This window comes from Camellia sinensis, chromosome 6 (genome assembly GCF_055761805.1).
Source record: "Camellia sinensis isolate YWXY chromosome 6, ASM5576180v1, whole genome shotgun sequence".
Taxonomy (NCBI): domain Eukaryota; kingdom Viridiplantae; phylum Streptophyta; class Magnoliopsida; order Ericales; family Theaceae; genus Camellia; species Camellia sinensis.
Window position 1 is genome coordinate 129,875,095 of NC_138966.1, and position 72,089 is coordinate 129,947,183.

Below are 72,089 nucleotides of genomic sequence, written 5' to 3' on the forward strand. Positions count from 1 at the left end.
AACTAGTACTGATAAAACAAGAACATTTTATCTGTGTTACATAGACTCATTTGTGTATCCAAGTCTCAAATTTCATCTAATTCTCATGTCCAAGATAACACAGCTAGAGTTCATATTTCTTAAATGCTTCTTTTACTTTCTCAATGGTAAATTCACATTTACAAACTAAAATTAAGCATTTTATGTATTAAATGCATGGTTATATAGTAATCAAGAGTACTGGTACATACTTGTTGAGTGCTTGTCCAACTAGGCATAACTCGTATCTCACACTTAAAAGTTGAGTATCCAACATGTTCACAAAATTTGAAGTCCATGTTACCAAGATTGTAATGTACTGGAACAATGGGATTGGACAAATATTAGTAATAGTAGGTACATGAGTCCTGCCCCTCCATTACTGGAATAAGAGAATTTCCTACAAAATAGTTGGAATTAACTAGATACCTGTGGTATATATGGTATACAAAGTGTAAAACTCTGTTGAAACTCACTGTTGGTAGCATTTTATTTAGGACCTCTTTTACTTCCCTCACTGTAGCTATGCTTATTTGAGATGATTAGGGTAAAGATGTGAGATATATGTTGGACAATTGCATCTGTTAATAACCATGTTTGCATCTGTTAACATTAGAACCATGTCTGTAACAATGTCTTCAAGTTATTCCTATGGGACATATTATTAGAACCAACTTCCATTAGCACCAACTTCCATTAGCACCAACTCCCATTAGCCTTCTCCTCATGTAGGCAGATTTAAAAAAATGGCTTCTTCTTCTAACATTAGCGACATGAGATTGGTACCGAGGCTGTGCAATTGTGGAAGAACAGCTGCTATACATATTGTAAGAACCAACAAGAACGGAAATGAAGGGCGTTTGTACTTTGTTTGCCCATCGAAATATGTAAGTTGGTAATTCTAGCTATTTTCTTCCTTTATTAGACACATTAATATTTGTCTTATTGAACTAATGTATTCGCATGCATTGCAGAGTAACCCTCCCACTCATCATTGCAATTACTTCAAGTTCGTGTCTGAAGATGATGAAGACGTTACGTCTAGAATCCGTTCCAACAATACAGCTGCTGCTGGTATAACAATAGAAGACTTGAACGATGTAAGAATGAGGCTTCATGACATGGAAAATGGCTATGGTCGAAGGCTGCAAAGGATGGAAAATAATATGAAAAAGATGGTGTACTTCATTGTATTTTGTATCATTTTGTACTTTATGATGTAACTTTTCGACTTTATTGTATTTTTGGGAAACTTAATGGAAGTTTGTATCCTTTTGGATTTTATGTACTCCGACTTGTTATCTATTATCTGTTATGGAATGAATTTTGGGGAACATTAAACTTCTTATCTGTTATGGAATGAATGATGGAATTTTGGAATGTTGGAATGAATGATGGAATGTTATGTTATGTAACTATAATACATGATAACCAGCAGATTCTGTGATGATGAATGATGGAATGTTATGGAATGTTATGTTGCACAGGCAGATTCTAATGGAATTTTGGAATGAATGATGGAATGTTATGTTATGTAACTATAATACATGATAACCAGCAGATTTTGTGATGATGAATGATGGAATGTTATGGAATGTTATGTTGCACAGGCAGATTCTGTTCTTGTTGCACAGGCAGATTATGATTTATGTGGACAGATCAGGATACCCTTTTCCTCCTTGAAGCATTGGACTGTGATGTTGCTGAGCATGTTGCTACAAAAACCAAAGCTTAATATAAAGGATGCTTTTATGGACTGTGATGATGAAAAGGATGCTACTGTCAAATAAAATGCAGATCTGAAGCATACCAGTTTCAGAACATCAGAACCAATTTCAGAACATGCAGATCAATTTCAGAACATGCAGATCCATTTCAGAACATCATAATTTCAAATCCATTGTAGATCCAGTTTCAACATCAGATCAATTTCAGAACCAGTTTCAGAAGCAGTGTTCAACACAGCATGACTTATTAATAACATGAACCAGTTTTAAATGAACATGTTTAATAACATGTTCAACACAGAAACAGTTTTAAATGAACATGAACATAGAACCAGTTCAATAACATGTTCAACACAGAACCAGTTCAATAACATGTTCAACATGAACATGAACAAGAACATCAACCAACCAACACATAAATTAAAAAAGGATATTAACAATAACAGAATCAGTTCACTTGGGTTTAACATATAAATTAAAATCAACTGTAATTGAACATCAACCAGTATAACTTTAACATCTAAATTAATACATTGGTCCTTAAAAATTGACACATTGGTACTTTAACATCACTTTCTAGCAACAGTTTGCTTCACAATTTCAGAGGCCATGTTTTCACGTTGCAGCCCAATTTCAGCATCAGTTTGGTTCTGTTAATGGTTGTCCATAGCCTAAAAAAAAAAAACAATTTTTAAGCAACTATAAATACATGACATCATGGAATTTTCAGCCACTATAAACTAAAAATACATCAAGGACGAACCTCACTACACATTGGAGTAGTTGATTCTTGAGAATATCGAAACCCAATGTCATATCCACATGAACCTTGTAGTAGTGACTGGAATGTTGGTTGAGTTGGCAAATAATTTGGCACCACATACATCTCCCGCAAATTGTTCGCCTACAAGAATGTCATATATGCTTTCAGTTATGGTTTTAGTCACATATTATATCCACGCAAAAAATACAATGTTAAAGTAAGACTTACATTATATGTAGGATACATCAATGGCGGAGGAATGTAATTACCACCCATGGGCAAAGATCGAGGAAGAGGATGAAGGGGAGGAAGAGGTTGAAGCGGAGGAACATGTTCACGAACATATATATCTCCTCCAACAGATAATGGAGAAGGCGCAACTGTTGAACTTGCAATAGATTGTGACGAAGCCAAGCTATTAACACGGGATTTTTTTTTGGAGTTCACTACCAACGTCGCTTCGAATCCACCTTTGACCCTCCTTTTGCCCTTACTAGTTGCCATCTTTTTCTTCAATCCTTTTGGTTGCACAACATGATTCACATCTTCACATTCCACTTCAAAGCTTTGGGTATCATCATCATTACGTACTTCATTTCCAACACCAAAATGAGCACTTAACTTGCCTTCAACATCTGCACCTAATGTAGCAAGGTGTACAATACAAAAATCATATGTTTCTTCAGTTTCAGCAGCTCTACTTGCTACTGCTCTAAATGCAGTCATCAATGTCTTATACCGTGAAGCTTGTTGGAATTTCACATCTATTTGAATGTCATTTTCCTTAATGTGTTGCACAGTTTTGGCTCTTGCTTGTTTGGTCCACCTTTTCAGAATGTATTGTGGAGGAACCTCTTTCATCTTCAATATGTCTCTAATGACCTTCAATGAGTGAGAACAAAAGATTCCTTCCCTTTCAAACTCTGTACAATTACAACCCAAAGAGCCATCCCTCTCCAACTTCACTTTCCTTGCATGTTTGTTACCAACATCAACAACTGTGTAAATGGTACTAGCCTCGCCATATTCAATTGCTTCTATGTCCGATTCAATGGATTGAAAGTACTCATTTTGAAATTCCTCAAAGATCTTTTTTGTGTAGACGTTACCCATTTGAATTAACATTCTTATTGTTGCTTTCACCTTTGGCAACCTTTGGCACAAAGCATAGCCCGTTTCTAACTCCTTGTATCGCTTCTCATAAAGTACCCTTTCGAAATGCATGAAGAATTCATTTAAGTTGAAATCAGAACGAATGTAATCCTTCAAAAAAGCATTAAAAGATTCACTAAGTTGTGTGGTACTCATTCCCGCAGCCCATGTTGATCTAACATAAGGCCATCCCCATTTTTCTTTCACCGCAAAAGTCAATTTCAACCAATGGTTTTCATGCGCATCATATTTATCAAGCATTTCCGCCCACTCTAATTTCCATTGATTTGTATCTTCAATGTGAAAGAAGAATTTATTTAGTACACCCTTCACCCCCTTATCTTGGAACAAACAGTTAACATGTTTTAATGCATTTTGCATCAAATGCCAAGTACACAATCGGTGACTTGTGTCAGGCATAACGATGGGTATGGCTTTAGCCATTGCAGCATCTTGATCGGTGAACAAAGTTTTCGGTGCCTTCCTTGACATAGCCTCTAGAAAGTTTTCAAACAACCATACAAATGATTCAGCGGTCTCATCATACAACAATGCTGCACCAAATATAACTGTTTCCCTGTGATGGTTGAATCCCACAAAAGATGCGAACGGTCTATGTTCTTTGTTTAACTTGTAAGTCGTATAAAATGTGACAACATCACCAAATTGGGCATAATCCATGATCATTTGTGCGTCGGCCCAAAACATATTGGTTATTTGCTCCTCATTATCTAATTGAACAGCATAGAAGAATGAAGGATTCTGCAAAGATTTTTCTTTAAAGTATTGCAACACATTGCCTACTTCCCCATATGCTAAACTTTGTTGTCTTTTGGTTCTCAAATAATTTTTAAAATCTAATTTCGTAAAACCAAGACATTGCCTTCCACCAGCTTCCCTACCCATGAGTTCAAAAGACTGGCCCAAACGAAGACCAGATTGTGCCGCTAAATCTAATTGAATTGCTTGGGTATCGGATATCTTTCTTTGTGACGGCAACATGTGGGCACACTCGGGTGATACAAGATCATGGTTGTGTTTTTCTTTGAAATCAGTCACAACATATTTTCCAGTACCCTCATGTAATTTAATATAAAGTCGAGCCTCACACCCAGTCCTAGTTTCAGCTCTAGAGTTTTTTGACAATGGGTCTCGCTTGTCAACCTTTCGAAATCCCTCCTTGTTGCAAACCAAAAGTCTATGAATAAGTTGATTAGTGAACTTGTCCTTCTTACAATAATAACTTGTCCTTCTTACAATAATATCTTCTTATGCTAAACCCCATTCTTCCTCCATATGTATTATAAAATTCATATGCACATTGTTCAGAATCAAATATCATTCCCAATTTTGGCTTCCAATCACAGTCATTCTCAGGTTCCATATCGATATCAAAATGCAACTGAAAACCCATATAAATAAAATCTTAAGTTAATGATAGTTGAGCTTCTTACTAAGATTGCAGGGTTGCTTAGGTTGTAGTGCTATGAAAATGAATTGAAATTGGTTTATAGATAACATTTATCTGGTTTATAGATAGGACCATATGTCATATAAGGAAAATTACTCGAATTAAGGAAATTGAATTATTCATAAGGAATTATCTGGTTTATTCATAAGGAATTATCTGGTTTATTTATCTGGTTTATTCATAAGGAATTATTCATAAGGAATTAAGGAAATTTATCTGGTTTATCTGGTTTATAGATAGGACCATATGTCATATAAGGAAAATTACTGGAATTAAGGAAAATTACTGTAATATAGATAGAAATAGTAGTTAATAACACAAGCAATTCAGTTATTCATAACTGGCAGTCTCATGGGTCAAAAATTATTCATGAGATTCAATATAACATATCTACACACCAGTTAATAATTACATGACCCATGAGACTGCCATGTCTACAAAAGGCCCATAACATTACCATGTTCTATCCAATTTACAGTGTGTTCTATTAACTGGCAGTCTCATGGGTCAAAAACCAGTAATTTTATGGTTAAAGAAATAGCAGTTTATGTAAGGTTCCAGTAATTTTCATAAACTGGCCTATCAATTTTAAGGTTCATGTTCTGAAATTGATAGACCAGTCTATCAATTTTAAGGTTCATGGTCTATCAATACGAGTTTATGTAAGGTTCCAGTAATTTTCATAAACTGGTCTATCATAACCTTAGAAATAGCAGTTTACATAAACCGGTCTATCAATTTTAAGCTCTTTACAAATTACAGTGTGTTATATTAACTGGCAATCTCATGAGCAACCAGTAATTTACAGTGTGTTAACCAAATAGCAGAACCTTAGAGAAAAGTTAAAGAAATCATAAAGAGGTAAAACACACTAATTAATGAAAACTCGTATTCGATTTCTTACCTTATTGTCGACTATAATTTGTAAAGAGCTTCAGTCGAAAGCTTTGGAGGTAGAAGAGTACTCTGTAGAGGCTGGAGCGGTGGAGTTCGCCGTCGGTGAGGATGGGTTCGCCGGTGAGGATGAGGATGGGTTCGACGGAGGCGAGTGCTGCGTGAGAGTGAGAGTGGTGTGTGAGAGTGAAAGTGAATCCCTCATCTGAGCTGTGTTGTTGTTTTGTTTGGGCGGGAAGTCGAAAACACAACATTTTTGATTTTTTTTTTTTTTTTTTTTTATAATATCAGTCGTTGGATGACCAACGGCTCATCTGAGCCGTTGCCCGTAGGAACTCAAGGACCTTTCTCAAGGAGAGGATCCAGACTCAGTGTTTTGAGCTTCTGACCTCCAAATTGGCCTCATCAAAAGAGTAGTTTTAAGTTTCATTTTTTTTTTTAATATTATTTGGGGATTAGCTTCAAGTTTCATGTACTCTCGATTTTAATAATTTTTAGGACAAATAACGACGGTAGTTCTTATATTTTTATTTGTGTCATTTTGATCCCTATAATTTCAATTAGTTGGATTTTTACTTTGAATTTATGAGTTTGTCTCAATTAGATCCAATCAATTGTAATTCTTAACATTTTTTTTTATGAAAAATACGTACATAAGAGCATCTCCAACCATTATTACTATAATGTTATTGCTATTGCTATAATTTGATAATGAATAGTGATATTTTGCCAAATTATAGCAATGATGCTCCAATAGTCATTTGTTATTTTTGGCAAATCTCAACCAACTTTCCCTCCAAATTTGTAGGTGTTGTTTGGATATAGGCTTTTTTGTGATTTTATTTTTGTTTATTTTTTGTCTTTTGTGACATTTTTTTACCTGTTTGTTAAAAAAATTATATATTTATATTATTCCCAACTAGACAAATATAAAAAATAAAAAAAATGAAAAATTGGAAAAAAAAATTGTTTGATTAATTCATCCGACCAAAAAACATATCACTACATATTTAATAAATTTTTTTAACTACACATAAAAAATAAACAATCACTAATTACCCACCAACAACCATCTAAATTAAAAATTAAAAATTAAATGACATTGCTAAATTTAAAAATACATTATCCCATAATTATTCATCAGGAGGCATGGGGAAATAGTAATTTGGGCTGCTGACATTTGAGGACCACTTGGCAAAAATTTCATTTTTTCGCATTGTGTAATATGCTTTTGTCTGAGGGTCCAAAAGAGAAATGTCAGTAGTCATTATCTCATGTTCTTCTTTTCTGATCTTAAGTTCTTTCATTTCCTGCAGTGCTTGAATCCTTTTTTCTTCTCTTTCATCTTTTTTCTTTTCTTTCTCAGCAAGGTGTTGGTTAAATGTCTCCAATTGTATGCTCATTTTTTGAACTTCGGCTTCAACCACTTGATTTCTCCGAAATAATTCTTTTGAAATTTTCCTACCCATAGGCCTTTTACCCCTTGCAGAGACACAGCCCTCACCAACAGTTGGATTGCTACCAACACTTGGACTGGTGTCATCTTCATGAGAAATGCAGTTATCCATAGGGGAATTGGGGGCTGAATCAGAGGAAAATGGTGTATGTATCCTTGACTTCACCGTATTCATAGGAGCTCCATCTTGCCACCTGATATTGTTTTGCAAGATTGACCAACAATGTTCAAAAGTAAGATGCTTCTTTTCATCTTGATGGTATAAAAGTTTGCTTGAAGCATCTGTATCAATAAAATATTAAATTAAGTAATTATTTAATTTTTATATGAGACGAAATAAAATAAAATAAAAAACTAACGTAATAAATGAAGATGAAATCTTACTAAATCAACTTGAGACATCCCACTTGAGTGTAGATTTTCGACTTGCGCTAAACATCCACGAAATTTGTTAGAACATTTCATGATTGTACCCCATCGAGATTGGATAGAAACTTATTTTCTTGACTGATCATTCTGAAGGGAGCAATAATTTTCATAAATTCTCCCCTAAAAGTGAGTATAAGATTGTGAATTGCCAACAATTGGGTCTTCAGAAATGTGACACCAAGTTTTACAAAGTGTCATATATTCAGCAATGGTGAATGATTTTCCTCTCTTCATTTTTGATGAACCTTCCATACCGATTATGTAAAGAAAATATAAATAAAAATGTAATTTAGAAAGTTTGTTGTGAAATGAAATTGAGTAAAAGGAGAGGAGAAAAGGTTTATATTTATAGAAAAAAAAAGAGCCGTTTTTTTATAGTCGTTTTAACATAAAAAAGAGCCGTTGTGGATATGTTTCACTTATGTTTTTATGTAATTTTTATTTTTTTTTAAATGAATAAAGTAGCACACTTGGATCTCAGCCATTGGATTGTTATTAATCAATGGTTGAGATCAATCATGTGTATGTGTGTCTCTATCCTCTCATCTCTGTGTCTCTGCCCATTGAACAAAATAGCACACTTTGGATAAACTTCAGAGAAGATCAGAGAGAGAGAGAGAGCTTCGAAACACTTCGGATCAGTGAAGATCACCTTCTCTCTCCCCATGTATCTCGGATCATTTCGAAACACTTCAGATCAGTGTCTCTATCCTTCGGATCACTTCGGATCAGTGTCTCAAGGGTTCGTCCTCTCTGTCTCTCTAAAATTGAAAACCTAGAAACCAAAACCGAAACCCAGAAAAACCCAGAATCAAACAGATGTCGGAGATGGCATAGACAGATCCAGAAGGCATCGATGGAGTACGCATAACCTGGAATGCCTGGCCTCACACCAAAGTCGAATCCAGCAAGTGCGTCATCCCAATCACCGCCTCAATCTCCACGATCCGCCCCCACCTTAACACCCCCACCCTCCCCTTCGGTGCAAAACCTGTTCCACCATCCTCAACCCTTACTACCGTGTCGACTTCACCGCCTTAATCTGGATTTTCCCCTTCTACTTCCAACGCAACCACTTCCCCTATCACTACTCCGCCATTTCCGACACTAATGTCCCCGCCGAACACCACTAGATCATCCACCTATCCCTATCCCTCGAAGCCTTGACCCCACATCTTCTCTCACCCGAAGCTCTCTCTCTCTCTCTCTCTCTCTCTCTCTCTCTCTCTCCCCTTCAGATCAAGCTTCTCTCATCCACCACCAGATCATCCACCTTCGGATCAACCTTCTCTCATCCAGGTATTTTTCTTGATGAATTTGTGAATATTGTGTAATGACCCCAAAATGCGTATAAGAAATCATCTTTATTTCCCTATGAAATGATGTGGTTTAATTTAATTATATTTATTAGAATTGAAGCATTATCAGTTGAGTTACGGACTTAAAATGGGAATTACCAACCTTTATGGGTTCAAAAATCAAAATTGAGTGCTTGGATATGTTAATGGGAATTTTTGGAATTATTTGGGAAAATTAATTTGAAATCTAATTTGTCTGATTCGTTAATGGACGTTTGGGTGATTAACTTTATACTTCAAATTAAAGGCCTTAAAGACTTCAGATACCGGAACAGGGGACATATTTATGATCAGCATAATTTTTAGAGTTATCTGGGAAGTTTAATTGAAATGTGATTTTGTGAGATTCGTAAGGGCGTGTTTGGCCCTTCCTATTTGTGGGAAGCTTTTATATATGCATATATGCCTTATGAGTTGTTGAACTCATCTAATTTGAACCAAACAAAAAATAAAAATATCTAGAGAAAGGGGAAGGAGAACCGTGAGAGAGAGAGAGGGAGAGAGAGAGAGAAGAGGCAAAGCTTCTCCCTAAGGAATTCAACATCCATGGAAGCTTGAAGATGGTTGAAGAAGATAGAAGAGAGAGGAAAGATCAACCAAAAGCTTGGGAAAATTGAAGAGACTAATGGATGAACAAAGGTTTGGGTAAGGTATGTGGCTCTAATTACTAACCTTGTATAGAATCCATCTACTACTTGAAATCATGGATTGATATAGAAGATGTGAGCTTTGAACCCATGAACCTTGATTTTCTAAGAATTCCTTGATTGAAGAAGTAAAATCATTAAATTTGTTTATTGTGAGATTATGGTGTTTGATGAAGAATAATAATGTGAAATTGGTCATGTATTAAAGGGTTTTGGGCTTTGATTTACATGTAATTAAGGTTTGATTTTTGGAAATGAGAAGTCCCACAATTTCAGCCATTTTCGGACTGCTGCTGTCTAGGGCCGCACGTGCGGCACTGTTCACCCGCACGTGCGGAGACAGCTCTGTCCAGCCAACTTTGAATAGGTATATCTTTTGCATCTGGACTCCGTTTTGAGTGATTCTTGAGCCTAAAATCAAGCCCCGGAAGTCTAGTTTCCAATGGCGCTAGTCTCACTCCCAAATTCTAAATACAGAAAAAGTTATACCCAAATTAGTGACGACTGTTCACGTTATGTCCATTAGTTATGTACCATTTCTTCACCTAAACCATTTCCTATCGATTTCTCCTGTTTTCTAAGACATGGATTACAACATATTAAAGAATAATGAGCTTGGTACCACCATGACTAATTGATTGAACGATCAAAGAGAATAAGTAAAGGATCGAGTATAACCTCATATTATGTGTTGTGCACTGTAATTGTAGGTCGAGACGAGGACATTGTACCATTACCACCGGGAACCGATCACTGTGAGTAGTAGTACTTTGATGTACCTTTAACCATTTATCGTTATTGATGTTAAATCTTCGTCGTAAGAATTATGTTGACATGAATGTTATGAATGTGAGAAACACTGTGATATTATGGGAACTTCAAAAGAGTTTATGAAGTTATATATGTTATGTGAGAAACATTATGGAATTATGAAAACATCAAAGGAACTTGTGATTGTGTGAACCCCTCAGGCCAAGGGCTGAACTGTGAAATTGTGAAACCAATAAAGTCATCTATAATCTAATGAGAATGTACTTACTTTTCGTTACTAATTATCAGGAATGTCCTGTTAACTTTACGTTAATTATGTCAACTCATGGGAATGATGTAACAGTTACCATTAGGACTATGTTAATGACAAGGCAAGGCAACTATGTTAACATATAAGAATGATTAAACAAAGGTGTATGCTATTGATAAGAGAGCACATAAAGTAAGTCATTTACCCAAAAGAATTTATGTTCATTCTTGAAGAATGGATTCTAAGTAAATATAAGAGTAGCTACATGTATCCAGATGAATTGAAGTTAATTTGTTATGTTGCTTATGAATTGGAAGTGATCCAGAATCTACGATATGAGTGCAAAGTTTAGCATCATTATGTGACCCTCATGAGAATGTGAATTAGTCTCTCATTGTTAAGCGTACGATAATGACACGATACAACAAGAAATGCTCTAGTTATGATATGTTCCGTTTGAATTAATGAATGATGTTCAAGTATGTTTCAGGCATGTTTCCAGTATGTTACAAGTTCAAGTATGTTCAGGTATGTTTCAAGTATATGTTACAAGTTTAAGTCTGTCACAAGTTTACGTATGTTACCAGTTTATGTATGTACATGTTCAAGTAGGCTACAAGTTCACAATGTTGGGGGATTCCTTTATGGAACGAACAAAAAAAAATACTTATTATTGATTTGCTAGCACTATTACAGTGCCAAGTATAAGCAAGTATGAATTCTGATTTCTATTTATGATTCAAGCATAATGCATATGCATGAATTTATTTCCGGGGTATGACATTACATGTATGGTTTGGTTTGTAAGACCTAATGATTATTGGTATGGAACAAAGTGCTACTTGGAACTAAGTGCTACATTGTGAGCCACTGCTAGAGTCCATGTGAGACACCTCTTGAGTCCATACATATGTGAAAGTTATGAGGCTTATAGCCATCCGTATAAGTTGTTATGAAATAAAACAAAGTGCTACATGGAACTAAGTGCTACATTGTGAGCCACCTCTAGAGTCCGTGTGAGACACCTTTTGGGTTCATATATGCATGTCCAAGGGCTTCATGCCAACTTTACAAGGGCTTTATGCCATATGTTTCAAGGGCCTTAGTGCCATATGTTACAAGGGCTTTATGCCATATGTTTCAAGGGCCTTAGTGCCATATGTTACAAGGGCTTTATGCCACATGCTTCAAGGGCCTCAGTGCCACAAATTTCAAGGGCTTATAGCCACCATGTTTCAAGGGCCTCGTGCCACCATGTTTCAAGGGCTTATAGCCACCATGTTTATGTTGCAAGATTGAACTTAAGGCCGTTATGTACGTAGCACAGAATCAGACTAACTATGTGAACTCTGCATCTTTATATGCATTGCTATGTGTTATGTTTCAATTTAAGCATCGTTTTATTTATGTATTACTATTCACTGAGCTTGGCTCACTCTGTCTAATGTTTGTTTCTGTAGGTAACCAACCAAGTGGTCAGTCCTAGTCATGACACCCGTTTTCTTTTGTCAACCTTCGTGGGTTCAGGCGCTGCACAAAGCCATTTATTTTTTGTAAAGTCTATTGAAATGTCGGCTTAATTTTGATTACCCATTTAAAGTTAAAGAGGTAGAACTTCAATGATTTTTATATAAGCCCAATGATGGGGCTGGGTCTGTACATATGGTTTGGAGCTTTATCTATTTTCCCTGATGAATGTGATGTATAAGAGGTCCTGGCATGTAGATGTAGCTCAATGGAATTTATATGTATAGTTATTTTCCTACTTTATGCTTCCGATGAGGCCCCATATGTTATTTACTACAGGTTAAGTGTTCGTTTTCAAACGGGTCATGCCCAAACTTTTAGGGGCGGGTTTGGGGCGTGACATATTGATATTAGAGAAATTGATATTGATGAATTTGTGAATATTGGAGAAATTTTTGAAGATAAATTTGGTATGAATTTGCTAAAATTCTTGATGAATTTATGAATATTGATATTAATGAATTTGGTATGAATATTATTGAATTTGCTGAAATTCTTGTTCATTCTGATTAATTTGCGATGATTTATGTTTTAAACGACATGGTGAATTTCATTTCTTTTTTCAAAAACTTCATGCATTCTAGAAAATCCCAACTGAAAGGGAAGGAGGGAAGGAGAGAAGGAAGAAAACAGTTTAATTTTGGGTGACTTGGCAAATTTGGCAACTGCCAAAGTAGCTGCCAAATTTGGTACATGATTTGGTAGCTACCAAATTTGGCAGCTGTTATAGCATGCCATTGGAGAAGCCAAGATTGCCCAAGCTGCCATATTATGGCTTTGGCAGCTGATTTAGCCATCCATTGGAGATGCTCTAAGTGACATGTGTCATATTTTTAAGAGCAAAATTATAAATTTACTCAATTTAGTTGTAACGCCCCAAAATAAATAGGATAAACCCGTCTCGTAAGAGAAAATAAAGTTGAAACAAAATACTTTTATTAATTAGAGTTGATATATAAAAGTGACATGTGCATTATACATTCATAAATGATTCATTCTGAATCTACAGCATGTGTTATAAGTAATAATAAGAAGTAAAAGCTAAACAAATATCTAAATACCCTAAAGGTTTACATCTTTCCAAGACCGTGCTTGGTTACAACAAAATGAGTTAGAAGCTCAATACAATTAAAGCCATAGGCTTGTACAAAAGTTAAATACAAAATAAATAAAATAAGTCTTCAGCCCCACAATCCTCCCACACTACGTCCTTGGTGGAGGCATATCACCAGCACATGAAAATAATTTTTCCCAGTAGAGTGAGCTAAAACTCAGTAGAAACAATCTAACACAATGTATGAATCTTAACAAAGATATAAATATGATGTGCACATACAATGCATGTGATAAAACCGTTCATAATTTACAAGATTATAATGTGTCAACTTTTATATCTCATTCCAATGTTCATATCCATTTCATTCAACCAACCAATACTGAGAATACAACTCATCGGGTCTCAAATTAATACAGTTATCATACAAACACATTCATTTGCCATTTTACAGAAATTTTGTCCGCGGGATCAGCACTCATGTATACAAGCAGTTTTCGAGACTTTCACACTAGACACACAAGCCAATTCAATTCATTAGAGTCCATCCCCTTTCTTCTCCCAAACATGGAGTACATTTCCTTTCTCTTCCCAAATATCATACTGTAACAAGCCCGCGTGGGACCGCTAAGCTACAGTTCGGACTCGATTTGTGTCACTGTTCTTAATCTGAACCAAAGAGTCCAAATCTGACAAATCGTTTTGAGAAACAGATTTTGAAAAAGTAGTGCCAAACATGGACTGCTTTGCCAGATACAGAGTCGCCACCTAAATATTTTAAAATGGGGAAATTTAGGAAACCCTGACTCGGTGCCGAAGGCCACATGTCCGTCATCACCGGAGTTGTCTCGGCTCGGGAGCTTGGGTACGATCGGGGAAGGTCAGCTATGAGCACCCCCTTTCGCCCGGTCCGAAGACCGGCCTCTACTAACCATGATATCCATTTTTGAAAACTTTACGTGTTCTAAAACCAATTATTAGCCTAGAATTACTATGTTATGCGCACAGCAAACAAGTATAGACTAGATTGCCTAATTTGGAAATAAACATTGCATATCCGTTCGGTTTGAAAATGCTTTGGAATTTGCTACTCGCAAGTAGGCTAAAATACGGATTTCAACGAGTTTTTCCAACTCAAACAATCCAACCTTCACCCACAGGCATTCAAAACAGTTTAACACATAAGCATCTAGCCACATGTTAAGCATGCTGTCATGGCAACATTCACACTCATGCGATATGCTAAAGCGGAAATACTTACATCGTACTCCGTGCCAAAACAAAGAACTTGTTAGCAAACATGCATGATCCAAGTCCATGTTAAGTGCCTAATGCATCGCATACAAAGTGTTGCTAGAATAGGCTCGGCTATCCTAGACATGTCATGTGAAAATGCACAATTATCACATATTCAATTTTTTGATTTGAAGTACGAATGCAATTAGCATGATGTACCGAGCCTAATGCATGTAATACAAAATGCATGAATGCACGCATGCATAGCATAAGGTATGCTGAATTTAAACATGCCCTAATCTACCACCGTAAGCAGGTAAATAAAAGGGAAGAAAGAAGTGGGGTTGGAAGACATACACACCACCCACACACACTTATTACAGATTTACCCTCACTCGGAGGGACCGAATAAATATTACAAATTAATTAACTACGCAAGCTAATTAATATTACAAATTAACTAATTTAATTAACGAATTAAATAAATTAATTAAAGCAGGAAAACGCCTCGGGAAGCGTGCCACCATGCATGGGCTGCCTCTGTTTTCCTTCCTTTCCTCCTCTGGAGGCTGTCAAAGCCTCAGGACTGATCCCTTGGACAGAGAGGATCACCACCGGCTGATTGAAATTGCCACCGGCAGTGTGGTATGGCCATCGGCACAAAATTGAATCTGTCGGCAGAGAAAATGGTACCGGTCGGCACATTACACTGCCGGTCGGTAGAGTATTCCTGCAGAACCTGCAACTCACAGCAACAGAGGGCAAAACAAAGCATGGCAACACAATTCAAGGCATGTATGCACCAACCATGTCCCTTATCATTGTAATGACTCAAAGGGGCATGTGTCTCGGTTCTCGGACCACCTATCACGCATTTCCATGCATGATGGCCCAAGGAACCAAGTATGCAACTTTGATTTCAAATGCATGCAAACCAAACAAACCAAATAAGGCCCAATTCCTATCACCAAGTCAAGGAACAAGGCATGCATGCAAGATGCAATGCAACCTAAGCATGCAAGCTAAGGATGCAACATGACATGGCGACTCATTTATGCAAGCATACAAGCAAACATAGAGGCATGCAAATGGATGACAAGATGGACTTATACATGAATTAGGCAGCTCTAAAATAGACCTAAAACAGTGGCCAAAAGTGCTAAAGAGTGAGGGCTAAATGGCACACACACACACATGCACATAAGGACCAACACTTAAGCACAAATCAAGCAACATTCAAGCACACTTGAAAGGGACAAACATGAACAATTAGCATGCATTATAAGCCTTGAAATCATGCTAATACATGGTGCCAAGCCAAGCAACAAATCAAGTCAAGCATGCAACAAATGGCCTAAGTGTTCAAAGTAAACCAAAGTGGCATTGAGCTACACTTGACAAGACCAAACAAGGCATGCATTAAACAACTAAAAACAGATTTTTAGCATGTTAAAACAAGGCCAAAGGACTCCTTAGATGGCATCTAAGTGGCTCAAATACAAAGGCATACACAATAGCCAAAACAGGAGGCATGCAACACATGCTTATGAGGCATTAAAGATGCATGCAAGGCAATCAAGCAAGCATGGAAATGGGACTGAAATAACATATAAAGTGACCCCAAATCACCAAAACAATGCAAAGATATCATGCTACACATGCACATACTCAAGGCCAACAAGCCCAAATACAAAGGAGCTATGTCAAGCATGCAAAGATCAACCCAAACGACTATGGACAGAGCTAAAACATGTCAAGATAAGCACATAATCTTCACAAGACTAAGCCAAAAACATGCTCCAACAAAGGCTAACAACCTAAGGCACATTAAGGCATAAACAAGGCATTACATGGCAACTATGCTAAACATGCATGGAGTTCCAAAACCAACTTGAAATCATGTTATATTATGGATATATAAGCATGAAAAACAAATCAAACATGCTCAACACACACTCAAGCATAGGCTTCCTTAGGAGGCCAAAATATGCCCTTTTCAAGGACAACAAGGAGAGGGGGTGGCCCTCTCCTTCTTGGGACTTCAAAGCATCATCTTCACTACTGAAATCCCTCAAGATTTCAGTGGTGAAGAGACCTCAACACCAAAATCCCGGAGCTAGCACAAAATGGCTCAAAATGAGGCCTTTTGAGGCCTAAGGGTGGTCAACAACCCTCAAACAACAAAACACTCTTAATAAACAATAAAGAGGGCCTAAAAACAGAACTTTTTTGCGTTATACAATAATCACAAAAACAGCTCTAAGATAGGTATAAAATTAATGCAAGAATGGGGAAAAAAAGGACTAGAATCTCACCCTTGAAGACCCCTTTACAAATGGTGCTCCAATGGCCTCCTTGAGCTTGAATCCAACACCAAAATCTCAAAACAAACCCTTTAGAACCTCAGCTCCAAGAGGAAGGTGAAACACTAGGTGTTTGTGTGCAATAGTGAGACACAAAACACCTACTGTACAAATAAGAGGGAAAGAGAGATAGAGAGTGTATATCTAACCCTAACCCTAGAAAAACCAGAGCTTGGTCTGTATTTTTTCTCTCCTAAAAATGTCTAAAAGCTCTCTCTTTGCCTTAGAGAGAGCCTCTCTCTATATGCCTCTTGTAAAGCTTACAAGACAAGCTTTGCAAGAGGGAGATCCCTCCATACACGTGTATGGAGGGGAGCAAAAGCAATACAGCTGTCTAAAAATATCTGCAAAAGCAGATGAACAGCAATCGGCTGGCCAAAAATGCCATCCTGGCCAAAAAGAGTGCCGGTCGGCAACAAATAGTGCCGACCGGCAACAAAGAGTGCCGGCCGGCAAACTATATTGCCGGTGGCATCAAAAACCAGCCGGTGGCATCTAGCCACTGCCGGTGATGGGTGGGAATGGTCTACAAGCCCCACCCTGCCTCTCAAAGGCAAGATGCAAGTGTTTGGTGCAAAACCAGACACTAAACGGTCGAATTCGGGGATCCTGAGGCATGGCGCGCGAGCCGAGACCTCCGGGAACTCCAAACGAACACAAACATGGATAATCACCGAGTGTTCAAACGGTGACGTCCAAGTCTTGAGGACGGTCAAAAATGGGGTGTCTACAGTTGCCCCTCTTTGACAGAACTCGAAAGTCATAACAATGACGGGAGTGAATGTCAAAGCCCAGAGACGACCCATTTTTGACAAGGCCGAAGACTTAGACAAACATACAAGACAAATAAGATATGCGCCCGAAGGCTGGGGCAAAATGCAAGACAATGCACGAAGCCGAGCATAACTTATGATCATGCAAAGAAAGCTGTAATGAAGCAAACATGCGACAATTTTAAGCTAGCATACCAAACTACACTACAATGCAGAAAGGATGTAAGAGAATTATGGAATTCTCAATACGTCTCACTCGGGAGATACAATACCTGTGCGGCTCATCTGGTTACACCAGCTTCAAATGAACCGTACATACAATATCGTGCCTGCAAAGAAAACAAACTTAACAGGTACAATATTGTTAGCAACATGCATGACAATGCAAGGATAGTGGTGTACTCGAAATGCGTAACAGCGCAAAGCAAGTGGGGAGCATGACAATGCCTTCGAAAATACAGACATGTAAGTGGAGCATGCGGTCTACGCAGGCAACGAAATTGATCATAAGCATGCGGTCTACGCAAGTAATAAAATTAACGAAAATGCGGTCTACGCAATCAAAACATGCGGTCTACGCAGGTAATGAAAATAAATATGCGGTCTACGCAATCAAAACATACGGTCTACGCAAGTAATGAAATTAAGCATGCGGTCTACGCAATCAAAACATGCGGTCTACGCAGGTAATGGAATTAAACATGCGGTCTACGCAATCAAAACATGCGGTCTACGCAGGTAATGGAATTAAACATGCGGTCTACGCAATCCAAACATGCGGTCTACGCAGGTATTGTAATGAACATGCGGTCTACGCAATCAAAACATGCGGTCTACGCAGGTATTGTAATGAACATGCGGTCTACGCAATCAAAACATGCGGTCTACGCAGGTAACGAAATTTAACATGCGGTCTACGCAGGTAAAACATGCGGTCTACGCAATCAAAACATGCGGTCTATGCAAGTATTGTAATGAACATGCGGTCTACACAATCAAAACATGCGGTCTACGCAGGTAATGAAATTTAACATGCGGTCTACGCAATCAAAACATGCGGTCTACGCAAGTATTGTAATGAACATGCGGTCTACGCAATCAAAACATGCGGTCTACGCAGGTAATGAAATTTAACATGCGGTCTACGCAGGTAAAACATGCGGTCTACGCAAGTATTGAAATTAAACAATAAATATGCAGTCTACGTAAGGAAAGAAATGATTACAAACATGCGGTCTACGCAGGTAATGTAATTAACATGCGGTCTACGCAAGTAAAGAAATGATTACAAACATGCGGTCTACGCAGGTAATGTAATTAACATGCGGTCTACGCAAGTAAAGAAATTGATTACAAACATGCGGTCTACGCAGGTAATGTAATTAACATGCGGTCTACGCAAGTAAAGAAATTGATTACAAACATGCGGTCTACGCAGGTAATGTAATTAACATGCGGTCTACGCAAGGAAAGAAATTGATTACAAACATGCGGTCTACGCAGGTAATGTAATGAGATGCGCAAAACCGCGCAACGGAATGTAATGCACAAAACAGTGCGACGATTTGAAATGCACAAAACAGTGCGACGATTTGAAATGCACAAAACAGTGCGACAGTTTGAAATGCACAAAACAATGCGATAGTTTGAAATGCACAAAACAGTGCGCCGATTTGAAATGCACAAAACAGTGCGATGATTTGAAATGCACAAAACAGTGCGACGGTTTGAAATGCACAAAACAGTGCGACGGTTTGAAGTGCACAAAACAGTGCGATGATTTGAAATGCACAAAACAGTGCGATGCGCAGAACAGCGCGAGGTTTGAAATGCACAAAACAGTGCAATGCTAAGTGCGACATGCATGCCACACGGAATGTAAATGGGCTTAAATGCGCAACAACGCACGTATTCCAGAATGCATGACAATGCATGGAATGGAAATGCAATGATGATGCATGAGAAATGTGCACGATAATGCAAAGGGGTGCGTGTTGCAACGCATATAACACGTGCATAACAATGCAAATGTGTGGCGCGCGACAGCGCGATGCAATGCACAGAAGTAGTGTGATGAACTCGTGCAACACACACATGGGGTAACTTTTGAATTTAAAAAAGGATACAAAAAGGATACACCTTGCATGAATTCGAGTGCCACGCACTGGAGACACGGCCCGAAGTCAAAACGGAGGCCGGTTGAATGTCGGAGATGCACTTTCTTGCACTTTCTTGAGCTATGAAGACCACGAACTTCTCATATGGCCTAAACAAGGCTGTGGGAACCCCACCGGCCGAAAGATGAGGCCACCGGCTGGCCATCGGCACAAAAACAATTCCATCGGCACAAAAAAGTGCCGGCCGACACAAAACATTGCCGACCAGCAAACAGTTGCTGATGCGGGGCAGTTTTGACTTTTCACCTTGGGTGTTATAAAATAGGGCTTCAAGCCCTATTTCCTCATTTCCTCCACGCCGAAATCCCTTGCTCTCTCTCTCTAGAGCTTTTTCTCTTCCCCGTTTCTCCGTTTCTTCGCGTTCTACGCCCGTTTCGTCGTCGGATTCGCGTTTCTCTTCGCATTTCGGACGTTTTCGACCGATCACATTCTCGTTTCGGTGCCTCATTTGGCGTTCTCGCCTTTTCGGGGTTTGTTCCCCTCACTTTCCTCTTCATTTCCGTGCCCTTTCACATTCCGGCCTTCCCGGCCATTTCCGACCTTCTCGGGAGTTGACTTTCCGGTTGACTCTTCGTATTCCGACTCGGTTTTCCTTTTCCGGGCCATTTTCACACCATTCTCTACATGGCGGACGACATTCCACGTGGCGGGACTCCCCCGGACCACGAGATGGATCCCGGGGTCGAGCTCTTACCACTGAGCGAGCGCCCGTTCGACCCGGCGACCTACCGGCCGGCGATCCACGTTCTGCCCCCAGACGGCCTGCGTCAGTTCCAGAGCTTTGAGAGGTACGCGGCGCCTGAGCTACTACTGCGTGAGCCTACCTCCCACCTTTCATTCGGCACTTCCAAGGTAACTCTCTTCTTTCTGCTTTACTTTCCGCAATGTAGGATACAAAACTGCCATAGTTAGTTGTACTCTTTAACTGCTGAAATCTGATACACCATAGACCGTAGTTGACTGTAAACAGACATACAACTGATATCTGTTTGAGAGTGACACATGCACACACACTGCACTAGCCTTGAATCACCCAAACACACGGCACACACTGTATTTCACTGCATACACTGGCATCCAGTATTTATCTGAATCTGTTAGATTTGCACATATGCTACATCTGTCCTTTCAAAACTGCATTTTGAATGTTGTCTTGCAATTGTCATTTTTTGTTTGCAGGAGGGTTCCCATACCATTCGCGGGTATGGGAATACTGGTGCACGGGAGTGGTATGATGAGCTCCCTAATGCGGTCCAGCGCATCGTGGACCGAGCGGGCTTCGACACCTTCTGCCGAGGGCTCTCTAGGTTGTCCACATGCAGACCTCTTCTTGCTGCTCTGGCGGAGAGGTGGTGGGACACCACCGATTCTTTCCACTTCTCTGCTGCAGGGGACATGACGATGACCCCTTATGACTTCTCGATGCTCACAGGCATCGGGGTAGGGGGTGATCCGATCCCCTTCGACACCGACATGGATGAGTGGACCGCTGCTCAGGTCCATTTACTGGGGAAGGCCCCACCACTAGCTCGTCCAGGCTTCGTGTGGTACTCCTGGTTCGAGACACAGTTCAGGGTTCAGCCCGTTTTGGAGGAGGTGCAGATGACCCCAGAGGACGAGGAGATGTATGCTCGCGGCTTCCTCATGTTCCTGTTCGGGACTACCATCTTCGCCGACCGGGCGAACACCGTGCCTCTCTGCCTTCTCAGCGCACTGGTGGACGTCCGGGATATTCTGCACTATGACTGGGGCGGCGCTGCTCTAGCCACCCTGTACGGATATATGAGCTCGGCTTCTCGTGGCAGCGGCCAGCTGCTTGGAGGTTATTGGCGGGCTTGGGAGGTACATTTCTTCTCCACTTTTTCATTCCTGTCTCGTACTTTCTGTACTCAGTACACTGCACACACTGTGGTCTGCTCTATACTTGCTGTATACTGTACACACGGCACACACATACATTCTGCTTTACACTGACTGTACACTGCTCACACTGTACACTGCACACAATACACTGCACAACACACGGCTCTGCCATTTCTGTTTCATTCTGTATATTCTGCTTTTTCTGATAGTTATACTGACATCTGTTTTGCAGTTGTGGGTTTACGCCTACTTCCCTAGGCTTGCACCCGTACCAGTCGCGGAGCCTCCTCCGGCTGTCCCGTTCTCGAGTCGCTTCGACGGGAGATGCACCCGGCGACCACGGGAGACGTTCGGCTTCTTCCGCCGATATTTTGACACCATCACCCCGGCCGAGGTATGCTTTACTTTCAGTTCATTTAGCTTCGCTTTCCCACTGCATATTTCAATAACAGTAGATAACAAACTGTCTGTCACTTTCAGATCACTTGGCGGCCATGGGCCTCCTTGCCGTCGGCGATGCGGGGTCGGTTCCCTGGTGCTGAGGAGACCTCGCGTTTCCGGATCTTGCTTGAGGGCCCGGTCTGTCGGGCTTGGTACCTGGGGGAGCGTTTTCTACGCCAGACCCGCGGGTTACCTGAGCAGATAGTCCCGGCTCACCCTCCTGCAGAGATGAGGGAGACTGAGGGGCTGACCACTGAGCAGCTGGATGATTACTCCATCGGCTGGGAGGAGGCCGGCTTCCGAGGCACCGGCGACTATCAGGAGTACGTGCGGACGTACCTGATGCGCCCCCTGAGCGGTCGTCGAGCAGAGGGGGCCAGGCCCGTAGCATCGGCGGCTGGGGCCGGAGCGGGAGCAGGGGCTGGATCTTCGAGGAGGGCCCGGGTCCGTGGTAAGGGCGGAGTGCGGGGAGGACGAGGAGCTGGCTGGCCTGCCCTGCCTGCTGTACTGACTTTCCAGGGGCAGGGTGGGTCGACCTATCAGATCCCCTTCGCCCCTCCACCGGCTGGTCACGAGTTCATTGACGTCCCCGACTTACCTCCGGTATGTTCTACTGCATTTTGTACAGTCATTCATCTCAGTTTACTTGATATTCCACAGAATATTGATGCATCTGATACTTTTGCAGGCCTCTTCTGAGTACACCCGTCAGTCGTTGGCGATGAATGCCTCGATGATGGGGATGCTCCAGCGGACTTTTGACCTCCTAGCCGTCTACAGCATACCGGTATGTCCTTCTGACACTGGCCTCAAACCATTCATACACTGATTCGCATAATCTGATGCACGGCACAACACGTGATACACTGATCTCACAGCATCTGACACACTGCATACACTGCATTCTGCACTGTACCCTACACTGATAAACTGCTCACGGCATTCATACACTGTACTCACACACTGCATTCTGCACTGATAAACTGCTCACGGCATACTGATGCATTTCCCTTTTCGTGAACTTTTCAGCCTCCTTTCCAGATTCCCATGGCAGGAGGTGCTCCAGCTAGACCTTCTGTCCCTGCTCGGAGGAGAGATGAGGAGGGCAGGATATTTCCCCGTACATGGGGAGGGCGTACTCACGTCGGGAGTAGCTCGCAAGCTCCAGTCCCGGACGATGACGACGACGAGGAGTCAGAGGCGGAGGCAGGGTCATCGGAGGAGGAGACCGGAGACGGTTCTAGCTCGGGCTCTGATGACGACGCTGATGATGCTCCTGGACCCTCGTCCAGGAAGAGGACCAGGACGGACTGACAGCCCTCGGAGTGCTCGGCAGAGATGCGGATTTTTGTTATCTTTCTTCTTTCTTGTACTTTTCTTTTTGTTGGTAGATAGATTACCTTGTACTGCCGCAGGCAGATTTTGTTTCCAAAACTTGTACATTTGAAAAGATAGTTAAATGAACAGATTTTTACTTAAAAAGTGTTACATTCACATATCTCATGTATTGCATTGCATCTCATCATGTTACACCTCAATGTAAATGAAATTGATTAGCTGTCTGAAAATTAAACACTTGCACTGTAATAATCAGATAACTAAACAGCCAACAGCAAAATAACCCAAGCAACCCACTGCCTGATTCTGGACACACAGCCCTTGCTTTACTGGGGATTAATCTGCACACAGCCCATAACACAGCATTCGATTCATTCTGCACACGGCAATTCTCAAACAAACAGCCCAATCTAACAGGACGGACCTCAAAGATGGAACCGGTTGGAGTCGAAATGCGTTCAAATGTAGAGAATGGCACAGCATTCTGAGCATAAACGATTTTTGAAATCGAATGAGGGTTTTTCAAACCGGGATATCGAGTCTACCACTGAACACAGCGGGGAGGACTCAAACAAAGAGGTACACGACCTAAACACAACGAGACACGCTCGGGAGAGACTCAAAACAAAAGACGAGACCGTCAAATGAAAGAGACACGACACACAGACGCGTAAACGAAGATAGGAGACCTCGGACCACGAGGAGCCAGTTCAATCTGGGTATTGTTTCCCACCTTTTCTGATTTGTGATTCTCACATCACTCGGCTCTCGAGCTCAGATTTTTTTCTCAAAAACCCTTTTCCTTACTTTTCTCTCAACTTACACCTCTCTATTCTTCAATCTCTCATTTTCCATCCCTCCCCGGGGTGATTGATGGATAAATAGAACGGTGTGGGTTCATGCTCAATAACGTTAGCTCACGGCCATTTCTTCCGGCGGGCAGAGCGCCCTTCTGGCAAGTACGTCGATGACGGGGGAAAGACAGAACGCCTGACTCAACTGTGCCCCTAGTTCATCATTTTAACCATTTTTTCGTTTTTGCCTTCTACTAAAACGGTTTTGATCAAAACGAGAGTCGGATTAACGTACTTGTTCGACTTTTGATTTCAAAAGCATGCAAGTCAAGTAGCAAGCACTGAAAATTTTCCTTTTTGGGTCCAAGACAATGGTCCGGTTTTGGAAAATGGAATAGTTTTCGAGAAAATAGTCAACCTCAGTAAAAATTTTCAAAAACTATTTTTCAAACAGCTGATGCTTAACAAGCATAGAACTTACCCTTCGAGATGCGCAACTTCGGATCGGAGGCAATGGAAAATTGCCCCTGGTTTAAAGGGGGTGGGAGGCAACGGAAAGTTGCCCCTAGTTTAGGATGGTGCCGCAGCAATCCGCAGACAGTCTTCATTGGCGGTGGTCGAGCTCTCAGACACAGAGATGACAAAGACGGTCACAACAAATATATGGACACAGTCACCTTTGAAGGGTGTTGGCGGCTGGACTTTGGGATGAAATCAAAACCATTGCATGGACTGAGACGCTATGAAAGCGTTGGGGGCTGGACTTCATGATGAAGTTGCCTACGTATCCCAAACATGGGAATCAAGCCTTACGTAGTTCCGGTTAAGGTCCTCTCGGCTATTTTAACCTTCACTTTGTAGGCTCTAACTTTTGCCAAGGCGCCCGATGCGGGTTTTCGACCTTGCGAGCTTCTTTTCATTTTCTATTTCTTGTTTCATTTCTTTTTTTCAATTTTCTTTTTTTTCTTTTTTTTTCTTTTCTTTTCTTCTTTCTTTTTTGTATTTTTCTCTTGCTCTAACTTTTGCCTGGGCCGTCCTTTCGGGTTTTCGGCCCAGCGAGCCTCTCAAAGGGTAAAAGTGTAGCAAGTCCATGCCAAATGGTTTTTTTTTTTTCTTGAAATTGAAGCCTCTCTGTGTCTAGGAGAATGGCTGTTGCACTGATTTGCAGAGAATCCATCCCGGTTGCTCTACGAGCTTCTTTCGGCGAGATCCACTCCTTCTGACTTGGCTTTTGGTGCCTCTTACTCGAGGGCTGCTTCGAAACTGGCCATACAGACCTTTCACGGCGTTTATCCGTTGAACTTTCTGAACATTCTGAACGGGTTCAAAGTTTGAACGGGTTGAATCTTGAGGCTGAGAGCGATCCTAGGCTGCGCAATCTCAAGAGCGATTCCACACAGGTCTTCGCAGGGCCGCGTAAAACATTTGTTTTTGAAAGTTTTTAAGAAAGCGACAAATCGCTCGCGCCGAAGATAGTGTGGAACCAATCTGGATCAGGCCAGGATCCTTCTCAGTACTCACGCCGACAAGCATGATTTCATTCATAAAAAGGCTTAGCACGCCTTTCTTTCTCTCAAAATGATCAAAATTTTGCAAAACCCGAGGAATTCTTTCCTCTTCGTTTTTATCACCGCAGTGTTCAAAAGGTTTGTTTTTTGAAAATCTTAGGTTAATGCAATGAGTTTGGCGCGCAGGAGAGCAGGCGAGATGTACTGTCAGCCCAATCAAATTCTCTGGCACTTATGCTGAAAGCAAGCATGAAGTTTGAGATAGCAACAGCTGTTTCATTCAGATTTGTTGGTATAACTGGCCCCTCGGCAGAAACAGACTCAAAAAACAAAAAAGGGTAATTACAAAACAAAACGGTGTTCGGGACAACAACCCCAGAATCACCAGGGATTATATACAACGGGGACTGACTCGATACAACAAGACAGACCCTTAAGCAAAAGACTGACTCAAGACAAAGAGACAGACTCAAAACAAAAGACTGACTCGATATCCAAGTCAGGATTTACAAAACTCGGTTTCACCGATGCTCAAAAATGCGTGCCAGACGCTTCAAAAACACACCAAATGTTGCCCGCAGGCGTTTCACTTCATATACTCGCAGTATCTGAGCCCTCGAAATCCAACAACTGAGTGGTGACGGGCTTGCCCGAGGTGGGTGGTAGGATAACCTTGTTATCAATCAAATCCTGCACTTCATGACGAAGGCGGGAACATCCATCGGTGCTGTGACCGGACTGTTGGTGGTACGCGCAGTACAAGGTAGCATCATGAGTGGCGGGGAGATTCTTCGGGAGTGGCCGGGGCTCCAAAGGCTTAAGATGCCCATTCTTCGCCAATATTAGCAATGCCCTAGACAAAGGCATGTGGAGGTCGTGAAAGACTCTACGCCCTCGGGGTAGGTACTTTGCAGTTTGAGGATTCTTGCCAGATGCGCTAGCGAAAGGATCGGCTGGCGCTGCCTTGGCTTTTTGAACCTTTCCCGGTGCAGGGTTGGGAACTACAGGAATTGTCTGGGCATGACGGGGCCCATCCCGGTTTTCTGTCTGGCTTGAACTGCCTTTGATCGGAGCGGGGAAAGCATCATCTACAGCTTTGGTCACTATTGCAGATGTTTGTTGCTTGTTCATTCCTCTGACTTTCAGAGCCTCGACTGCCCACAGCGGTTGCTCAATGGGGTCGGCATCTATCTTTGCCTTGTCCTTTCCCCTGGCCTCAGCCTGATCAAGGGTCGGGTTGGTGCTGGCATGTCGTGGTTATAGCCGGAAGCCACCTCTGGCTGGCTGAGCTCTATCACAATCCGCCCCAGTAGCGGGGGCTCCTGTGGTACAAAATTCCCGGCATACGGCACCGCTGGAGGTGAAGTCGATATTCCATAGGCGAGGTCTGCCACAGACCTTTGGAGATCGCCTATCATCCCCATTAATTCGAAGGTGGTGGGCTCACGAGCCTGGTATAACTGGGGAGCCCAAACCGGGTGCACAACGGGCGACCTGGGCGGGTATGACATACTGATGTTGGCCTCACTCTGCGGAGCGGTTCCCTGCTCCAATGCAGCCGTCATAACCACAATTTCTTCTGAATTTTGTGCCGCCATAAATCCTGCCTCAGCAAGGGGGAGACACTGGCTATCCTGTATCCACTCTGCAACTCTCTGAACTGAAAGAAAAACAGACAGCATTTCAGCCCAAACTGATCAAACACGGGTGTAGCCAAACAACTGTACCCTACTGCTGATCACTGTTCCCAGATTTTTGTTCCCAAAATACTGAATCTGATACCCGCGGATAACTGATTCCTGATAACTGATTCTCAACAATACTGATTCTGGCGCCTTCGGGCCCGATACTCAAACTCGCAAACTGGTATATGCGTTCCTGTAGAGATACACTCTAAAAGCACATAGCAAGTAAGTGAGAACCAAAACACCCCTATGTTGGGGTAGGGTTTCCCTGTCCTATTCTGTCAGGAGCTAGGGTTTTACTACGCACACAGCGGTTTCAAACAACTTAGCATCGGGTAAGCAACCTGTCCTAGTTTGGAATGGTCACTATGGATTCCGAATATGCACTAGGTCGAATGGTCAAAAGGGTACCCCGGTAAACCGGGGTTTGTGTTCCCATGCTGTCAGAGCCCATAGCCGGTCAGCCTTATGGACATGCCTTGACAAGACAAGCCTCCGGCAAACCGTTCAGGAATGGCAGATAGCAAACACCGTGTTCCTAGGCGCACCAATGCACATGCAATGCAAAGAAAAACATAAATGGGATCAAAATAGGATATCACGAGTTCGAGTCAAGCTCTCTAAATCTCCCCAGCAGAGTCGCCAGAAACTGTAACAAGCCCGCGTGGGACCGCTAAGCTACAGTTCGGACTCGATTTGTGTCACGGTTCTTAATCTGAACCAAAGAGTCCAAATCTGGCAAATCGTTTTGAGAAACAGATTTTGAAAAAGTAGTGCCAAACATGGACTGCTTTGCCAGATACAGAGTCGCCACCTAAATATTTTAAAATGGGGAAATTTAGGAAACCCTGACTCGGTGCCGAAGGCCACATGTCCGTCATCACCGGAGTTGTCTCGGCTCGGGAGCTTGGGTACGATCGGGGAAGGTCAGCTATGAGCACCCCCTTTCGCCCGGTCCGAAGACCGGCCTCTACTAACCATGATATCCGTTTTTGAAAACTTTACGTGTTCTAAAACCAATTATTAGCCTAGAATTACTATGTTATGCGCACAGCAAACAAGTATAGACTAGATTGCCTAATTTGGAAATAAACATTGCATATCCGTTCGGTTTGAAAATGCTTTGGAATTTGCTACTCGCAAGTAGGCTAAAATACGGATTTCAACGAGTTTTTCCAACTCAAACAATCCAACCTTCACCCACAGGCATTCAAAACAGTTTAACACATAAGCATCTAGCCACATGTTAAGCATGCTGTCATGGCAACATTCACACTCATGCGATATGCTAAAGCGGAAATACTTACATCGTACTCCGTGCCAAAACAAAGAACTTGTTAGCAAACATGCATGATCCAAGTCCATGTTAAGTGCCTAATGCATCGCATACAAAGTGTTGCTAGAATAGGCTCGGCTATCCTAGACATGTCATGTGAAAATGCACAATTATCACATATTCAATTTTTTGATTTGAAGTACGAATGCAATTAGCATGATGTACCGAGCCTAATGCATGTAATACAAAATGCATGAATGCACGCATGCATAGCATAAGGTATGCTGAATTTAAACATGCCCTAATCTACCACCGTAAGCAGGTAAATAAAAGGGAAGAAAGAAGTGGGGTTGGAAGACATACACACCACCCACACACACTTATTACAGATTTACCCTCACTCGGAGGGACCGAATAAATATTACAAATTAATTAACTACGCAAGCTAATTAATATTACAAATTAACTAATTTAATTAACGAATTAAATAAATTAATTAAAGCAGGAAAACGCCTCGAGAAGCGTGCCACCATGCATGGGCTGCCTCTGTTTTCCTTCCTTTCCTCCTCTGGAGGCTGTCAAAGCCTCAGGACTGATCCCTTGGACAGAGAGGATCACCACCGGCTGATTGAAATTGCCACCGGCAGTGTGGTATGGCCATCGGCACAAAATTGAATCTGTCGGCAGAGAAAATGGTACCGGTCGGCACATTACACTGCCGGTCGGTAGAGTATTCCTGCAGAACCTGCAACTCACAGCAACAGAGGGCAAAACAAAGCATGGCAACACAATTCAAGGCATGTATGCACCAACCATGTCCCTTATCATTGTAATGACTCAAAGGGGCATGTGTCTCGGTTCTCGGACCACCTATCACGCATTTCCATGCATGATGGCCCAAGGAACCAAGTATGCAACTTTGATTTCAAATGCATGCAAACCAAACAAACCAAATAAGGCCCAATTCCTATCACCAAGTCAAGGAACAAGGCATGCATGCAAGATGCAATGCAACCTAAGCATGCAAGCTAAGGATGCAACATGACATGGCGACTCATTTATGCAAGCATACAAGCAAACATAGAGGCATGCAAATGGATGACAAGATGGACTTATACATGAATTAGGCAGCTCTAAAATAGACCTAAAACAGTGGCCAAAAGTGCTAAAGAGTGAGGGCTAAATGGCACACACACACACATGCACATAAGGACCAACACTTAAGCACAAATCAAGCAACATTCAAGCACACTTGAAAGGGACAAACATGAACAATTAGCATGCATTATAAGCCTTGAAATCATGCTAATACATGGTGCCAAGCCAAGCAACAAATCAAGTCAAGCATGCAACAAATGGCCTAAGTGTTCAAAGTAAACCAAAGTGGCATTGAGCTACACTTGACAAGACCAAACAAGGCATGTATTAAACAACTAAAAACAGATTTTTAGCATGTTAAAACAAGGCCAAAGGACTCCTTAGATGGCATCTAAGTGGCTCAAATACAAAGGCATACACAATAGCCAAAACAGGAGGCATGCAACACATGCTTATGAGGCATTAAAGATGCATGCAAGGCAATCAAGCAAGCATGGAAATGGGACTGAAATAACATATAAAGTGACCCCAAATCACCAAAACAATGCAAAGATATCATGCTACACATGCACATACTCAAGGCCAACAAGCCCAAATACAAAGGAGCTATGTCAAGCATGCAAAGATCAACCCAAACGACTATGGACAGAGCTAAAACATGTCAAGATAAGCACATAATCTTCACAAGACTAAGCCAAAAACATGCTCCAACAAAGGCTAACAACCTAAGGCACATTAAGGCATAAACAAGGCATTACATGGCAACTATGCTAAACATGCATGGAGTTCCAAAACCAACTTGAAATCATGTTATATTATGGATATATAAGCATGAAAAACAAATCAAACATGCTCAACACACACTCAAGCATAGGCTTCCTTAGGAGGCCAAAATATGCCCTTTTCAAGGACAACAAGGAGAGGGGGTGGCCCTCTCCTTCTTGGGACTTCAAAGCATCATCTTCACTACTGAAATCCCTCAAGATTTCAGTGGTGAAGAGACCTCAACACCAAAATCCCGGAGCTAGCACAAAATGGCTCAAAATGAGGCCTTTTGAGGCCTAAGGGTGGTCAACAACCCTCAAACAACAAAACACTCTTAATAAACAATAAAGAGGGCCTAAAAACAGAACTTTTTTGCGTTATACAATAATCACAAAAACAGCTCTAAGATAGGTATAAAATTAATGCAAGAATGGGGAAAAAAAGGACTAGAATCTCACCCTTGAAGACCCCTTTACAAATGGTGCTCCAATGGCCTCCTTGAGCTTGAATCCAACACCAAAATCTCAAAACAAACCCTTTAGAACCTCAGCTCCAAGAGGAAGGTGAAACACTAGGTGTTTGTGTGCAATAGTGAGACACAAAACACCTACTGTACAAATAAGAGGGAAAGAGAGATAGAGAGTGTATATCTAACCCTAACCCTAGAAAAACCAGAGCTTGGTCTGTATTTTTTCTCTCCTAAAAATGTCTAAAAGCTCTCTCTTTGCCTTAGAGAGAGCCTCTCTCTATATGCCTCTTGTAAAGCTTACAAGACAAGCTTTGCAAGAGGGAGATCCCTCCATACACGTGTATGGAGGGGAGCAAAAGCAATACAGCTGTCTAAAAATATCTGCAAAAGCAGATGAACAGCAATCGGCTGGCCAAAAATGCCATCTTGGCCAGAAAGAGTGCCGGTCGGCAACAAATAGTGCCGACCGGCAACAAAGAGTGCCGGCCGGCAAACTATATTGCCGGTGGCATCAAAAACCAGCCGGTGGCATCTAGCCACTGCCGGTGATGGGTGGGAATGGTCTACAAGCCCCACCCTGCCTCTCAAAGGCAAGATGCAAGTGTTTGGTGCAAAACCAGACACTAAACGGTCGAATTCGGGGATCCTGAGGCATGGCGCGCGAGCCGAGACCTCCGGGAACTCCAAACGAACACAAACATGGATAATCACCGAGTGTTCAAACGGTGACGTCCAAGTCTTGAGGACGGTCAAAAATGGGGTGTCTACAGTTGCCCCTCTTTGACAGAACTCGAAAGTCATAACAATGACGGGAGTGAATGTCAAAGCCCAGAGACGACCCATTTTTGACAAGGCCGAAGACTTAGACAAACATACAAGACAAATAAGATATGCGCCCGAAGGCTGGGGCAAAATGCAAGACAATGCACGAAGCCGAGCATAACTTATGATCATGCAAAGAAAGCTGTAATGAAGCAAACATGCGACAATTTTAAGCTAGCATACCAAACTACACTACAATGCAGAAAGGATGTAAGAGAATTATGGAATTCTCAATACGTCTCACTCGGGAGATACAATACCTGTGCGGCTCATCTGGTTACACCAGCTTCAAATGAACCGTACATACAATATCGTGCCTGCAAAGAAAACAAACTTAACAGGTACAATATTGTTAGCAACATGCATGACAATGCAAGGATAGTGGTGTACTCGAAATGCGTAACAGCGCAAAGCAAGTGGGGAGCATGACAATGCCTTCGAAAATACAGACATGTAAGTGGAGCATGCGGTCTACGCAGGCAACGAAATTGATCATAAGCATGCGGTCTACGCAAGTAATAAAATTAACGAAAATGCGGTCTACGCAATCAAAACATGCGGTCTACGCAGGTAATGAAAATAAATATGCGGTCTACGCAATCAAAACATACGGTCTACGCAAGTAATGAAATTAAGCATGCGGTCTACGCAATCAAAACATGCGGTCTACGCAGGTAATGGAATTAAACATGCGGTCTACGCAATCAAAACATGCGGTCTACGCAGGTAATGGAATTAAACATGCGGTCTACGCAATCCAAACATGCGGTCTACGCAGGTATTGTAATGAACATGCGGTCTACGCAATCAAAACGTGCGGTCTACGCAGGTATTGTAATGAACATGCGGTCTACGCAATCAAAACATGCGGTCTACGCAGGTAACGAAATTTAACATGCGGTCTACGCAGGTAAAACATGCGGTCTACGCAATCAAAACATGCGGTCTATGCAAGTATTGTAATGAACATGCGGTCTACACAATCAAAACATGCGGTCTACGCAGGTAATGAAATTTAACATGCGGTCTACGCAATCAAAACATGCGGTCTACGCAAGTATTGTAATGAACATGCGGTCTACGCAATCAAAACATGCGGTCTACGCAGGTAATGAAATTTAACATGCGGTCTACGCAGGTAAAACATGCGGTCTACGCAAGTATTGAAATTAAACAATAAATATGCAGTCTACGCAAGGAAAGAAATGATTACAAACATGCGGTCTACGCAGGTAATGTAATTAACATGCGGTCTACGCAAGTAAAGAAATGATTACAAACATGCGGTCTACGCAGGTAATGTAATTAACATGCGGTCTACGCAAGTAAAGAAATTGATTACAAACATGCGGTCTACGCAGGTAATGTAATTAACATGCGGTCTACGCAAGTAAAGAAATTGATTACAAACATGCGGTCTACGCAGGTAATGTAATTAACATGCGGTTTACGCAAGGAAAGAAATTGATTACAAACATGCGGTCTACGCAGGTAATGTAATGAGATGCGCAAAACCGCGCAACGGAATGCAATGCACAAAACAGTGCGACGATTTGAAATGCACAAAACAGTGCGACGATTTGAAATGCACAAAACAGTGCGACAGTTTGAAATGCACAAAACAATGCGATAGTTTGAAATGCACAAAACAGTGCGCCGATTTGAAATGCACAAAACAGTGCGATGATTTGAAATGCACAAAACAGTGCGACGGTTTGAAATGCACAAAACAGTGCGACGGTTTGAAGTGCACAAAACAGTGCGATGATTTGAAATGCACAAAACAGTGCGATGCGCAGAACAGCGCGAGGTTTGAAATGCACAAAACAGTGCAATGCTAAGTGCGACATGCATGCCACACGGAATGTAAATGGGCTTAAATGCGCAACAACGCACGTATTCCAGAATGCATGACAATGCATGGAATGGAAATGCAATGATGATGCATGAGAAATGTGCACGATAATGCAAAGGGGTGCGTGTTGCAACGCATATAACACGTGCATAACAATGCAAATGTGTGGCGCGCGACAGCGCGATGCAATGCACAGAAGTAGTGTGATGAACTCGTGCAACACACACATGGGGTAACTTTTGAATTTAAAAAAGGATACAAAAAGGATACACCTTGCATGAATTCGAGTGCCACGCACTGGAGACACGGCCCGAAGTCAAAACGGAGGCCGGTTGAATGTCGGAGATGCACTTTCTTGCACTTTCTTGAGCTATGAAGACCACGAACTTCTCATATGGCCTAAACAAGGCTGTGGGAACCCCACCGGCCGAAAGATGAGGCCACCGGCTGGCCATCGGCACAAAAACAATTCCATCGGCACAAAAAAGTGCCGGCCGACACAAAACATTGCCGACCAGCAAACAGTTGCTGATGCGGGGCAGTTTTGACTTTTCACCTTGGGTGTTATAAAATAGGGCTTCAAGCCCTATTTCCTCATTTCCTCCACGCCGAAATCCCTTGCTCTCTCTCTCTAGAGCTTTTTCTCTTCCCCGTTTCTCCGTTTCTTCGCGTTCTACGCCCGTTTCGTCGTCGGATTCGCGTTTCTCTTCGCATTTCGGACGTTTTCGACCGATCACATTCTCGTTTCGGTGCCTCATTTGGCGTTCTCGCCTTTTCGAGGTTTGTTCCCCTCACTTTCCTCTTCATTTCCGTGCCCTTTCACATTCCGGCCTTCCCGGCCATTTCCGACCTTCTCGGGAGTTGACTTTCCGGTTGACTCTTCGTATTCCGACTCAGTTTTCCTTTTCCGGGCCATTTTCACACCATTCTCTACATGGCGGACGACATTCCACGTGGCGGGACTCCCCCGGACCACGAGATGGATCCCGGGGTCGAGCTCTTACCACTGAGCGAGCGCCCGTTCGACCCGGCGACCTACCGGCCGGCGATCCACGTTCTGCCCCCAGACGGCCTGCGTCAGTTCCAGAGCTTTGAGAGGTACGCGGCGCCTGAGCTACTACTGCGTGAGCCTACCTCCCACCTTTCATTCGGCACTTCCAAGGTAACTCTCTTCTTTCTGCTTTACTTTCCGCAATGTAGGATACAAAACTGCCATAGTTAGTTGTACTCTTTAACTGCTGAAATCTGATACACCATAGACCGCAGTTGACTGTAAACAGACATACAACTGATATCTGTTTGAGAGTGACACATGCACACACACTGCACTAGCCTTGAATCACCCAAACACACGGCACACACTGTATTTCACTGCATACACTGGCATCCAGTATTTATCTGAATCTGTTAGATTTGCACATATGCTACATCTGTCCTTTCAAAACTGCATTTTGAATGTTGTCTTGCAATTGTCATTTTTTGTTTGCAGGAGGGTTCCCATACCATTCGCGGGTATGGGAATACTGGTGCACGGGAGTGGTATGATGAGCTCCCTAATGCGGTCCAGCGCATCGTGGACCGAGCGGGCTTCGGCACCTTCTGCCGAGGGCTCTCTAGGTTGTCCACATGCAGACCTCTTCTTGCTGCTCTGGCGGAGAGGTGGTGGGACACCACCGATTCTTTCCACTTCTCTGCTGCAGGGGACATGACGATGACCCCTTATGACTTCTCGATGCTCACAGGCATCGGGGTAGGGGGTGATCCGATCCCCTTCGACACCGACATGGATGAGTGGACCGCTGCTCAGGTCCATTTACTGGGGAAGGCCCCACCACTAGCTCGTCCAGGCTTCGTGTGGTACTCCTAGTTCGAGACACAGTTCAGGGTTCAGCCCGTTTTGGAGGAGGTGCAGATGACCCCAGAGGACGAGGAGATGTATGCTCGCGGCTTCCTCATGTTCCTGTTCGGGACTACCATCTTCGCCGACCGGGCGAACACCGTGCCTCTCTGCCTTCTCAGCGCACTGGTGGACGTCCGGGATATTCTGCACTATGACTGGGGCGGCGCTGCTCTAGCCACCCTGTACGGATATATGAGCTCGGCTTCTCGTGGCAGCGGCCAGCTGCTTGGAGGTTATTGGCGGGCTTGGGAGGTACATTTCTTCTCCACTTTTTCATTCCTGTCTCGTACTTTCTGTACTCAGTACACTGCACACACTGTGGTCTGCTCTATACTTGCTGTATACTGTACACATGGCACACACATACATTCTGCTTTACACTGACTGTACACTGCTCACACTGTACACTGCACACAATACACTGCACAACACACGGCTCTGCCATTTCTGTTTCATTCTGTATATTCTGCTTTTTCTGATAGTTATACTGACATCTGTTTTGCAGTTGTGGGTTTACGCCTACTTCCCTAGGCTTGCACCCGTACCAGTCGCGGAGCCTCCTCCGGCTGTCCCGTTCTCGAGTCGCTTCGACGGGAGATGCACCCGGCGACCACGGGAGACGTTCGGCTTCTTCCGCCGATATTTTGACACCATCACCCCGGCCGAGGTATGCTTTACTTTCAGTTCATTTAGCTTCGCTTTCCCACTGCATATTTCAATAACAGTAGATAACAAACTGTCTGTCACTTTCAGATCACTTGGCGGCCATGGGCCTCCTTGCCGTCGGCGATGCGGGGTCGGTTCCCTGGTGCTGAGGAGACCTCGCGTTTCCGGATCTTGCTTGAGGGCCCGGTCTGTCGGGCTTGGTACCTGGGGGAGCGTTTTCTACGCCAGACCCGCGGGTTACCTGAGCAGATAGTCCCGGCTCACCCTCCTGCAGAGATGAGGGAGACTGAGGGGCTGACCACTGAGCAGCTGGATGATTACTCCATCGGCTGGGAGGAGGCCGGCTTCCGAGGCACCGGCGACTATCAGGAGTACGTGCGGACGTACCTGATGCGCCCCCTGAGCGGTCGTCGAGCAGAGGGGGCCAGGCCCGTAGCATCGGCGGCTGGGGCCAGAGCGGGAGCAGGGACTGGATCTTCGAGGAGGGCCCGGGTCCGTGGTAAGGGCGGAGTGCGGGGAGGACGAGGAGCTGGCTGGCCTGCCCTGCCTGCTGTACTGACTTTCCAGGGGCAGGGTGGGTCGACCTATCAGATCCCCTTCGCCCCTCCACCGGCTGGTCACGAGTTCATTGACGTCCCCGACTTACCTCCGGTATGTTCTACTGCATTTTGTACAGTCATTCATCTCAGTTTACTTGATATTCCACAGAATATTGATGCATCTGATACTTTTGCAGGCCTCTTCTGAGTACACCCGTCAGTCGTTGGCGATGAATGCCTCGATGATGGGGATGCTCCAGCGGACTTTTGACCTCCTAGCCGTCTACAGCATACCGGTATGTCCTTCTGACACTGGCCTCAAACCATTCATACACTGATTCGCATAATCTGATGCACGGCACAACACGTGATACACTGATCTCACAGCATCTGACACACTGCATACACTGCATTCTGCACTGTACCCTACACTGATAAACTGCTCACGGCATTCATACACTGTACTCACACACTGCATTCTGCACTGATAAACTGCTCACGGCATACTGATGCATTTCCCTTTTCGTGAACTTTTCAGCCTCCTTTCCAGATTCCCATGGCAGGAGGTGCTCCAGCTAGACCTTCTGTCCCTGCTCGGAGGAGAGATGAGGAGGGCAGGATATTTCCCCGTACATGGGGAGGGCGTACTCACGTCGGGAGTAGCTCGCAAGCTCCAGTCCCGGACGATGACGACGACGAGGAGTCAGAGGCGGAGGCAGGGTCATCGGAGGAGGAGACCGGAGACGGTTCTAGCTCGGGCTCTGATGACGACGCTGATGATGCTCCTGGACCCTCGTCCAGGAAGAGGACCAGGACGGACTGACAGCCCTCGGAGTGCTCGGCAGAGATGCGGATTTTTGTTATCTTTCTTCTTTCTTGTACTTTTCTTTTTGTTGGTAGATAGATTACCTTGTACTGCCGCAGGCAGATTTTGTTTCCAAAACTTGTACATTTGAAAAGATAGTTAAATGAACAGATTTTTACTTAAAAAGTGTTACATTCACATATCTCATGTATTGCATTGCATCTCATCATGTTACACCTCAATGTAAATGAAATTGATTAGCTGTCTGAAAATTAAACACTTGCACTGTAATAATCAGATAACTAAACAGCCAACAGCAAAATAACCCAAGCAACCCACTGCCTGATTCTGGACACACAGCCCTTGCTTTACTGGGGATTAATCTGCACACAGCCCATAACACAGCATTCGATTCATTCTGCACACGGCAATTCTCAAACAAACAGCCCAATCTAACAGGACGGACCTCAAAGATGGAACCGGTTGGAGTCGAAATGCGTTCAAATGTAGAGAATGGCACAGCATTCTGAGCATAAACGATTTTTGAAATCGAATGAGGGTTTTTCAAACCGGGATATCGAGTCTACCACTGAACACAGCGGGGAGGACTCAAACAAAGAGGTACACGACCTAAACACAACGAGACACGCTCGGGAGAGACTCAAAACAAAAGACGAGACCGTCAAATGAAAGAGACACGACACACAGACGCGTAAACGAAGATAGGAGACCTCGGACCACGAGGAGCCAGTTCAATCTGGGTATTGTTTCCCACCTTTTCTGATTTGTGATTCTCACATCACTCGGCTCTCGAGCTCAGATTTTTTTCTCAAAAACCCTTTTCCTTACTTTTCTCTCAACTTACACCTCTCTATTCTTCAATCTCTCATTTTCCATCCCTCCCCGGGGTGATTGATGGATAAATAGAACGGTGTGGGTTCATGCTCAATAACGTTAGCTCACGGCCATTTCTTCCGGCGGGCAGAGCGCCCTTCTGGCAAGTACGTCGATGACGGGGGAAAGACAGAACGCCTGGCTCAACTGTGCCCCTAGTTCATCATTTTAACCATTTTTTCGTTTTTGCCTTCTACTAAAACGGTTTTGATCAAAACGAGAGTCGGATTAACGTACTTGTTCGACTTTTGATTTCAAAAGCATGCAAGTCAAGTAGCAAGCACTGAAAATTTTCCTTTTTGGGTCCAAGACAATGGTCCGGTTTTGGAAAATGGAATAGTTTTCGAGAAAATAGTCAACCTCAGTAAAAATTTTCAAAAACTATTTTTCAAACAGCTGATGCTTAACAAGCATAGAACTTACCCTTCGAGATGCGCAACTTCGGATCGGAGGCAATGGAAAATTGCCCCTGGTTTAAAGGGGGTGGGAGGCAACGGAAAGTTGCCCCTAGTTTAGGATGGTGCCGCAGCAATCCGCAGACAGTCTTCATTGGCGGTGGTCGAGCTCTCAGACACAGAGATGACGAAGACGGTCACAACAAATATATGGACACAGTCACCTTTGAAGGGTGTTGGCGGCTGGACTTTGGGATGAAATCAAAACCATTGCATGGACTGAGACGCTATGAAAGCGTTGGGGGCTGGACTTCATGATGAAGTTGCCTACGTATCCCAAACATGGGAATCAAGCCTTACGTAGTTCCGGTTAAGGTCCTCTCGGCTATTTTAACCTTCACTTTGTAGGCTCTAACTTTTGCCAAGGCGCCCGATGCGGGTTTTCGACCTTGCGAGCTTCTTTTCATTTTCTATTTCTTGTTTCATTTCTTTTTTTCAATTTTCTTTTTTTTCTTTTTTTTTCTTTTCTTTTCTTCTTTCTTTTTTGTATTTTTCTCTTGCTCTAACTTTTGCCTGGGCCGTCCTTTCGGGTTTTCGGCCCAGCGAGCCTCTCAAAGGGTAAAAGTGTAGCAAGTCCATGCCAAATGGTTTTTTTTTTTTTCTTGAAATTGAAGCCTCTCTGTGTCTAGGAGAATGGCTGTTGCACTGATTTGCAGAGAATCCATCCCGGTTGCTCTACGAGCTTCTTTCGGCGAGATCCACTCCTTCTGACTTGGCTTTTGGTGCCTCTTACTCGAGGGCTGCTTCGAAACTGGCCATACAGACCTTTCACGGCGTTTATCCGTTGAACTTTCTGAACATTCTGAACGGGTTCAAAGTTTGAACGGGTTGAATCTTGAGGCTGAGAGCGATCCTAGGCTGCGCAATCTCAAGAGCGATTCCACACAGGTCTTCGCAGGGCCGCGTAAAACATTTGTTTTTGAAAGTTTTTAAGAAAGCGACAAATCGCTCGCGCCGAAGATAGTGTGGAACCAATCTGGATCAGGCCAGGATCCTTCTCAGTACTCACGCCGACAAGCATGATTTCATTCATAAAAAGGCTTAGCACGCCTTTCTTTCTCTCAAAATGATCAAAATTTTGCAAAACCCGAGGAATTCTTTCCTCTTCGTTTTTATCACCGCAGTGTTCAAAAGGTTTGTTTTTTGAAAATCTTAGGTTAATGCAATGAGTTTGGCGCGCAGGAGAGCAGGCGAGATGTACTGTCAGCCCAATCAAATTCTCTGGCACTTATGCTGAAAGCAAGCATGAAGTTTGAGATAGCAACAGCTGTTTCATTCATATTTGTTGGTATAACTGGCCCCTCGGCAGAAACAGACTCAAAAAACAAAAAAGGGTAATTACAAAACAAAACGGTGTTCGGGACAACAACCCCAGAATCACCAGGGATTATATACAACGGGGACTGACTCGATACAACAAGACAGACCCTTAAGCAAAAGACTGACGCAAGACAAAGAGACAGACTCAAAACAAAAGACTGACTCGATATCCAAGTCAGGATTTACAAAACTCGGTTTCACCGATGCTCAAAAATGCGTGCCAGACGCTTCAAAAACACACCAAATGTTGCCCGCAGGCGTTTCACTTCATATACTCGCAGTATCTGAGCCCTCGAAATCCAACAACTGAGTGGTGACGGGCTTGCCCGAGGTGGGTGGTAGGATAACCTTGTTATCAATCAAATCCTGCACTTCATGACGAAGGCGGGAACATCCATCGGTGCTGTGACCGGACTGTTGGTGGTACGCGCAGTACAAGGTAGCATCATGAGTGGCGGGGAGATTCTTCGGGAGTGGCCGGGGCTCCAAAGGCTTAAGATGCCCATTCTTCGCCAATATTAGCAATGCCCTAGACAAAGGCATGTGGAGGTCGTGAAAGACTCTACGCCCTCGGGGTAGGTACTTTGCAGTTTGAGGATTCTTGCCAGATGCGCTAGCGAAAGGATCGGCTGGCGCTGCCTTGGCTTTTTGAACCTTTCCCGGTGCAGGGTTGGGAACTACAGGAATTGTCTGGGCATGACGGGGCCCATCCCGGTTTTCTGTCTGGCTTGAACTGCCTTTGATCGGAGCGGGGAAAGCATCATCTACAGCTTTGGTCACTATTGCAGATGTTTGTTGCTTGTTCATTCCTCTGACTTTCAGAGCCTCGACTGCCCACAGCGGTTGCTCAATGGGGTCGACATCTATCTTTGCCTTGTCCTTTCCCCTGGCCTCAGCCTGATCAAGGGTCGGGTTGGTGCTGGCATGTCGTGGTTATAGCCGGAAGCCACCTCTGGCTGGCTGAGCTCTATCACAATCCGCCCCAGTAGCGGGGGCTCTTGTGGTACAAAATTCCCGGCATACGGCACCGCTGGAGGTGAAGTCGATATTCCATAGGCGAGGTCTGCCACAGACCTTTGGAGATCGCCTATCATCCCCATTAATTCGAAGGTGGTGGGCTCACGAGCCTGGTATAACTGGGGAGCCCAAACCGGGTGCACAACGGGCGACCTGGGCGGGTATGACATACTGATGTTGGCCTCACTCTGCGGAGCGGTTCCCTGCTCCAATGCAGCCGTCATAACCACAATTTCTTCTGAATTTTGTGCCGCCATAAATCCTGCCTCAGCAAGGGGGAGACACTGGCTATCCTGTATCCACTCTGCAACTCTCTGAACTGAAAGAAAAACAGACAGCATTTCAGCCCAAACTGATCAAACACGGGTGTAGCCAAACAACTGTACCCTACTGCTGATCACTGTTCCCAGATTTTTGTTCCCAAAATACTGAATCTGATACCTGCGGATAACTGATTCCTGATAACTGATTCTCAACAATACTGATTCTGGCGCCTTCGGGCCCGATACTCAAACTCGCAAACTGGTATATGCGTTCCTGTAGAGATACACTCTAAAAGCACATAGCAAGTAAGTGAGAACCAAAACACCCCTATGTTGGGGTAGGGTTTCCCTGTCCTATTCTGTCAGGAGCTAGGGTTTTACTACGCACACAGCGGTTTCAAACAACTTAGCATCGGGTAAGCAACCTGTCCTAGTTTGGAATGGTCACTATGGATTCCGAATATGCACTAGGTCGAATGGTCAAAAGGGTACCCCGGTAAACCGGGGTTTGTGTTCCCATGCTGTCAGAGCCCATAGCCGGTCAGCCTTATGGACATGCCTTGACAAGACAAGCCTCCGGCAAACCATTCAGGAATGGCAGATAGCAAACACCGTGTTCCTAGGCGCACCAATGCACATGCAATGCAAAGAAACACATAAATGGGATCAAAACAGGATATCACGAGTTCGAGTCAAGCTCTCTAAATCTCCCCAGCAGAGTCGCCAGAAACTGTAACAAGCCCGCGTGGGACCGCTAAGCTACAGTTCGGACTCGATTTGTGTCACGGTTCTTAATCTGAACCAAAGAGTCCAAATCTGGCAAATCGTTTTGAGAAACAGATTTTGAAAAAGTAGTGCCAAACATGGACTGCTTTGCCAGATACAGAGTCGCCACCTAAATATTTTAAAATGGGGAAATTTAGGAAACCCTGACTCGGTGCCGAAGGCCACATGTCCGTCATCACCGGAGTTGTCTCGGCTCGGGAGCTTGGGTACGATCGGGGAAGGTCAGCTATGAGCACCCCCTTTCGCCCGGTCCGAAGACCGGCCTCTACTAACCATGATATCCGTTTTTGAAAACTTTACGTGTTCTAAAACCAATTATTAGCCTAGAATTACTATGTTATGCGCACAGCAAACAAGTATAGACTAGATTGCCTAATTTGGAAATAAACATTGCATATCCGTTCGGTTTGAAAATGCTTTGGAATTTGCTACTCGCAAGTAGGCTAAAATACGGATTTCAACGAGTTTTTCCAACTCAAACAATCCAACCTTCACCCACAGGCATTCAAAACAGTTTAACACATAAGCATCTAGCCACATGTTAAGCATGCTGTCATGGCAACATTCACACTCATGCGATATGCTAAAGCGGAAATACTTACATCGTACTCCGTGCCAAAACAAAGAACTTGTTAGCAAACATGCATGATCCAAGTCCATGTTAAGTGCCTAATGCATCGCATACAAAGTGTTGCTAGAATAGGCTCAGCTATCCTAGACATGTCATGTGAAAATGCACAATTATCACATATTCAATTTTTTGATTTGAAGTACGAATGCAATTAGCATGATGTACCGAGCCTAATGCATGTAATACAAAATGCATGAATGCACGCATGCATAGCATAAGGTATGCTGAATTTAAACATGCCCTAATCTACCACCGTAAGCAGGTAAATAAAAGGGAAGAAAGAAGTGGGGTTGGAAGACATACACACCACCCACACACACTTATTACAGATTTACCCTCACTCGGAGGGACCGAATAAATATTACAAATTAATTAACTACGCAAGCTAATTAATATTACAAATTAACTAATTTAATTAACGAATTAAATAAATTAATTAAAGCAGGAAAACGCCTCGGGAAGCGTGCCACCATGCATGGGCTGCCTCTGTTTTCCTTCCTTTCCTCCTCTGGAGGCTGTCAAAGCCTCAGGACTGATCCCTTGGACAGAGAGGATCACCACCGGCTGATTGAAATTGCCACCGGCAGTGTGGTATGGCCATCGGCACAAAATTGAATCTGTCGGCAGAGAAAATGGTACCGGTCGGCACATTACACTGCCGGTCGGTAGAGTATTCCTGCAGAACCTGCAACTCACAGCAACAGAGGGCAAAACAAAGCATGGCAACACAATTCAAGGCATGTATGCACCAACCATGTCCCTTATCATTGTAATGACTCAAAGGGGCATGTGTCTCGGTTCTCGGACCACCTATCACGCATTTCCATGCATGATGGCCCAAGGAACCAAGTATGCAACTTTGATTTCAAATGCATGCAAACCAAACAAACCAAATAAGGCCCAATTCCTATCACCAAGTCAAGGAACAAGGCATGCATGCAAGATGCAATGCAACCTAAGCATGCAAGCTAAGGATGCAACATGACATGGCGACTCATTTATGCAAGCATACAAGCAAACATAGAGGCATGCAAATGGATGACAAGATGGACTTATACATGAATTAGGCAGCTCTAAAATAGACCTAAAACAGTGGCCAAAAGTGCTAAAGAGTGAGGGCTAAATGGCACACACACACACATGCACATAAGGACCAACACTTAAGCACAAATCAAGCAACATTCAAGCACACTTGAAAGGGACAAACATGAACAATTAGCATGCATTATAAGCCTTGAAATCATGCTAATACATGGTGCCAAGCCAAGCAACAAATCAAGTCAAGCATGCAACAAATGGCCTAAGTGTTCAAAGTAAACCAAAGTGGCATTGAGCTACACTTGACAAGACCAAACAAGGCATGCATTAAACAACTAAAAACAGATTTTTAGCATGTTAAAACAAGGCCAAAGGACTCCTTAGATGGCATCTAAGTGGCTCAAATACAAAGGCATACACAATAGCCAAAACAGGAGGCATGCAACACATGCTTATGAGGCATTAAAGATGCATGCAAGGCAATCAAGCAAGCATGGAAATGGGACTGAAATAACATATAAAGTGACCCCAAATCACCAAAACAATGCAAAGATATCATGCTACACATGCACATACTCAAGGCCAACAAGCCCAAATACAAAGGAGCTATGTCAAGCATGCAAAGATCAACCCAAACGACTATGGACAGAGCTAAAACATGTCAAGATAAGCACATAATCTTCACAAGACTAAGCCAAAAACATGCTCCAACAAAGGCTAACAACCTAAGGCACATTAAGGCATAAACAAGGCATTACATGGCAACTATGCTAAACATGCATGGAGTTCCAAAACCAACTTGAAATCATGTTATATTATGGATATATAAGCATGAAAAACAAATCAAACATGCTCAACACACACTCAAGCATAGGCTTCCTTAGGAGGCCAAAATATGCCCTTTTCAAGGACAACAAGGAGAGGGGGTGGCCCTCTCCTTCTTGGGACTTCAAAGCATCATCTTCACTACTGAAATCCCTCAAGATTTCAGTGGTGAAGAGACCTCAACACCAAAATCCCGGAGCTAGCACAAAATGGCTCAAAATGAGGCCTTTTGAGGCCTAAGGGTGGTCAACAACCCTCAAACAACAAAACACTCTTAATAAACAATAAAGAGGGCCTAAAAACAGAACTTTTTTGCGTTATACAATAATCACAAAAACAGCTCTAAGATAGGTATAAAATTAATGCAAGAATGGGGAAAAAAAGGACTAGAATCTCACCCTTGAAGACCCCTTTACAAATGGTGCTCCAATGGCCTCCTTGAGCTTGAATCCAACACCAAAATCTCAAAACAAACCCTTTAGAACCTCAGCTCCAAGAGGAAGGTGAAACACTAGGTGTTTGTGTGCAATAGTGAGACACAAAACACCTACTGTACAAATAAGAGGGAAAGAGAGATAGAGAGTGTATATCTAACCCTAACCCTAGAAAAACCAGAGCTTGGTCTGTATTTTTTCTCTCCTAAAAATGTCTAAAAGCTCTCTCTTTGCCTTAGAGAGAGCCTCTCTCTATATGCCTCTTGTAAAGCTTACAAGACAAGCTTTGCAAGAGGGAGATCCCTCCATACACGTGTATGGAGGGGAGCAAAAGCAATACAGCTGTCTAAAAATATCTGCAAAAGCAGATGAACAGCAATCGGCTGGCCAAAAATGCCATCTTGGCCAGAAAGAGTGCCGGTCGGCAACAAATAGTGCCGACCGGCAACAAAGAGTGCCGGCCGGCAAACTATATTGCCGGTGGCATCAAAAACCAGCCGGTGGCATCTAGCCACTGCCGGTGATGGGTGGGAATGGTCTACAAGCCCCACCCTGCCTCTCAAAGGCAAGATGCAAGTGTTTGGTGCAAAACCAGACACTAAACGGTCGAATTCGGGGATCCTGAGGCATGGCGCGCGAGCCGAGACCTCCGGGAACTCCAAACGAACACAAACATGGATAATCACCGAGTGTTCAAACGGTGACGTCCAAGTCTTGAGGACGGTCAAAAATGGGGTGTCTACAGTTGCCCCTCTTTGACAGAACTCGAAAGTCATAACAATGACGGGAGTGAATGTCAAAGCCCAGAGACGACCCATTTTTGACAAGGCCGAAGACTTAGACAAACATACAAGACAAATAAGATATGCGCCCGAAGGCTGGGGCAAAATGCAAGACAATGCACGAAGCCGAGCATAACTTATGATCATGCAAAGAAAGCTGTAATGAAGCAAACATGCGACAATTTTAAGCTAGCATACCAAACTACACTACAATGCAGAAAGGATGTAAGAGAATTATGGAATTCTCAATACGTCTCACTCGGGAGATACAATACCTGTGCGGCTCATCTGGTTACACCAGCTTCAAATGAACCGTACATACAATATCGTGCCTGCAAAGAAAACAAACTTAACAGGTACAATATTGTTAGCAACATGCATGACAATGCAAGGATAGTGGTGTACTCGAAATGCGTAACAGCGCAAAGCAAGTGGGGAGCATGACAATGCCTTCGAAAATACAGACATGTAAGTGGAGCATGCGGTCTACGCAGGCAACGAAATTGATCATAAGCATGCGGTCTACGCAAGTAATAAAATTAACGAAAATGCGGTCTACGCAATCAAAACATGCGGTCTACGCAGGTAATGAAAATAAATATGCGGTCTACGCAATCAAAACATACGGTCTACGCAAGTAATGAAATTAAGCATGCGGTCTACGCAATCAAAACATGCGGTCTACGCAGGTAATGGAATTAAACATGCGGTCTACGCAATCAAAACATGCGGTCTACGCAGGTAATGGAATTAAACATGCGGTCTACGCAATCCAAACATGCGGTCTACGCAGGTATTGTAATGAACATGCGGTCTACGCAATCAAAACATGTGGTCTACGCAGGTATTGTAATGAACATGCGGTCTACGCAATCAAAACATGCGGTCTACGCAGGTAACGAAATTTAACATGCGGTCTACGCAGGTAAAACATGCGGTCTACGCAATCAAAACATGCGGTCTATGCAAGTATTGTAATGAACATGCGGTCTACACAATCAAAACATGCGGTCTACGCAGGTAATGAAATTTAACATGCGGTCTACGCAATCAAAACATGCGGTCTACGCAAGTATTGTAATGAACATGCGGTCTACGCAATCAAAACATGCGGTCTACGCAGGTAATGAAATTTAACATGCGGTCTACGCAGGTAAAACATGCGGTCTACGCAAGTATTGAAATTAAACAATAAATATGCAGTCTACGCAAGGAAAGAAATGATTACAAACATGCGGTCTACGCAGGTAATGTAATTAACATGCGGTCTACGCAAGTAAAGAAATGATTACAAACATGCGGTCTACGCAGGTAATGTAATTAACATGCGGTCTACGCAAGTAAAGAAATTGATTACAAACATGCGGTCTACGCAGGTAATGTAATTAACATGCGGTCTACGCAAGTAAAGAAATTGATTACAAACATGCGGTCTACGCAGGTAATGTAATTAACATGCGGTCTACGCAAGGAAAGAAATTGATTACAAACATGCGGTCTACGCAGGTAATGTAATGAGATGCGCAAAACCGCGCAACGGAATGCAATGCACAAAACAGTGCGACGATTTGAAATGCACAAAACAGTGCGACGATTTGAAATGCACAAAACAGTGCGACAGTTTGAAATGCACAAAACAATGCGATAGTTTGAAATGCACAAAACAGTGCGCCGATTTGAAATGCACAAAATAGTGCGATGATTTGAAATGCACAAAACAGTGCGACGGTTTGAAATGCACAAAACAGTGCGACGGTTTGAAGTGCACAAAACAGTGCGATGATTTGAAATGCACAAAACAGTGCGATGCGCAGAACAGCGCGAGGTTTGAAATGCACAAAACAGTGCAATGCTAAGTGCGACATGCATGCCACACGGAATGTAAATGGGCTTAAATGCGCAACAACGCACGTATTCCAGAATGCATGACAATGCATGGAATGGAAATGCAATGATGATGCATGAGAAATGTGCACGATAATGCAAAGGGGTGCGTGTTGCAACGCATATAACACGTGCATAACAATGCAAATGTGTGGCGCGCGACAGCGCGATGCAATGCACAAAAGTAGTGTGATGAACTCGTGCAACACACACATGGGGTAACTTTTGAATTTAAAAAAGGATACAAAAAGGATACACCTTGCATGAATTCGAGTGCCACGCACTGGAGACACGGCCCGAAGTCAAAACGGAGGCCGGTTGAATGTCGGAGATGCACTTTCTTGCACTTTCTTGAGCTATGAAGACCACGAACTTCTCATATGGCCTAAACAAGGCTGTGGGAACCCCACCGGCCGAAAGATGAGGCCACCGGCTGGCCATCGGCACAAAAACAATTCCATCGGCACAAAAAAGTGCCGGCCGACACAAAACATTGCCGACCAGCAAACAGTTGCTGATGCGGGGCAGTTTTGACTTTTCACCTTGGGTGTTATAAAATAGGGCTTCAAGCCCTATTTCCTCATTTCCTCCACGCCGAAATCCCTTGCTCTCTCTCTCTAGAGCTTTTTCTCTTCCCCGTTTCTCCGTTTCTTCGCGTTCTACGCCCGTTTCGTCGTCGGATTCGCGTTTCTCTTCGCATTTCGGACGTTTTCGACCGATCACATTCTCGTTTCGGTGCCTCATTTGGCGTTCTCGCCTTTTCGAGGTTTGTTCCCCTCACTTTCCTCTTCATTTCCGTGCCCTTTCACATTCCGGCCTTCCCGGCCATTTCCGACCTTCTCGGGAGTTGACTTTCCGGTTGACTCTTCGTATTCCGACTTGGTTTTCCTTTTCCGGGCCATTTTCACACCATTCTCTACATGGCGGACGACATTCCACGTGGCGGGACTCCCCCGGACCACGAGATGGATCCCGGGGTCGAGCTCTTACCACTGAGCGAGCGCCCGTTCGACCCGGCGACCTACCGGCCGGCGATCCACGTTCTGCCCCCAGACGGCCTGCGTCAGTTCCAGAGCTTTGAGAGGTACGCGGCGCCTGAGCTACTACTGCGTGAGCCTACCTCCCACCTTTCATTCGGCACTTCCAAGGTAACTCTCTTCTTTCTGCTTTACTTTCCGCAATGTAGGATACAAAACTGCCATAGTTAGTTGTACTCTTTAACTGCTGAAATCTGATACACCATAGACCGCAGTTGACTGTAAACAGACATACAACTGATATCTGTTTGAGAGTGACACATGCACACACACTGCACTAGCCTTGAATCACCCAAACACACGGCACACACTGTATTTCACTGCATACACTGGCATCCAGTATTTATCTGAATCTGTTAGATTTGCACATATGCTACATCTGTCCTTTCAAAACTGCATTTTGAATGTTGTCTTGCAATTGTCATTTTTTGTTTGCAGGAGGGTTCCCATACCATTCGCGGGTATGGGAATACTGGTGCACGGGAGTGGTATGATGAGCTCCCTAATGCGGTCCAGCGCATCGTGGACCGAGCGGGCTTCGGCACCTTCTGCCGAGGGCTCTCTAGGTTGTCCACATGCAGACCTCTTCTTGCTGCTCTGGCGGAGAGGTGGTGGGACACCACCGATTCTTTCCACTTCTCTGCTGCAGGGGACATGACGATGACCCCTTATGACTTCTCGATGCTCACAGGCATCGGGGTAGGGGGTGATCCGATCCCCTTCGACACCGACATGGATGAGTGGACCGCTGCTCAGGTCCATTTACTGGGGAAGGCCCCACCACTAGCTCGTCCAGGCTTCGTGTGGTACTCCTGGTTCGAGACACAGTTCAGGGTTCAGCCCGTTTTGGAGGAGGTGCAGATGACCCCAGAGGACGAGGAGATGTATGCTTGCGGCTTCCTCATGTTCCTGTTCGGGACTACCATCTTCGCCGACCGGGCGAACACCGTGCCTCTCTGCCTTCTCAGCGCACTGGTGGACGTCCGGGATATTCTGCACTATGACTGGGGCGGCGCTGCTCTAGCCACCCTGTACGGATATATGAGCTCGGCTTCTCGTGGCAGCGGCCAGCTGCTTGGAGGTTATTGGCGGGCTTGGGAGGTACATTTCTTCTCCACTTTTTCATTCCTGTCTCGTACTTTCTGTACTCAGTACACTGCACACACTGTGGTCTGCTCTATACTTGCTGTATACTGTACACACGGCACACACATACATTCTGCTTTACACTGACTGTACACTGCTCACACTGTACACTGCACACAATACACTGCACAACACACGGCTCTGCCATTTCTGTTTCATTCTGTATATTCTGCTTTTTCTGATAGTTATACTGACATCTGTTTTGCAGTTGTGGGTTTACGCCTACTTCCCTAGGCTTGCACCCGTACCAGTCGCGGAGCCTCCTCCGGCTGTCCCGTTCTCGAGTCGCTTCGACGGGAGATGCACCCGGCGACCACGGGAGACGTTCGGCTTCTTCCGCCGATATTTTGACACCATCACCCCGGCCGAGGTATGCTTTACTTTCAGTTCATTTAGCTTCGCTTTCCCACTGCATATTTCAATAACAGTAGATAACAAACTGTCTGTCACTTTCAGATCACTTGGCGGCCATGGGCCTCCTTGCCGTCGGCGATGCGGGGTCGGTTCCCTGGTGCTGAGGAGACCTCGCGTTTCCGGATCTTGCTTGAGGGCCCGGTCTGTCGGGCTTGGTACCTGGGGGAGCGTTTTCTACGCCAGACCCGCGGGTTACCTGAGCAGATAGTCCCGGCTCACCCTCCTGCAGAGATGAGGGAGACTGAGGGGCTGACCACTGAGCAGCTGGATGATTACTCCATCGGCTGGGAGGAGGCCGGCTTCCGAGGCACCGGCGACTATCAGGAGTACGTGCGGACGTACCTGATGCGCCCCCTGAGCGGTCGTCGAGCAGAGGGGGCCAGGCCCGTAGCATCGGCGGCTGGGGCCGGAGCGGGAGCAGGGGCTGGATCTTCGAGGAGGGCCCGGGTCCGTGGTAAGGGCGGAGTGCGGGGAGGACGAGGAGCTGGCTGGCCTGCCCTGCCTGCTGTACTGACTTTCCAGGGGCAGGGTGGGTCGACCTATCAGATCCCCTTCGCCCCTCCACCGGCTGGTCACGAGTTCATTGACGTCCCCGACTTACCTCCGGTATGTTCTACTGCATTTTGTACAGTCATTCATCTCAGTTTACTTGATATTCCACAGAATATTGATGCATCTGATACTTTTGCAGGCCTCTTCTGAGTACACCCGTCAGTCGTTGGCGATGAATGCCTCGATGATGGGGATGCTCCAGCGGACTTTTGACCTCCTAGCCGTCTACAGCATACCGGTATGTCCTTCTGACACTGGCCTCAAACCATTCATACACTGATTCGCATAATCTGATGCACGGCACAACACGTGATACACTGATCTCACAGCATCTGACACACTGCATACACTGCATTCTGCACTGTACCCTACACTGATAAACTGCTCACGGCATTCATACACTGTACTCACACACTGCATTCTGCACTGATAAACTGCTCACGGCATACTGATGCATTTCCCTTTTCGTGAACTTTTCAGCCTCCTTTCCAGATTCCCATGGCAGGAGGTGCTCCAGCTAGACCTTCTGTCCCTGCTCGGAGGAGAGATGAGGAGGGCAGGATATTTCCCCGTACATGGGGAGGGCGTACTCACGTCGGGAGTAGCTCGCAAGCTCCAGTCCCGGACGATGACGACGACGAGGAGTCAGAGGCGGAGGCAGGGTCATCGGAGGAGGAGACCGGAGACGGTTCTAGCTCGGGCTCTGATGACGACGCTGATGATGCTCCTGGACCCTCGTCCAGGAAGAGGACCAGGACGGACTGACAGCCCTCGGAGTGCTCGGCAGAGATGCGGATTTTTGTTATCTTTCTTCTTTCTTGTACTTTTCTTTTTGTTGGTAGATAGATTACCTTGTACTGCCGCAGGCAGATTTTGTTTCCAAAACTTGTACATTTGAAAAGATAGTTAAATGAACAGATTTTTACTTAAAAAGTGTTACATTCACATATCTCATGTATTGCATTGCATCTCATCATGTTACACCTCAATGTAAATGAAATTGATTAGCTGTCTGAAAATTAAACACTTGCACTGTAATAATCAGATAACTAAACAGCCAACAGCAAAATAACCCAAGCAACCCACTGCCTGATTCTGGACACACAGCCCTTGCTTTACTGGGGATTAATCTGCACACAGCCCATAACACAGCATTCGATTCATTCTGCACACGGCAATTCTCAAACAAACAGCCCAATCTAACAGGACGGACCTCAAAGATGGAACCGGTTGGAGTCGAAATGCGTTCAAATGTAGAGAATGGCACAGCATTCTGAGCATAAACGATTTTTGAAATCGAATGAGGGTTTTTCAAACCGGGATATCGAGTCTACCACTGAACACAGCGGGGAGGACTCAAACAAAGAGGTACACGACCTAAACACAACGAGACACGCTCGGGAGAGACTCAAAACAAAAGACGAGACCGTCAAATGAAAGAGACACGACACACAGACGCGTAAACGAAGATAGGAGACCTCGGACCACGAGGAGCCAGTTCAATCTGGGTATTGTTTCCCACCTTTTCTGATTTGTGATTCTCACATCACTCGGCTCTCGAGCTCAGATTTTTTTCTCAAAAACCCTTTTCCTTACTTTTCTCTCAACTTACACCTCTCTATTCTTCAATCTCTCATTTTCCATCCCTCCCCGGGGTGATTGATGGATAAATAGAACGGTGTGGGTTCATGCTCAATAACGTTAGCTCACGGCCATTTCTTCCGGCGGGCAGAGCGCCCTTCTGGCAAGTACGTCGATGACGGGGGAAAGACAGAACGCCTGGCTCAACTGTGCCCCTAGTTCATCATTTTAACCATTTTTTCGTTTTTGCCTTCTACTAAAACGGTTTTGATCAAAACGAGAGTCGGATTAACGTACTTGTTCGACTTTTGATTTCAAAAGCATGCAAGTCAAGTAGCAAGCACTGAAAATTTTCCTTTTTGGGTCCAAGACAATGGTCCGGTTTTGGAAAATGGAATAGTTTTCGAGAAAATAGTCAACCTCAGTAAAAATTTTCAAAAACTATTTTTTAAACAGCTGATGCTTAACAAGCATAGAACTTACCCTTCGAGATGCGCAACTTCGGATCGGAGGCAATGGAAAATTGCCCCTGGTTTAAAGGGGGTGGGAGGCAACGGAAAGTTGCCCCTAGTTTAGGATGGTGCCGCAGCAATCCGCAGACAGTCTTCATTGGCGGTGGTCGAGCTCTCAGACACAGAGATGACGAAGACGGTCACAACAAATATATGGACACAGTCACCTTTGAAGGGTGTTGGCGGCTGGACTTTGGGATGAAATCAAAACCATTGCATGGACTGAGACGCTATGAAAGCGTTGGGGGCTGGACTTCATGATGAAGTTGCCTACGTATCCCAAACATGGGAATCAAGCCTTACGTAGTTCCGGTTAAGGTCCTCTCGGCTATTTTAACCTTCACTTTGTAGGCTCTAACTTTTGCCAAGGCGCCCGATGCGGGTTTTCGACCTTGCGAGCTTCTTTTCATTTTCTATTTCTTGTTTCATTTCTTTTTTTCAATTTTCTTTTTTTTCTTTTTTTTTCTTTTCTTTTCTTCTTTCTTTTTTGTATTTTTCTCTTGCTCTAACTTTTGCCTGGGCCGTCCTTTCGGGTTTTCGGCCCAGCGAGCCTCTCAAAGGGTAAAAGTGTAGCAAGTCCATGCCAAATGGTTTTTTTTTTTTCTTGAAATTAAAGCCTCTCTGTGTCTAGGAGAATGGCTGTTGCACTGATTTGCAGAGAATCCATCCCGGTTGCTCTACGAGCTTCTTTCGGCGAGATCCACTCCTTCTGACTTGGCTTTTGGTGCCTCTTACTCGAGGGCTGCTTCGAAACTGGCCATACAGACCTTTCACGGCGTTTATCCGTTGAACTTTCTGAACATTCTGAACGGGTTCAAAGTTTGAACGGGTTGAATCTTGAGGCTGAGAGCGATCCTAGGCTGCGCAATCTCAAGAGCGATTCCACACAGGTCTTCGCAGGGCCGCGTAAAACATTTGTTTTTGAAAGTTTTTAAGAAAGCGACAAATCGCTCGCGCCGAAGATAGTGTGGAACCAATCTGGATCAGGCCAGGATCCTTCTCAGTACTCACGCCGACAAGCATGATTTCATTCATAAAAAGGCTTAGCACGCCTTTCTTTCTCTCAAAATGATCAAAATTTTGCAAAACCCGAGGAATTCTTTCCTCTTCGTTTTTATCACCGCAGTGTTCAAAAGGTTTGTTTTTTGAAAATCTTAGGTTAATGCAATGAGTTTGGCGCGCAGGAGAGCAGGCGAGATGTACTGTCAGCCCAATCAAATTCTCTGGCACTTATGCTGAAAGCAAGCATGAAGTTTGAGATAGCAACAGCTGTTTCATTCAGATTTGTTGGTATAACTGGCCCCTCGGCAGAAACAGACTCAAAAAACAAAAAAGGGTAATTACAAAACAAAACGGTGTTCGGGACAACAACCCCAGAATCACCAGGGATTATATACAACGGGGACTGACTCGATACAACAAGACAAACCCTTAAGCAAAAGACTGACTCAAGACAAAGAGACAGACTCAAAACAAAAGACTGACTCGATATCCAAGTCAGGATTTACAAAACTCGGTTTCACCGATGCTCAAAAATGCGTGCCAGACGCTTCAAAAACACACCAAATGTTGCCCGCAGGCGTTTCACTTCATATACTCGCAGTATCTGAGCCCTCGAAATCCAACAACTGAGTGGTGACGGGCTTGCCCGAGGTGGGTGGTAGGATAACCTTGTTATCAATCAAATCCTGCACTTCATGACGAAGGCGGGAACATCCATCGGTGCTGTGACCGGACTGTTGGTGGTACGCGCAGTACAAGGTAGCATCATGAGTGGCGGAGAGATTCTTCGGGAGTGGCCGGGGCTCCAAAGGCTTAAGATGCCCATTCTTCGCCAATATTAGCAATGCCCTAGACAAAGGCATGTGGAGGTCGTGAAAGACTCTACGCCCTCGGGGTAGGTACTTTGCAGTTTGAGGATTCTTGCCAGATGCGCTAGCGAAAGGATCGGCTGGCGCTGCCTTGGCTTTTTGAACCTTTCCCGGTGCAGGGTTGGGAACTACAGGAATTGTCTGGGCATGACGGGGCCCATCCCGGTTTTCTGTCTGGCTTGAACTGCCTTTGATCGGAGCGGGGAAAGCATCATCTACAGCTTTGGTCACTATTGCAGATGTTTGTTGCTTGTTCATTCCTCTGACTTTCAGAGCCTCGACTGCCCACAGCGGTTGCTCAATGGGGTCGGCATCTATCTTTGCCTTGTCCTTTCCCCTGGCCTCAGCCTGATCAAGGGTCGGGTTGGTGCTGGCATGTCGTGGTTATAGCCGGAAGCCACCTCTGGCTGGCTGAGCTCTATCACAATCCGCCCCAGTAGCGGGGGCTCCTGTGGTACAAAATTCCCGGCATACGGCACCGCTGGAGGTGAAGTCGATATTCCATAGGCGAGGTCTGCCACAGACCTTTGGAGATCGCCTATCATCCCCATTAATTCGAAGGTGGTGGGCTCACGAGCCTGGTATAACTGGGGAGCCCAAACCGGGTGCACAACGGGCGACCTGGGCGGGTATGACATACTGATGTTGGCCTCACTCTGCGGAGCGGTTCCCTGCTCCAATGCAGCCGTCATAACCACAATTTCTTCTGAATTTTGTGCCGCCATAAATCCTGCCTCAGCAAGGGGGAGACACTGGCTATCCTGTATCCACTCTGCAACTCTCTGAACTGAAAGAAAAACAGACAGCATTTCAGCCCAAACTGATCAAACACGGGTGTAGCCAAACAACTGTACCCTACTGCTGATCACTGTTCCCAGATTTTTGTTCCCAAAATACTGAATCTGATACCCGCGGATAACTGATTCCTGATAACTGATTCTCAACAATACTGATTCTGGCGCCTTCGGGCCCGATACTCAAACTCGCAAACTGGTATATGCGTTCCTGTAGAGATACACTCTAAAAGCACATAGCAAGTAAGTGAGAACCAAAACACCCCTATGTTGGGGTAGGGTTTCCCTGTCCTATTCTGTCAGGAGCTAGGGTTTTACTACGCACACAGCGGTTTCAAACAACTTAGCATCGGGTAAGCAACCTGTCCTAGTTTGGAATGGTCACTATGGATTCCGAATATGCACTAGGTCGAATGGTCAAAAGGGTACCCCGGTAAACCGGGGTTTGTGTTCCCATGCTGTCAGAGCCCATAGCCGGTCAGCCTTATGGACATGCCTTGACAAGACAAGCCTCCGGCAAACCATTCAGGAATGGCAGATAGCAAACACCGTGTTCCTAGGCGCACCAATGCACATGCAATGCAAAGAAACACATAAATGGGATCAAAACAGGATATCACGAGTTCGAGTCAAGCTCTCTAAATCTCCCCAGCAGAGTCGCCAGAAACTGTAACAAGCCCGCGTGGGACCGCTAAGCTACAGTTCGGACTCGATTTGTGTCACGGTTCTTAATCTGAACCAAAGAGTCCAAATCTGGCAAATCATTTTGAGAAACAGATTTTGAAAAAGTAGTGCCAAACATGGACTACTTTGCCAGATACAGAGTCGCCACCTAAATATTTTAAAATGGGGAAATTTAGGAAACCCTGACTCGGTGCCGAAGGCCACATGTCCGTCATCACCGGAGTTGTCTCGGCTCGGGAGCTTGGGTACGATCGGGGAAGGTCAGCTATGAGCACCCCCTTTCGCCCGGTCCGAAGACCGGCCTCTACTAACCATGATATCCGTTTTTGAAAACTTTACGTGTTCTAAAACCAATTATTAGCCTAGAATTACTATGTTATGCGCACAGCAAACAAGTATAGACTAGATTGCCTAATTTGGAAATAAACATTGCATATCCGTTCGGTTTGAAAATGCTTTGGAATTTGCTACTCGCAAGTAGGCTAAAATACGGATTTCAACGAGTTTTTCCAACTCAAACAATCCAACCTTCACCCACAGGCATTCAAAACAGTTTAACACATAAGCATCTAGCCACATGTTAAGCATGCTGTCATGGCAACATTCACACTCATGCGATATGCTAAAGCGGAAATACTTACATCGTACTCCGTGCCAAAACAAAGAACTTGTTAGCAAACATGCATGATCCAAGTCCATGTTAAGTGCCTAATGCATCGCATACAAAGTGTTGCTAGAATAGGCTCGGCTATCCTAGACATGTCATGTGAAAATGCACAATTATCACATATTCAATTTTTTGATTTGAAGTACGAATGCAATTAGCATGATGTACCGAGCCTAATGCATGTAATACAAAATGCATGAATGCACGCATGCATAGCATAAGGTATGCTGAATTTAAACATGCCCTAATCTACCACCGTAAGCAGGTAAATAAAAGGGAAGAAAGAAGTGGGGTTGGAAGACATACACACCACCCACACACACTTATTACAGATTTACCCTCACTCGGAGGGACCGAATAAATATTACAAATTAATTAACTACGCAAGCTAATTAATATTACAAATTAACTAATTTAATTAACGAATTAAATAAATTAATTAAAGCAGGAAAACGCCTCGGGAAGCGTGCCACCATGCATGGGCTGCCTCTGTTTTCCTTCCTTTCCTCCTCTGGAGGCTGTCAAAGCCTCAGGACTGATCCCTTGGACAGAGAGGATCACCACCGGCTGATTGAAATTGCCACCGGCAGTGTGGTATGGCCATCGGCACAAAATTGAATCTGTCGGCAGAGAAAATGGTGTCGGTCGGCACATTACACTGCCGGTCGGTAGAGTATTCCTGCAGAACCTGCAACTCACAGCAACAGAGGGCAAAACAAAGCATGGCAACACAATTCAAGGCATGTATGCACCAACCATGTCCCTTATCATTGTAATGACTCAAAGGGGCATGTGCCTCGATTCTCGGACCACCTATCACGCATTTCCATGCATGATGGCCCAAGGAACCAAGTATGCAACTTTGATTTCAAATGCATGCAAACCAAACAAACCAAATAAGGCCCAATTCCTATCACCAAGTCAAGGAACAAGGCATGCATGCAAGATGCAATGCAACCTAAGCATGCAAGCTAAGGATGCAACATGACATGGCGACTCATTTATGAAAGCATACAAGCAAACATAGAGGCATGCAAATGGATGACAAGATGGACTTATACATGAATTAGGCAGCTCTAAAATAGACCTAAAACAGTGGCCAAAAGTGCTAAAGAGTGAGGGCTAAATGGCGCACACACACACATGCACATAAGGACCAACACTTAAGCACAAATCAAGCAACATTCAAGCACACTTGAAAGGGACAAACATGAACAATTAGCATGCATTATAAGCCTTGAAATCATGCTAATACATGGTGCCAAGCCAAGCAACAAATCAAGTCAAGCATGCAACAAATGGCCTAAGTGTTCAAAGTAAACCAAAGTGGCATTGAGCTACACTTGACAAGACCAAACAAGGCATGCATTAAACAACTAAAAACAGATTTTTAGCATGTTAAAACAAGGCCAAAGGACTCCTTAGATGGCATCTAAGTGGCTCAAATACAAAGGCATACACAATAGCCAAAACAGGAGGCATGCAACACATGCTTATGAGGCATTAAAGATGCATGCAAGGCAATCAAGCAAGCATGGAAATGGGACTGAAATAACATATAAAGTGACCCCAAATCACCAAAACAATGCAAAGATATCATGCTACACATGCACATACTCAAGGCCAACAAGCCCAAATACAAAGGAGCTATGTCAAGCATGCAAAGATCAACCCAAACGACTATGGACAGAGCTAAAACATGTCAAGATAAGCACATAATCTTCACAAGACTAAGCCAAAAACATGCTCCAACAAAGGCTAACAACCTAAGGCACATTAAGGCATAAACAAGGCATTACATGGCAACTATGCTAAACATGCATGGAGTTCCAAAACCAACTTGAAATCATGTTATATTATGGATATATAAGCATGAAAAACAAATCAAACATGCTCAACACACACTCAAGCATAGGCTTCCTTAGGAGGCCAAAATATGCCCTTTTCAAGGACAACAAGGAGAGGGGGTGGCCCTCTCCTTCTTGGGACTTCAAAGCATCATCTTCACCACTGAAATCCCTCAAGATTTCAGTGGTGAAGAGACCTCAACACCAAAATCCCGGAGCTAGCACAAAATGGCTCAAAATGAGGCCTTTTGAGGCCTAAGGGTGGTCAACAACCCTCAAACAACAAAACACTCTTAATAAACAATAAAGAGGGCCTAAAAACAGAACTTTTTTGTGTTATACAATAATCACAAAAATAGCTCTAAGATAGGTATAAAATTAATGCAAGAATGGGGAAAAAAAGGACTAGAATCTCACCCTTGAAGACCCCTTTACAAATGGTGCTCCAATGGCCTCCTTGAGCTTGAATCCAACACCAAAATCTCAAAACAAACCCTTTAGAACCTCAGCTCCAAGAGGAAGGTGAAACACTAGGTGTTTGTGTGCAATAGTGAGACACAAAACACCTACTGTACAAATAAGAGGGAAAGAGAGATAGAGAGTGTATATCTAACCCTAACCCTAGAAAAACCAGAGCTTGGTCTGTATTTTTTCTCTCCTAAAAATGTCTAAAAGATCTCTCTTTGCCTTAGAGAGAGCCTCTCTCTATATGCCTCTTGTAAAGCTTACAAAGGCATACACAATAGTGCCGACCGGCAACAAAGAGTGCCGGCCGGCAAACTATATTGCCGGTGGCATCAAAAACCAGCCGGTGGCATCTAGCCACTGCCGGTGATGGGTGGGGATGGTCTACAAGCCCCACCCTGCCTCTCAAAGGCAAGATGCAAGTGTTTGGTGCAAAACCAGACACTAAACGGTCGAATTCGGGGATCCTGAGGCATGGCGCGCGAGCCGAGACCTCCGGGAACTCCAAACGAACACAAACATGGATAATCACCGAGTGTTCAAACGGTGACGTCCAAGTCTTGAGGACGGTCAAAAATGGGGTGTCTACACATACATATACAATCTATTAAAACACAGTCATGTTCAATAACAACCAATAAGAGATTAGTTTTAATTCACCTAATCCTCATGCAATTTCTACAACAATTATAACTATTTTCCACTGATAACCCAAAATAGATATTTCTAAATAGATATGTCTAAACATATATACAATCTCTAAGACAGATAAATTATCCAAATTTTCATAAGTGAGAGATAATACACATCCGACTCCACCATTTATATAAACATTCATCCAATTTCATATTTTCAATACCAATTTTGTTGTTTATATAAAATAATTATTTTAAACATTTTATGGCAAAACTCCATTCTCTCCCAAATCCAACCTATGAGTCAAAATCAAAACACAACACATCCTCATATCCATATCCATAACCATTTTCAATACATTTATTTGAAAACCCCTCTTTTGATTTTAAACCAAAACCCTAGGTTTGTCTAAACTCCTCAAAACCTCACCATTTGTTTGCACAACAACCAATAACTAAGTTAAAAATCATAAGAGAGTGTAAAAAGTCCATAACTCAAGTTTAGAAGACCAAGGAAGAAGTGGAGAAACTCCAAAGACGCCAAAACCAAGGTTGATTCGGATCAAAACGTAGCTCTTGAAGTGCTCTACCTTTTTAACAAAGACACAAGGGTGGAGAAATCACTAGATTTAGATGAAAAAGTAGAGAGAATGTAGGTTTTTGATAGAGAAAGTCTCAACTTTAGGGTTTGGAGAGAATTAGATCTAAAAAAGTGATGTAAAAGGTCATTCTCGCGAACTGATATACGCACAGTCTGCTCGAACGTAAAAGTTAATGCTCGAGCGTCAGACACAAAAAGTGGTTTCGCTCGAGCGCAAGAAACGACCCTCGAGCGTAGAATGCACACTTCTAGTAGTTTTACAGATAATAGACTAATGCTCGAGCTTAAGAAAGGCCGCTCGAGGGTAGAAAATGCCGCTCAATGTAGAATACACTCTCTTAGTAGTTTTGCAGGCCTGCAAAAGTACTGAAAGTTTGCAAAACCCGCATAAGCGTAAGAGGTGTCGCTCGAGCAAAGGAGCACAAATCTTAACAACAAAAGTTTGGAAACTAAGCAACCAACCTATTCCTAACACAACCACAATAACCCAGTGGCCAAACTCAAGTAAGAATAAGGGGAGAAAGACATGAATAACATTCAGAAATCATAAAACCCGAGTCTAGAAAATCAAATGGCTCGGGTCAAAACCGGAATCACTATAACCTCCTCTCCCTTAAAGAATTTCGTCCTTGAAATTTTGAATCAAGTTTTAAAGTTATGCTTAAACCAACTAAAGTAATGATCACTAACCAATTCCATTATCATGACACATTCCTCGGTCATCCAATCCCATCAACATGATAAACAAATCGTCAATACTAAATGTATAATTCATATTTCCAAAACATATACAATGTTTATAATAAACTCATGTTTACAATGTTTACAATGTATACAATGTTTACAATGTTTTCATCTGTCATTAACATAGCAACAATACAATACATGTTCAAGCTTTCACAAATAAATCTGGATATTTCTCACGGACTTCTGACTCGCATTCCCACGTTGTTTCCTCAATCTCGTGATGTTTCCACAATACCTTAACCAAGGGAATTATCTTGTCTCATAAAACTTGGTCCCGGGCTATCCACAACTCTCACTGGTCTCTCCTCATACAAGGTATTATAGCGATCCCGGTTTCCCCTTTTCTTTAACTGTTGTACCCGGACTTAGGTTCCGTGGAGTTGGTTGTTGTATATGTCTTGTTTACATCCTTTACTCCTTGCATTCGAGTCTTGGGTTGTGTTGGGCGAGTTTGAAACAGGTTGGTTGGACTTAAAAACCAAGAGTAGTTGCCCAGATTTTGGCCTTCACGATCGAGCGGGGATTCTGACGCTCGAGCGGGCCCTTCGTTGTTGTCTGTCCGCTCGAGTGGGGTTTTCGACGCTCGAGCGTAGTTTTCCATCTTCCAGTTTCTCCTCTGCAGTGTTGTGCGCTCGAGCGGGGTGTTGTGTGTGACGCTCGAGCGGGGAGGTTTGACGCTCGAGCAGAGACCTAGTTCTGTAAAAGTTCTGGGAGTGTGTATCCGCCGCTTGAGCGGGATTGTTGACGCTTGAGCGGGAGTCTGTGAGTGACGCTCGAGCGGGGAGTTTGACGCTCGAGCGGGGCGACTTTTATATAAACCCGAGATCCGACTTTTGGATCACTTTTTCAACTCCTTTTCTCTCTCTTACTTTTCAAAATCTCCATTTGAGAGCTCCTCTCACTAGAACCTCAACTTCTCTCTAGGTATTGATCTAGTTAGGGTGTATTCCTCACCTTTGGTCTTTACAAAAGTTGGGTTGATCGTCGAGGGCTTTGCATTGATCCGAAAATTTCGAGTTTTGGAGCACGTTGAGTTTCGTCACCTTCTTCCCTTGAGCTCCGAATTTGAGGTAGGGATATCCTACTCCTCTTTATGAGTTATGTCTTTAAATTTTGGCATTTCGATATGTTGGGAGTTGTTGGGTAATTTTGAGAAAGTTCAGGCCTTTGTGTAATTTTACAAAAGTTGGGGTTTTAATCATATAAAACCTAAATGCATGTTTGGCATGGAAAAGTGAAATTAATGTTAAAACATTAATGAAAATGGAACCTAAGGGTTGTGATGTTAATTATGGAATATGCCCTAATTACATTGGTTAATTAATTTGTATAATTAATTGTTGGAAATGAGGAATTGAATTGAGAATGTTGAAATCGGGAATGTATGGAACTAAAGAGTGTGGTTGGATCATTTATTGCTCACCTAATTGAAATGTCGATTTAATATCCATTTTGTGCATTTATTTTCTATTTAGAAATAACTGCTTTGGGCTATCGGTGGAGGATAGTCTTGATTGTTGTAGACAATGCATGATGATTAGGCAAACTAAAACTAATCGAGTGAATGTGTCATAGAGTATGACGGTGAATTGAATACACTAATTCTATGTATTGATTGATTGTGTATAGAACCCTTGTGTTTATATGCATTGTGTGTAGAGGAGGAGATGGGGGATGTACTCCGCGGTTTAGGGGAAGATGGGGGATGTACGTCTAAACCGGATAGGATTGGAGGAGATGGGGGATGAACTCCGTAGACACAGCTCATATGCTTGTCTAGAGAAGTGAAGATACAGCTCATAGGCTTATCTTTGAGAAGTGTAGATACAGCTCATATGCCTGTCTAGTGAAGTGTAGATGCAGCTCATATGCTTGTCTAGTGAAGTGTAGATACAGCTCATATGCTTGTCTAGTGAAGTGTGGATACAACTTATATGCTTATCTGTTGATGCATAAGATGTTTATCTGTTGATGTGTTGATATAGCTAATATGTTTATCTATTAAATAAGGATGGAAAAATGGAAAGTGACATAGACTCGTATGTTATGAAATTGTGACGTGATATATGCGGATGTATCGGTGTTGGCCATCTATCAATTGCTAATCTTTTAGTCATTGCTCATAGTTGGTTTAGTATATCTCTGCTGGGCTGTGGCTCACCCTATATGGGAACATCATTTTCAGGTACAGGTAGCATGCCACCTCCAAGGACGTAGCTTGGGAGGCTGGAGGCGGGCAGACTTTCGTTGTCTTTTCCTTTTTGATGTATTACATGTATATTCAAGCCAAGGGCTTAATGTGTAAATGAGTTAGTACTCTTTTGTTGTAACCAAGTGTTAGCTTGGAAAACTGTAAGCCTTTAGGGCATTTGCTTTTGTCGTTAACATGTAATACTTTTTGTAATGAAACTCTGATAAATACAAGAATGTGGGACTTTTATATATATATCAATGTATGTCTATATTGATGGGTTTAATGTTATTATTCGAGGGCGTTACAGTATCCTCATCTACCTTTAAGTCGGTCCAATTCAACACATGCGATGGATCCAGCTCATACTTTTGAAGCATGCTAATATGAAATAGATCATGAACCTTGGAAAGCTGTGACGGCAAGGCCAAATGGTAAGCTACCTCTCCGATCAGCTCAAGGATCTCAAAAGGCCTAATGAATTGAGGGGACAATTTTCCACTCTTTTCAAATCTCATCAAACCTCTTCTAGGTGATATCTTCAAGAATACATGATCTCCCACCTCAAAAAACAAAGGTCTCCCCTTCTACGGTCGGCATAACTTTTCTGGCGACTCTGAGCCGTAACCAACCTCTTACAAATAAGTAAGTGCAACTTTCTTTGTCGTTTTCTAGTCCAACTCTGCACCAAACATAGATGCATCACCCACTTCGGCCTAACACACAGGGGATCTATACAGTCGGCCATACAAGGCCTTAAACAGTGCCATACCAATGCTCGATTGGAAACTGCTGTTATAGGAAAACTCCACTAAGGAAAAATGCCTCTTCCATGACCCCTTAAAATCGAGGACATAATCCCGAAACATATCCTCAAGGATCTGAATTGTACGCTTGGACTGCCCGTCAGTCTGAGGATGATATGCAGTGCTAAAGGTCAATCTCGTGCCTAAGGCACTCTATAGGCTTTGCCACAACCGAATCGTAAAACTAGGATCTCTATCCAAAACAATCGTCATAGGGACCTTGTGCAACCTCACTATGTCCCTAATGTAGGTTGGCAAGATAATCTACCAAGTCACTCACACGCATAGGTATAAAATGCACCGACTTAGTCAATCGGTCAACTACCACCCAAATAACATCACTCCCCCGTTGAGTCCTCGAAAGGCCCATAAAAAATCTATCGTGACATGCTCCCACTTCTACTCGGCTATAGACAAGGGTTGTAACAAACCTGCTGGCCTCTAATGTTTTTTTTCACTTGTTGACAAATAAGGTACTTAGACACAAACACAACCACATCCCCCTTCATACATTTTCACCAAAACTGGCGAGAAAGGTCGTGATACATCTTTGTGCCTCCCGGATGCACCACAAGGCGTGAATGGTGAAACTCTCAGAGTACTTCCTCTCGACAAGACTCCGACACGAAGAGACGGTCAAGATATCTAACACTCGAGTCGGAGTATACGTTCAAGCCTCTTTCTACCTTCCCACTGGAAATCTTCTCCCGGAGGGATTCTACCTCAAGGTCACCCTTCTGTGCTTCTAACACTCAGTTCACAAGTGTAGGTTGTGCAATTACCGAAAACAAGGTTGCAAACACAACAGACTCACCAAGATGCAAGTTAAAATCCTCAATAGCACCCAACATCTCTCATTCTTAGATGGCAATACAGGCTACATTACTAATAGATTTCCTACTCAATGCATCGGCCACAACATTGGCCTTTCCTAGATGATAATGTAACTCAAAGTCATAATCCTCTATGAACTCCATCCACCTTCTCTACCTTAGATTCAAGTCTTTCTGTGTAAACAAATACTTTAGACTTTTGTGATCAAAAAATACTTCAAACCCCTTGCCATACAGATAATGCCTCCAAATCTTTAAGACAAAGATTATCGCTGCTAACTCTAGGTCATGAGTAGGGTAATTCCTCTCATGTATCTTTAATTTCCGTAAACCATAGACCACTACCTTCCCCTCTTGCATCAATACACAACCCAAGTCTTCCCGTAAAGCATCACAATACATTAAGTAGCCCAAACCCCTCTCCAGAATAATCAATACCAGAGTAGTGGTAAGGCCTCGTTTGGAAACAGGCTTTTTTAGTAACTTTTTAACTTTTTGGCTAAAATGTTATGTAAAAAAAGTTTAGTTGTTTGGGATAAAATTTTTGATTTTTTACAAAAAAACGTGAAAAAAATAAGAAAAATAATAAGAAATGTGTAATTGACTGAAATGCCCTTCTCTATGTAGACGTGCATAGTACCTATGACCAGCGCTGATGCAGCAAACTGATGGCTTCTACAAGGCATCATGTCACAACGGTATTTTCAATTTCCTTTGGAGAATAGATTTGGTCTGTAATACAGCATATATTTAAAAATTATAAACAATAAATTCATGTGATGTAATAATATTTAAATAATATATTTAAAAATTTTGAAAAAATAATCATATGAATTGTAATTTGTGTGATGTATTAATATTCGTTTAGTAACATTATATTTTAAAAGTCAAAACATTTGTAAAAAATAAATCCAACAAAAGTATATAAAGAAGTCTTGTAATTCTCTTTTAGCTCTATTTATATATATATATATATATATATATATATATATATATATATATATATATTCATAGTGGGTTGTATTAATTTTATTATGTATAACAGTAATAGTTCATGTTGATGGTGGGTTGTATTGGTTGTATTGGAAATATTTGTATTTGATTTTATTATTTAAAAACTTAAAATCTTAATACAAACACACTTCTAAATCAACATTGAAAATAAAAGTGATAGTAACACACCAAACATGGTCACAAAATAAATTTATTGTACAGAGATTGTCAAATTTAAATTTTACAGGAACAAATTTGTTAAAAGTGTGATTCACGGTTTGACTATTTTTCTTCTCATCCAATCTCTCATCCAAACACATCATAACTCATTGGCCGATGGTGGTGAAAAGAAGTAGTGCTGGTAGATGTCATTTATGCGATGCTCAATTTGATCCATGTGATTGCTTACCACTTCATGATGTCTTTCACTGTCTAAACGGAACTCACCAAATTGTTGAATTAATGAGTTCTGAGAAGTGGTAAATGTATCAAACTGAGTATCCAATGCATTGACCTGATTTGCCATTTGTTGTTCCCATTGAACGCATTGATTATGTCATTCTGCTTTCACGGCCAAAAAATCAGTCCAATATTGAGGTTATTCAGTTGATGGTATTGCTTGGTCGTGAGGGTCTTTCGAAGCATCTGCGGGGACATCTGTATTAATACTTTCCATTAAATATTGTCCGCTCCACCAGTACGGGTCAGTGTGTACTCCGAAATAGCCAAAGAGATTTTAATCTTTATTTCATCTACAAGCAGACCTTAAAATGTTTGAAAATTTTAGTGAGCTGAGCCCCAAAAGGTAGTAACCGGCCAATGATTTGACCAACATTTGCTGCCATCATTTCTTTCATTATTATGTAGCACAAATCCACTTTCTGGACAACTTCAAAATAGTATAACAAATAAGCATTACAATATGGGATAACATCAAAATGTCCTCTTTTCAGAGTGACATTTTCTACTATCCACCAATGGATAATCCGAAGGTAGGGTTTCAGATGTTTTGCTTGTAAATTAATCCCGGTAAATTTGTTCGCACAAATAGTAGTATATACGTCACCGATATTACCAACAATGTCAATTAAGTTAGACTCACTCTGAAAATAGATATGCATATCTCCTTCCTCAACTCTAATAATTTGTGCTAAAGTGTGGATATCAATCTGAATACCATTACTCTTCACACAAGATAAAAAAAGTGAAGTTTCCATCATCTTCGTTAGTACCTCTCAAGTGAACATAAAATAAAGACACAAGCCGTGGATATATCTTTTGTGGTAAATGAATTAAATTTAACCACCTCATTGCCTCAAGTTTGCTAACCAACAATGGATTATATTGATGTGGAAGATTAACATTTCTTCCGGTTACAATAAGTCTGCTACAAAAGCTTTGAAAGGCATGTTCATGACTGTGACTGAGAAAATCATTAGTAAGATAACCCTGAATTTGAGGCTGTTGTTGTTGTTGTTGGCGTGATGGAGGGTTCGAGCTTTCACCATGTTCTGGTCTTGCTCTTTTTGTTCTAGGCATAATGTGAATATCTGTTCAAATTTTTTGGAAATGTATTACATATCAATGGTGAATTACAGAGGTTAATAAATTCAATATGAGGAGCTCAAATGGTGTGAAGTGTTATGCAACAGATAAGGAAATGCACTTTTTTTTTTAAACCGATAACGAATTGTACGCATATGATAAAAATAAATAAAAACAGGGTCGGTTGATCGATGCACAGATAAGGAAATGCACACTTTTTTTTTGGTGCAACAGGTAAGGAACTGCACACTTTAAAAAAAAAAAAAAAAAAAGGCTAGTTGAACGAACCCGCCTGTTGCAGATTTGTATGTGATGTGCAAACGTGCAACAGATAAGGAAATGGTGCAATAGATAAGGAATTGCAAACTTTCAAAAAAAAATAAATAAATACCACAGCCAGTTGACCAACCAGTTAACCCACCGGATGACCCAACTATTGTGGATTTGTATGTGATGTGCAAACGTATAACAGATAAGGAAATGGTGCAACAGGTAAGGAACTGCAAACTTTCAAAAAAAAAAAAATACCACGGCCGGTTGACCAGCCGGTCAACCCACCGGATGACCCACCTGTCGTAGGTTTGTATTTGTATTCGGTTTGTGCTACTCTTTGGCTTTAGCTTGCTGCTTCTTCTGCTGCTTTGCCTTACTGATTATTTCAATGCACACTGTCAATATAGAGTGAATATAGAGTGTTTTGGGAGCTGAATTTGGCTGGCTGATCGTGGAGGCTGCTGCTTTGGCCTGGGGTTTGTGGAGTAGATTTTTTATAGTCATTTCTTACGTAGAGGGCAAATAAATGAAGTAGGGTGGTGGAGGGAAGTAATGAGGCTTAAATGAAGTAGATAAAGTAGTTAGAAGGTGTGTTTCATGAGGCTTCATATGCCACTTTGGTAGAATTGTCAAACTTTGAGAATGCAGAGGGAAAAAGAAATGGGAAAAGAATTTCTTTTGTAATTTGATGGAGGGAAATTAATGAGGTATTGAAAAGAAATTTGGTAATGCTTATAATGAGCTTTTTAAATGAGGTTTTTTATTTTCATGAGGTATTCAACAATTGAATAGTATATTTATTATTTTGTAAATCTTTTGTAATTGTTTTGAATATATATTTTCAAATTCTTTAATAATTCTTTTGTAACTGATTAAGACATGGTAATCAAAACTGAATTTCTTTTGTAATTTGATGGAGGGAAAAGGAAATGGGAAACAAAATGAGAAACAGAAAGGAAGGGAAAAAAAAATTTCATAACCCTTAACTGGTCGACCGATCGTCCAACCGGACATCCCTATAATTGATAAGCAATATACACAAATAGTCTTCTCCAAAAAATAAAAACACAACACAGTGTTGACATGCATCACATAACATGTCCATCTAACGAGCATTTCGCCAAATTGCAACTAACTCTGCCCTGATACGCACCCGCAACTGTGCCATCTCAACGTCATTGTCCCCAGGCATCATTACATCGTAAAGGGCAGCCAAATCATCCTGGTCAGCCATGTCCACGTATTTGTACTCGGCCGCACTGCTGACTGCAACAAAAATCTCATCGTCCACAATATTTTTGTGTATGAAAGTATGTAAAGCCATGGACGCTGCAACCAATGGCACCTGCACTTTACAAAAATCAAACCAAGGCATGTCTTAAAAAATCTCCACCACGTCTTCCAAGCAACAAAGGTACGATCAATCACACTCCGCAAAGATAAGTGTGCCCCGGTTGAACAACTCATCATGGTCCATGGATTATGGTTGTGAAATTCCAGTTGATGGTATCGGTTGCCTTTATATGGTGCCAGAAAACCCTTCTTATTGTTGTATCCACTATCCACAAGATAATAGCGACCTGTCAAAGTGCACATGTTAATTACGTGTATACTGCCACACCCATAGGTAACTGAACTTGTGTTTGCAAAAGTTAACATTTAAAATGGAAAGTACAGAACTTTGTTGTTGGTTAATATCCGCTAAAAATTGGGTACATAATACTCATGACCTATGTTCACTTTGCATACAATCTAAATTTTAAATTAACCATAGTTGCGTACATTTATTTCACAACAATTGTATCTACATAATCAAATTATGTATTGACAAGAATATGGATTCGAGCGTATGTACCGTCGGATGTAGTTGGAAAATTGTATTGTGGATCCTCGGTTACATTGCTTAAAACCCGACTGTCATGCATGCTACCCTCCCACCTGTACGAGACAAACACGAATCACATGCTGAAATCACATCCCACCAAAATATTCTGGGTGTGGTACCCCTTTCGACTGAAATATGGGGCTGCTTCTAACTCCTTTATGCATGCTGGCACGTGTGTCCCGTCCAATGCACCTAAGCAATTCTATATATCAATAAAAAAATGCAATGATAAGATTACTGACCATGTTTATACTGAGCATTTTCCAAAACATTACGAAATATATTTTGCACACGTTGAGCAACAAATATTGTGGTTGAGACTGCAGTGGTTGAGACTGCAGATGGGGATCCCTGTGCGTCTGGAAATTAACAGGGGGCCTGAAGTGAGCAACGGTGAATTTTTTTCATTGCTTTCAAGACGTTATGAAAATGGCGTAAAATAGTTTCACCGGAGTGTTGGAATCGTTCTTGTAACTCCCGGTTTGGCAAGTTTTTAAGCACATGAATGAATATTGCAACACTCTCCTCAACGTGCAAGCTGTGCGGACGCTCGGGTACACACAACTGGAAATCGTTTGCCAATGTTGTACATAACCGAATGAACACATGTTATGGCATGCACAATTCGTACCAGAAGCAGCCACTATGACCATTGTACAATTTTGTAATCCGTGCCCTCCCCGTCAAGATGGAAGTGCGGCATGGGACTTTAAGGATGTACACTTTGTAGTAATCAGTGGCAATTTTGTAGGCTTCAACATATGCACAATTCATTTCATGTTGCCATTGTATTGCGAGCTCTGCGACATCCTCTAACATTTGATTCATCCGTGCAGCGTTGTCATCGTCGTTGTTCATACCTACTAATAATACGAACAACCATTAGCTCAAATCATTAAAAACAATGATGGCAGTAAGCACATGTTGGTAGTATGAAATTTCATATGGAAAATGTGAATTTAAAGCAAATTTTCTAAATAATGAAATTTTATGTTCAAACCCCTAACAGAGATGCTGTACAAAAAAATGTCATCAATAAACAATTACAAACTACTCAGAAAACCACATGGGAATTTCATAATTTTAATCATTTCATAATTTTATAATTTTAATAATTTAATTTTTGAATTTTTAATATACAGAAAACCACATTGTATATAGAAAACCACATGAGAATTTCATAATTGTATATGAGCAACCTGGTCATAAACATTGAAAAATGGGTACTAGGGAAAAAAAATGGATTACCACAATTTGTTAAACCCTGCAGCAATTAGCATAACAAACATATGAACCACAAACATAGCTTACAACCTAAAAGTTAAGGACAATGGGTCGACAGCCATGTCCCTTAGCCAATCCATTGTCAAACCAGCAATGACAATATAAAAAAAAAATTAAAAAAAACAATGCACACACAAAAAGGCACAATGCAACTGAAAATAAACAAATTTTTAAGAGTTGTTTCCCGTGCAAATTTAAAACCGAAGTCCTTCATTGCGCAGCAAACTCGCAAGAGTGATACCCCCATTCCTTTCTTTGTCCTGTTTCTTCGCTTGTAGTCACCTGATTATGCCTTGGTCCGTGGAAATACTCATAACCATCTCCCGATTGTTCGAAACCTCTATAAACATGACTCCAAAATGGAGAAGTGGATCGGTGGGGTTTAGTCCCTGTATTTCATATAGCCGTCCAACAGCCTGGCCCATAGTGTAACTGTGCCCCCCGACAATGTGGTTAACAGTTAGTTCCTTGCTCTGAGTCTTCATGGAATTTACCAAGTTGTCCATG

The 72,089-nt window shown here is 43.0% G+C and overlaps 1 protein-coding gene and 1 long non-coding RNA gene across 3 annotated transcripts; one reads left to right on the forward strand and one right to left on the reverse strand.

The window, feature by feature from the left end:
* Positions 1-2,314: 2,314 nt before the first annotated feature.
* On the reverse strand, positions 2,315-5,591 carry LOC114295052 (protein FAR1-RELATED SEQUENCE 5-like). Its single transcript, XM_082876440.1, has 5 exons — positions 5,544-5,591; positions 4,941-5,062; positions 2,737-4,858; positions 2,509-2,649; positions 2,315-2,395 (listed from the first exon to the last, which is right to left on the reverse strand). Exons 1-5 carry the CDS (start codon positions 5,589-5,591, stop codon positions 2,315-2,317), a joined length of 2,514 nt encoding a protein of 837 aa, XP_082732566.1.
* Positions 5,592-9,724: 4,133 nt separating this feature from the next.
* LOC114262642 (uncharacterized) lies at positions 9,725-12,701 on the forward strand. Of its 2 annotated transcripts, XR_014331787.1 has the most exons (3): positions 9,725-9,918; positions 10,626-11,458; positions 11,549-12,701. It is a non-coding gene; the product is annotated as an uncharacterized LOC114262642 (long non-coding RNA). The 2 variants fall into 2 exon arrangements; XR_014331786.1 differs by having other exon boundaries at positions 9,725-11,458.
* Positions 12,702-72,089: the final 59,388 nt, after the last annotated feature.

Bases quoted from the DNA above. Each gene is read 5' to 3' on its own strand.
- LOC114295052 (XM_082876440.1), bottom strand. From the start codon at position 5,591: ATGGTAATGTTATGGGCCTTTTGTAGACATGGCAGTCTCATGGGTCAT. The intron at 5,063-5,543 runs GTAATTATTAAC...ATGGGTTTTCAG, and splicing joins ATGGCAGTCTCATGGGTCAT to TTGCATTTTGATATCGATAT. The intron at 4,859-4,940 runs GTTTAGCATAAG...ACTTATTCATAG, and splicing joins ACATATGGAGGAAGAATGGG to ACTTTTGGTTTGCAACAAGG.